Source organism: Ailuropoda melanoleuca, chromosome 20 (genome assembly GCF_002007445.2).
Source record: "Ailuropoda melanoleuca isolate Jingjing chromosome 20, ASM200744v2, whole genome shotgun sequence".
Lineage (NCBI taxonomy): Eukaryota > Metazoa > Chordata > Mammalia > Carnivora > Ursidae > Ailuropoda > Ailuropoda melanoleuca.
The window spans coordinates 12,269,699-12,341,507 of record NC_048237.1 but is presented as its reverse complement, the minus strand read 5'-3'; the positions used below and the strand labels follow the sequence as shown (position 1 = coordinate 12,341,507).

The following is a 71,809-nucleotide window of genomic DNA, read 5'->3' as shown; positions in this document are numbered from 1 at the left end:
TTGCCATTTGTGACAACATGGATAGACCTAAAGGGTATTATGCTAAGTGAAAGAAGTCAGAGAAAGACAAATACTGTGTGATTTCACTTATACAGAGAATCTAAAAAACAAAACAAATGAATAAACAGATGAAAAGCGGAAGCAGACCCATAATTACAGAGAACAAACTGATGGTTGCCAGAGGGGAGCAAAGTGGGGGATGGCTAAAATGAGTGAAGGGGAGTGGGAGATACAGGCTTCCAGGTATGGAGTGAATAAGTCATGGGGATAAAATACAATGATGCTGTAATAACATTGTATGTTGACAGATGGTAGCTACAGTCACGGTGAGTATAGTGTAATGTGTAAACTTCTCAAATCCCTGTGTTGTACACCTGTAACTAACACTGTGTCAACTATGTTTCAATAAAATTTTTTAAATCTAAATGGATAACCTATTAAAATAGAACATAAATCTAGATTCTCCATTTCATTTTCCTCTTAGGCACGAATCCTACAAAACTCAGTATAGAGCAATGTTTGTGATGAATTGTTCTGTCAACAAAGAGGAGGTTCTAAGATACAAAATCCCAGAGAACAGGAAGAAAAGGCGAGGCCCTAAGAAGATGAGGTCTAACCATGAAGATGCCGCAGAGCAGGCAGAGGCACAAGTGGAAGAAATCTACCACCCAGTCATGTGCACAGAATGTTCCACTGAAGTGGCCGTCTATGACAAGGATGAAGTCTTTCATTTTTTCAATGTTTTAGCAAGTCATTCTTAAATAGCTAAGTTGGCATTTAATTGCCCAATATAGTGTATAAGGCCAATATGGACAGTCATTTTCCTCCTGCCTATTCATATCAAGTGACATTCTGAGCGGTTATTTGAGGACGCAGTGTTTATCTTTTTGAAAGAGAATGGTTGTCAACCTTCATCCCTCCACCCCCTTTACAGTTTTTTTCCCCCAGCTCTGATGGGACTGATTATTCATTCTCTTTTTGAGGGGCATTTGGAAACTATGGGGCTTTTTATTATTAAAGCTTTTTAGAATTAAAATGTTCTGGAGTTATAAGTAAGCTTTGTTTCAGAGTGTTATTTTTATTTTTTATTTTGGTTGTACTCGTGGTGTGATTAAACTAGAAACTATTTCGTGGCTTCTGTCTGTAAGAAGTATCTTTACTTTCTACCTCATAGTATGGAGTGACAGTATTTAGTAACTGTTACAATTATATGGAGTTAATATTGCCAGGTGCTTTGAGTGATTAATATAGGTCTTTCCCTAAAAGGGTTGTGTAGTAACAGTATTCTAAAGATAGTGAATTAACAAAGTAAACAGAAATTTATGGTGAGGAAGAACAGCCTCACCCTCCACCCTTAAACTTAAAAATCCTGTTGCTGCCTCTTGTGCCCCCATTTGTTCTGGAATTTCTGTTGCCAGCAACCAAGATATTGTTTTTCCTTTTTTTTTTTNTTTTTCTTTTTTTTTTTTTTTTTTTTGTATTGCTATAAAAATCATTAGTGTCAGCTTGGAGGAAATTGCATTATAGGCATCTGTGCTTTTGAAAAGAATGATTGGACTGTTTCTAAAACATCAGGAAACTCAGGGTCCTGATATTCTAATAGAGATATGATAGCATGGAATAAAGTCAGGAAATATTTTTTTTTAAAGATTTTATTTATTTGAGAGAGGGAGAGGGAACACAAAGGAGAGGGGGAGAAGGAGACTCTCCGCTGAGTGGAGAGCCCAACATCAGGCTCAATCCCAGGACCTTGAGATCATGACCTGAGCCAAAGTCAGATGCTTAACCAATTGAGCCACCCAGGCACCCCAGGAAATATGTTTTTTTTTAGATTTTATTTTTTAATTTTTAATTTTTTAATTTTAATTTTTTTAAAGATTTTATTTATTTATTTGACAGAGAGAGACAGTGAGCGAGAGAGGGAACACAAGCAGGGGGAGTGGGAGAGGAAGAAGCAGGTTCCCAGCAGAGGAGCCTGACGTGGGGCTCGATCCCAGAGCACCGGGATTACGCCCTGAGCCGAAGGCAGACGCTTAACGACTGCGCCACCCAGGCACCCCTATTTTTTAATTTTTTAAAGTAATCCCTAATGTGGGGCTGGAACCCATGACCTCGAGATCAAGGGTCACATGCCCTACTGACTGAACCAGTCAGGTGGACAAGGAAATATGTTTTAATTCAGGTTTATCACACTAATCTTGGTCAAGTCTGTTCCCTTGAGTCCCAGTTTTCTCATCTATAAAATGAAAAGACTGGGCTAGAGCAGTGATTCCTCACAGAAGTCAGGGCTCAGCAGAGCTTGAGGGGGCACCTCTCCATACTCCCTGAGAGGATGATACACCTCCAGAAGGGAAAACATGTCCTTCCCACTGCCTTGCCTTTCGTGCTTTCTAAAAGCTACGCAGAAGGAGAACTGGAACCAGTGATGGTGTGTTCATATGAATTGGGTGGAGGCAGAAAAATGATAAATTTTGCTTCTAGGGATTTCCAATGTCCTAATAACATATTTTATAATTTTTATAATATGCTGATATCTGGAGGTAATATTATATATATATATTTGTATTTATATACTTTAAATGTTTCAACATATTGCTAGATGTTATGTTACGGAATAATACTACTAGTCTATTTTAACCTTGTTTTTGCCATATTACAGCTTTGGAAGATCTCTTTCATACTTACTGTCGTTGCAAACCCTACTTTCTTCTCAGATGCTACAATCACCCCTCAGCTGTACCCTCATCTCCACTGCAAGGTTCTCAGTGGTCTTATACATGAAGATCACCTGGGGCAGATACGTTTTTTTAAAAGGCCCTACTCAGAATGTGACTCACAAATGAGGCAGAAAGTCAATATATAAAGATATAATTCTGGCAGTAACACAAACGGGAGGGACAGAACTGTGTAGACGCTGAGTTTTGTGTACTATTGAAGCTAAGTTCAAGCTAAGTTTATTAGAAATTTAAGATGGCAGGATGCCTGGTAGCTCGTTTGGTTGGGCATCTGCCTTTGCCTTGGGTCATGATCCTGGTGTCCGGGCATCGAGCCCCTTGTTGGGCTCCCTGCTCGGCTGGTAGTCTACTTCTCCCTCTCCCTCTGTTCCTCCCCCTGCTTGTGTGCTCTCTCTCTCAAATAAATAAAATCTTAAAAAAAATATTAAGATGGCAATTCTAATTCCCAGGGTAATCGTGAAGATGTTGCAATAAGAATATTTAAAATGATCCAAGAATAGAGTATAATATATTTGAGTATTGTAAAATATTAAACTGTACAGCTCTTCTTTATGTCCTTTTATTTCTTACTATATTTATTTTGTATTTTGGGAGAGAGAGAATGTGTGAACAGTGGGTGGGTGGGAGGGGCGGAGAGAGAATCTCAAGCAGACTCGGTGCTGAGTGCTGAGCCTGAGGTGGGGCTTGATCCTGAGATCATATATGACCTGAGCCAAAATCAAGAGTTGGATGCTTAAGACTGGGCCACCCAGGCGCCCCATGTCCTCTTATTTTTTGAAAAAATTCCTTGAAATATTACTTAAGGAAATTGGTGGTGAACACTGTTTTGGCTTGAAGCAGAGAGGGCTGTGATAGTTCTTCCACCTTGATTTTTTTAAAAGTGGGCTGCATGCCTAGCATGGAGCCCAACGTGGAGCTGAAACTCATGACCATGAGATCAAGATCTGAACTGAAATCAAGAGTCAGATGCTTAACCCGCTGAGCTACCCAGATGCCCCCACCTCGACTTTTAACGCATAGCTTTGAATATACTTTCGTTTTCTTAGGAAGCTATCTACAATGTGAAATCTACAGATGATTCAACAGTCATTGCTTTTCAGCATAGCCCTTTCACATTTTGTAATTACAAATGTTTTTCTCTTATCTCTGTGTTCAAGCTACACAGGAGCCTTTAAAGAACCACTTGTGGTTTTAATCTGCCCCCATTCCCTTTTCAAATGAAGCATAAATTGTTTAATATTTAAATGAAGTTTAAATAAATACGTGGGCTATGGTTTGGTGATCCCACTGAAACTGTTCTTTTTCCTCACTGTATTAGTTTTTATTGCTGTGTAAAAAATGACCATACACTTAGTGGCATAAAAATGGCACATTTATCACCCCGTACTTTTTGTGAGTTGGGAGTGTGGGTACAACTTAGTGTCCTCTGCTCCGGGTCTCAGAAGGTTGTAATCACGTTGTCAGCCAGGTTGCATTCTTGGCTGGAGACTTGACTGGGGGAGATCCTACCTCCAAGCTCCCTTTAATTATTTGTAGGAGCCACCTCCTCATGCTTGTAGGACTGAGGTTGCTATTTTCTGTTGGTCGTAACCCAGGAGCTGCTCTTAGCTCCCAGAGTACCTGCTTCTAGATGTGGTCTCCTGCCACTATATATGGAAATACAGCATGAACTCTGTTGCTGGTTAAGTCTGCCACTTATATTTCAAAGGGCTCAGGATGTATCTATGTTTGGTCTGTTTGCATGTACATCCTATTGGGACAGTTTGTGCTTGCTTCTTAGCTCTTCATCCTCCTAATCCTTAGAAACTTTGCCCTCTCAACCCCCAGCCCTCCCTTGCAGGAATACTGCCTCAGGCTTTCCCTACTATTATCATGATTTGGAACGAAAGAAGACAGGCAGTTAGGGAGTGGAGGGAGAAAAACGAGACCCTACCCTGTCATATCAGATAGTAAGATGCACCCATATCCAGTGTTGAATATTTTTCTTGTAAAACCTTTTGATGGATTATCCTTATTTTTGAAATTATTGGACTATATCGACTCATTTATGATTTGGTATGATTTTTTAAACATTCATTGTGCATACATGGGAATTCTTAAGAAATACAAAAAATCTAATGTACGAATTATTTTCAAACATAATGAAAATCGTATATGATTTAAATTAAAAAATTAATGACGTTTATATGTGAATTTAATTAAACATCTTACTTTTGTGGTTTTATTTTATTTAGAACCAGGACCTACCCATTCCCTGCCCGGATCGCAGACATTTTTTTCCTGTGCATTTCCTTTTCTGGAAAAGCTTGTAGGTCCTGGGTGCTGTGCCTGCAGCGCCAAATGGATAAATTGGTTTTGTTTGACTCTTTTTGTGGATCAGTAAGGGGGCAAAAGGTTGGCAGCGGTTTACCAACATCCCATAGTCAGTAAATTAAGCAATTTCAATAATTCTTAGTAGTATGACAGATTTTACTTTCACTTAATAGGTGTTAGTTTATGGGACTTAGGGAAGCACAGGAAATTTTTCTTCATGCTAAAGCAATGGTAGGCAGCGTACTTTTCATTTAGATCAGTGCATCAGTTTGCTAGGGCAGCCTTACAAAGTACCACAGATTGGGTGGCTTAAGATTCATTTATTTCCTGATAGTTCTGGAGGCTAGAAGTTCAAAATCAGGGTGTCAGCAAGTTTGGTTTCTTCTGAGGTTTCTCGCCTTGCCTTGCAGAAGGCTGCCTGCTTGCTGTGTCGTCGCACAGTGGTTCCTCTGTGTTCACAAGTGTGTGTTCCAATCTCTTGATAAGAACCAGTCACAGTGGATTAGGGCTTACCTATATGACCTCATTTTACCTTAATTATCGCCTTAAAGACCCAGTGTCCAAGTATAGTCTCATGCTATAGGGGTTAGTGGAGAGGTTGCTTTCCGGCAAACAGGCTTGAGGGATGGAATGTAGTACAGGCCCACAGTGGTCCTCTGGCTGAATGGACAGGCCCATCCGGTGACCCACCTCAAAATATCCATAGACCCTAACTAACCAATGGGCTACTTACAACGAGGCACAGTTACCAAAAAAAGGGAAGGTTCCATACTCGGCATACCTCTTCACTTTCCCCCTTTAAACAGCCGCCACCCACTGCCTCCTTGCAGACAGCTCTCCTCTGCTGTCCTGCCCGCCACTCCCTTGTGGCGTATTTGATAAACTTCTATCTCCTTTGTTCTGCCTCGGACGAATTCACTGCCATTTCCACCAAAACATCACCCCACATTTGGGGGCCCCCATCTGATTGGACAGACACCCCATTTAGACACCACAGTTAGGACTTAAAGATACGAATTTGGGGGGGGCGCCTGGGTAGCGCAGTCGTTACGCGTCTGCCTTCGGCTCAGGGCGTGATCCCGCCGTTCTTGGATCGAGTCCCACATCGGGCTCCTCTGCTGGGAGCCTGCTTCTTCCTCTCCCACTCCCCTGCTGTGTTCCCTCTCTCGCTGGCTGTCTATCTCTGTCACATAAATAAATAAAATCTTAAAAAAAAAAAGATACGAATTTTGGGAAGATGCAATTAAGCCCATGACAACTGTCATCCTTCATTTTCTGAGATGAGTAAAGTTGATGATAAAGCACATTTCAATGAAGGTGAATCTTACTTCCCACTGCCTTCCAATAGGACCCCGCCCAACCCCGCCACTGATGAAGCCTGTCAATAGTGGGAGTAAGAGGATAAGCTAGAAGGCAGGAACAATTTTTTTCTAAAGATTTTTTTTTTGAAGTTTCATTTATGCAAGTAATCTCTACACCCAATGTGGGGTGGAACTCAATCCTGAGATCAAAAGTCACAATGCTCTTTGGACTGAGCCAGCCAGGCACCCCAAAAGCAGGAACAATTTAGAGGAACTTCTCAGTATATTCCAGATCCTCTCCCTAAATACATATATTTTTAAAATATTGTCTTTCTCTCCTTCCTCAAACCCTGAGCATACCTTCCACGTACAGAGTTGCTCCATCCCGCTTGGCTTCTATAACTTGGCTCCCATTTCCCCTTTTGTGTGAGATCTCCATCCGCCTTGCCCTTCCCACTCTTGTGATTTCTCTCCCTCCTTCCCTTTGTTTTCAATGTTGCTATGTGCTAAGGCCTAGAGATACAAAGTAAGAAGAGGCAATATTCTTCTTTTCATAGAGTTTACTGTCTCCTGGAGAGAGGACAGACCGTAAACAAATGGGCTGATTTCAGATAGCAACTGATAGTTGTGTCTTGATGTAAGTGTAGCTGTTAGGAGAGTGACTGAGTGTGGGTGTGTGTTATAAATTTAAATAAAGCTTGGACAGGGGTGCCTGGGTGGCTAAGTCGGTCAAGTGCCTATCTTCGGCTCCGGTCATGATCCTGGGGTCCTGGGATGGGTCCCACGTGGGGCTCCCTGCTCAGTGGGGAGGCTGCTGCTTCCTCTTCCTCTGCAACCCCGCGTCCGCCAGCTTGTGCTTGTGCCCTCTCTCTCTCTCTCAAATAAAATCTTAAAAAAAAAAAAAAAAAAAGCTTCGAGAAAGCCCAAGGAAGTGACATTTGAGCTGAAACCTGCCCAGTGAGAAGAATTACTTTCCTGCTGGTTGATATTTGGGTTGTTTTTATTTATATATCTTGCTATTATAGAATTAGTGGAGTGCAGCGTGGGGCTTGAACTCAGGACTGACCCTGAGATCAAGAGTTGGAGCTTAACTGACTGAGCCACTCAGGTGGCCCCTGTTTATCTTGCTATTATAAACATTGGTATCATGAACATTCTTATACATTTTTTTTTAAGTTTTATTAGAAAGAGAGAGATATAGAGAGAACAAGTGTGAGGAGAGGCAGAGGGAGAAGCAAATTCCCTGCAGACAGGGAGCCTGACTCAGAACTCCATCTCAGAACCCTGGGATCATGACCTGAGCCGAAGGGAGATGCTTAACCGACTGAGCCACCCAGGCGCCCCAGTGCAGTTGCTTTTAAATAAAAAAGGCAAATTCCCACTTTAATCATAATTCTGAATTGCTTACTTTTGGGCTAACATCTATGTTTTTATAAGGCACAACTAACTATATTAGGTATTATTAATTCTTAAGGTTAACAAGATTTGAAATACGTATATAAGCAATATACATTAATTACATATATATGACTAGTAGCTGATTAAAATTCACACCTTTATATAAAATATTTGTGAGTATTTATCCATGATAAATTCAGACCTAAGCTTCCTTAAAAAATAATATCAACTGATATTACAGTAGGGCTACTGGGGTACTTGAGAAGCACTTCCTGTATCGCTGATTTAATATAAAGTGATTATTTTCACAGACACACACAGGCCTTCACATGGCTTCCTCCCATTCATTAAACAAAAATGCTGATCTCTCAGTTTCACTGTGTTTCTGTGTGAGCAGACGCTACGTTCTATGAGAAGATGCTTGAAATTGTTGTAAAACATTATACCGGTTATCAAGACTTACTATAAACGCGCGTAAGTGGGCTGCTGTTGCCACTACTGCCTGACGCTGCTTGTGGGAACTATGTAGACCTCTTGCCTTTAGCTGCGGGACTTCATATTTGTTAGTGGTTTCCTTAGGGGCTCCGAAGTGAGGGAAAACCTTTTTGGTGTGAGCTGATTAATTTACTGGCTGCTGTAGCTGCGGCACCTCCTGGGGTCCCCAAAGGACTACATTTGGATTTAGGTGGATTCTTCCCCCTTTCTTTACTGGGGCTTTTCCTTTGCCTTTCACAAAAACCAAGAGACTTTCATTTTTACTCATAGTGAGTTCGTCATTTTCTTCACTTTCGCTGAAGTCAGATGACTAATACAGGGTCTAATGTGTCCGCTTGAAAGAATGGTCCTCTGTCCTACCCGAGCATTAACGATCATGAAAATCATCTCCTCCGTTATTTTATCTGAATTCAAATAATCACCATTTGTGCTGCAATTAGAGAAACGGGAAGCCTCATTCATTCTTTTTGTTTTAGTACTGCTGTATTTTTCAGTTTTCTTACCCTGGAGTCCCTGCGCACCAGGGGAGACCGTTGCTGGTTCTTTCCTGGTAATGCTGATTAACTTCTTTTTGTTTTTATGTCTTTATTTTAATTCCGCTTAGGTAACATGCAGTGACCTATTAGTTTGCTGATTAACTTCTGAATCTCTCCGGTAGAGCTTGTCATTTAAGGGTGCGGTTTTCTCCTGTAGTACTGGAGTATCTTCCGCAGATGTTTCAATTTTGAATTTAGGGCTTGTTTCTAATTCCAGATTATTTTTTGATTTCTTAAAGGTACAGTTAAACAGTATCACTATCATGATCTCTGTTAGAGGCTTTAACTTTAGTAATTGTCTGGCCTGGCTTATTTTTAAAAATTTCCTGTTTTTACTTGAAGTATAATTGCTTTCTATTATTGTATTAGTCTCAGGTCTACAACACAGTGATTCAGCAAGCCAAGTGTTCAGAAATACGGGAGTTTAGCAAGATGACTGAATAGAAGATATCTATCTATATCTATATGTCAGTCTCATTTGGCTTTAATGGGTGAGTTGTATGGTATATGAATTATATCTCAGTTCAGCTGCATGTTTATTTTTTTATTTTTTATTTTTTTAAAGATTTTTTATTTATTTATTTGACAGAGATACAGACAGCCAGCGAGAGAGGGAACACAAGCAGGGGGAGTAGGAGAGGAAGAAGCAGGCATGAAGAGCCTGATGTGGGGCTCGATCCCATAACGCCGGGATCACGCCCTGAGCCGAAGGCAGACGCTTAACCGCTGTGCCACCCAGGCGCCCCAAAATTCCTTTTTTTAAAAAGAGATTTTATTTTATTTATTTTTCTTGTTATTTATTTTATTATGTTAGTCACCACACAGTACTTCATTATTTTTGATGTAGTGTTCCATGATTCATTATTTGTGTAAAAGATTTTATTTATATATTTATTAGAGTGAGTGTGTGTGAGCGAGCAAGAGGCAATACAAGCCGGGGGAGGGGCTGAGCAGGGAGCCCACTGGATCCTGGGACTCCAGGACCATGACCTGAGCTGAGGGCAGACGCGTAACTGGCTGAGTCACCCAGGTGCCCCAAATAGCAAAATTTCTGATAATCCACGACTCTGATAATCTAATCTCTAAAGAGAACAAAAGCTTTCAGTGAGGTAGAAAGCAGCAGTCACCCAAAGAAGGGGGTTTTGATACTTGAGAGTTATAATGTGTCCTTGGGAGAGTACTTTCTCTTTATTTTGTGGCTGCCTGCATCTGTTACTGTTATCCTGGCCTGGGCAATGGCAAGGCAGATTTTTAATTTTCACAGTCCTGCCAAATTTTGGCCTTTTCAGTGCTCACAGCACAATACAGCAGGATCTGTAGCCAAAAGGCAGAGGGGTCTGATGAAGGCAGGTGCTCCTCTGTGAGGCCTGGGCTTGGGCCTGCCGCTCCTGACATCAGCCGCTTAGCTCTGTAGTCGTCAGCAATTGTGTGTCATCACCTGTTCTGTGTTTGGGCCGTGAACTTCTGGAGAGCTGAGCCTTTCAAAGATTCCCTTTGTACGGCCAGTTCTTGGCACATGACATTGAGCGAATTCCCACATGAGTCATCAGGATTGCTCACCTCCAAGTTTTTACCAATCTGTCTGTGGCTCTTTCAACATATCCGAGGTGGAGGTAACAAGTGCTGCCTCTCTCCCGAGCAGTGTGTCCCCAGAAGCCCAAGGACTGTGAGAGTGCTTTTGACTCCCTGGCGTTGCTTAATCAGTGGAGAAGAAGGGTAGGCGAGTCATTTGCATATGGGTCAGAATCAGCTAAGCCCAAGTCTTCATGCAGAGCCTTAAGTCATATTCTGAGCTGCTTGCAGAATCTCTGGCCCAGGCCTTTAAAACCACCTCCTGTCCTTTAGCTGTGGGGGCGGGGCACCAACGCTCACTGCCCCTCGGGCTTCAGCTGCCCTGGGAAGTGGGACAGCGCTCTCCCGGAACATCCTTAATAAAATGCAAATACGGAAGCAACAGTCATGGATTTGTCGACTCACAGAGTTTAAAAGAAGCAGTATTGTATTTAGATGAACTCTTAGCCTCTTAAACCAACTTCACTGGGTGTGTAATCTGTATTGTTGTAGGAGCAATCAACATGAGTCACTTAAACAAAAATTCTCCCCCCCAGTAATCTCTACCCCCAGTGTGGGGCTCAGACTCACATGCTCTTCCCCCTGAGCCAGCCAGGCACCCCTAACACGAGTCACTTTACAGGCCTTCAAACCAAATCACTTCTTCTTGGGTTTTTATTTTATTTTTAATTTTTTTATTTGAAAATATTTTATTTAGGTATTTGACAGAGAGAGAGAGCACAAGCAGGGGGAGTGGCAGAGGGAGAGGGAGAAGCAGGCTCCTTGCTGAGCAGGGAGCCTGATGTGGGGCTTGATCCGGGGACCCTGGGATCATGATCTGAGCTGAAGGCAGACGCTTAACCAACTGAGCCACCCAGGAGCCCCATTCTTAGGTTTTTAAATTGCCAGATGGAGTGTGCTTAACCCAGGGCTCCTGTGCACATGCAGAAATGCCAGCTTTTGTGGGGCCCTAGGTACTAGGACCAGGGGGATCGTTCTCTTTTTACTGTAGTAAGCTGCTTTATGAAGTAACTTCAGCTTTCAGATTTCAGCTTTTGGTCCAGAATGATTTTTATCAAATCAAATGTCGTGGTCCCTGCTTATTAACCATGTGCATCCACGATGTGACTGTAATACACCCGTTACCAGGGCAGTTTTCTGCTATATAATAACATGATAAATAATTCATAGGATCGTAGTCTGTCAGAATATACTTTGTGCCTTTGTTAGCTTTTATCTGGAGATCTCAAGAGAGATTTATACAGATGATCTAGACTGGCATGAAAAGTGTCCTTTGCCAATGTGTCTTGAATAAAAGAATGATCTTTGTCTTTAGATAAGGCCTAAAATTTCGCCCTTTATCATTGCAAATCTTGGAATTAAAAAAATTTTTTTTGGAATTTTTAAATTTTAGTTTTTATCAAGTTAATATATAAACTGTTTTAAGAATAATACTAACAGACACAAAAACAGTGTTTCTCTCCTCTAGCTATGATGCTGCTACCCATAGGCATCTCCTTCCAATTTAGTTGTTTTTTCTGGTATTTACTTTTCCTATCTATATAATATGCTTATACCATGGATTCTTGATTCATCAACTTTAGATAATAGTGGTTACTATCTCTCTGGTCAACAAAGACCTAGAGCAGCAAGACTCCCCCCGCCCCCACCCTGTTCGTGTGTGTTGGGCTTCCACGCTTTCTCTAAAATAAATAAATAATAAAATCTTATAATGTATTTTTTTGAGGGGGGAGGGGCAGAGGGAAAGAGAGAGAAAATCTTTTTTTTTTTTTTAAGATTTTATTTATTTATTTGACAGAGATAAGAGACAGCCAACGAGAGAGGGAACACAAGCAGGGGGAGTGGGAGAGGAAGAAGCAGGCTCATAGCAGAGGAGCCTGATGTGGGGCTCGATCCCATAACGCCGGGATCACGCCCTGAGGCGAAGGCAGATGCTTAACCGCTGTGCCACCCAGGCGCCCCAAGAGAGGGAAAATCTTAAGCAGGCTCCACACCCAGTATGGAGTCCTACGCGGAGCTTGAGATGATGACCTGAGCCAAAATCAAGAGTCAGTGTAACCCACTGAGCCACCCAGGCACCCCTAAAGATAAAATCTTAAAAAATAAATAAAATTACCTTTATTCATTTGCTTAATTTTCTTGAACATCTAAGCAAGTCTTTCCACATCTTTAACTGCTTTTCAATGAATCATTTCATGTGGTCAAACCTGTCAGATAATCAATCCCTTCCAGGTTTTCCTAGAAACTAGGCTCCTGGAATCCTTGATCTTACTCTGCCTCTCTCTAGCTCTGCCATACACTTGCCATTCTGGGCCTTCCTTTTTGCCATGATGTGGGGAATTTTCTTTGTTTCTCTCCTTTGTCGGATCTTGCTTCTGGGATTCTATGTCTTAATCATGTTTGGCTTAATCCCTCATTGTTTTGCTAGAGCATACCTTTCAATACCTGAGAAAGGGTATATGGGACCTAACATGTAAGAAAGTTAGGCCAGAAAAATAAATAAAATCTTTATTTAAAAAAAAAAAGGAAAGTTACGCCAGTTAAGAATTTTGATGAGAGGGGCACCTGGGTGGCTCAGTCGGTTAAGCAGCTGCCTTGGGCTCAGGTCGTGATCTCAGGGTCCTGGGATCGAGCCCCATGTTATTGGTCTGTTGGGCTCCCTGCTCAGTGGGGAGTCTGCTTCTCCCTCTCCCTCTGCCCCTCATCCCCCTCGTGCTATCTCTCTCTCCCTTTCTCTCGCTTACTCTCTCTCGAATAAATACAATATTTTAAAATAATTTTGATGAGAAATAATTGTCACTAAGAATTTTAAAGGCATTGTGGTCTGTACTCTAGTATCTGGGGTTGCTGTCAGATGCCATTTTGATTTCTTTGTACGTGATGATGAAGGTATGTTTAGTGCCCATTTGTAAGCCCTCCACGAACCCGTTTTCCCGTGTGCTAAACGCTTCTGCCTGTACATGCCTGAAAAGCTCCGCCCCAGGACTTTCTCTAGGCCTTGGAGGCCGCAAGGCCCATGCCCACCGCATGCTGAAGTGCCAGGCAGTTTTAATGGCTTCAGAGTAGCCTGCAACCAATGATTATAGGAGTTGGTGGCTAGTCCCCCTTGGGTGGGGCAGCCCTGAAGTGTCTTCTATGCTGTCTCCAAAAGATCCCTTGTGGGACCGAGTTGTCCCCATTAAAGCTTCTTTCTCTCTCTGTCTCACTACTTCCCTCCTAGGGTTTCTTTGGGATTATCTCCCAAATAAACTACTTGTACTCAGGTTCCAGGTGTGCTTCTGGGGATGCCTAACCTAAGACGGCCCGTATTCTACCCCTGTTCTTTTTCCTGTGATATTCTGAAATTTCACAGTGATGTGTCTTTAGTTTAGTTGCTGCTGTTGTTGTTGTTTTTAATTGGTAGAGTGGGTCACTCCGACGGCCCATTCCATCTGGATCTTCAGTCGTAGAAGTGTTTTAGTTTTTTATAATTTCCCTCCTGCTAGGTTCTCTACTCTTTTAGGATCTCTTGTCAGATGTAGGACCTTCTGGATTTATTCTTATTCCTTGAGATTTCTTTCAAAAATGAATGGCTAAAATTTTGTTCATGTGTTTGTCTTTATTCCAGCCAGGATAAGTATTGTCCATCTCTCCATCATTTTGTTCTTTCTGGGAGATTTCCTCAACTTAATCTTCTAGTACACTCATGTTTTTTTCTGTGCTATACCTTAGTGTCTTGCCCGGGATTAACTGGTGTTCTATAACAGCTGCCACCATAACAACAGAGATGCTTTGGCCAACTAAGTTTGGGACACACTGAGTTGAACAAAGGTGTTCTAAGACCAGCTGATATGTTAATGAGCATTACAGCTCTCCAAGAAGGACCCCCCACCCCTTTCTTTTGAGAATACCCGTATTCCTTGGAACGTGTTGGGCGATCCCGAACTTGGTTATTTCAATAACTTCCTAATGGGGTTCTTCCTGTCTCCATCTCTCTTATCCTAAATCCATGATTTATATTGTTGCCACAATTTTATTTCTAACTCAAGGCCAATCTTGGCACTTTAGTTCTCAGAAAGCTTCCCCATTTTTATGAAAAATACAGTCCATACTCAAGATCTTCAAGACTTTCTATGTTTTGTCTCCAACAGGTTTTCCTACTCATTCTTCCACCATTTACCTTATGCATCTGCGTGTTTCAGCCAAATCAATCACGAGTTTTACCATAGGCTCACAGAGTAACAGAAAGGTGCTGCTCCTGTTGTTCCTTTACCCAGAATGCTCTTCCCTTACCTCCCACTATCTTTCATGAAGCCCTCTGTGAGCTCCTTTCTCATTTGCCACACATGTTGGAATGACTTACTCCCTTCTCTGTGCTTCTATCATTTTGTTTGTGACTCTGTTAGACCTATCGCATTTAGCCTTTCGCTAGTCGTCTCTCTGGTGGAGTCTAAGACCCCTCAGGGCAAGACACTGTCTTTCTCATCTCATAATTCTAGAATGTCTTATATTGAGTACTCAATGAAAACTCATTCTGAAATAATTAGAAATAGAGGGACACCTTGGTGGCTCACTCAGTTAAGTGTTTGACTTTGGCTCAGGTCATGATCTCAGGATCCTGGGATCGAGCCCTGAGTTGGGCTCCCTGCTCAGCGGGGAGTCTGCTTCTCCCTCCCCCTCTGCCCCTCCTCCAATTCGCGTGCGCTCTCTCTCTCTCAAATGAATAAATAAAATCTTAGAAAATAAAAATTAGAAATGAAAGCACTCTTGGGGATCTAATGTTATGCAATAAGAGGTTACTATAGTTAACGTTATTGAGGAGTTGATTCTCAATTTCTAGGTTACCTGGGTGCCTTATTAATTCTCCCCCCTCTGAATGGCCTTTTAGCAGCAGCTTCACCCCTTCCAGATCAGGGTGAAAGGGAACTGAGAATGAGATTACTCTCAGATTTGCTGCTGTTGAGCAATTTTTAAAAATGTAAGTATTTAATTGGGAAAAAGGTTGAACTTGGTGTTTTAGATTCCATTAATTTTATTCGTGAGTTCCTACCCCTCACTAGCACAAATTATCAAGATCTAATTGAATGTTGACAGATGCATCTTTTATTTATTAAGTTACTGAGATACTAGCCTCAAACTCTTTCTCACTGATGCCCTAACCTGGTAGAACACTGTGACACACTAAGGCCTAAAAGGAATCTAAAATTAGGTAGACTTTATTTTTTTAAATGAGCATGATCAATTTGAGTGTCATAAGTGAAAACACCCACAAAATCTAATTCTGATTGGTACTCACATCAATGTGGTTAACTTTGAAATAGAGAATTCATCAGGAAAAGATTTTACGCTAATTCAACATATAAAAATGGTACTTTGTTCATCCTGTAGGATGCCTGTATAATGAGTTTAGGCTCTTCACTTCCTAGTGCTGAGGGAGATGTGGGAGGAGATGTAGCAAGAGGATGGGCCCCCTGGTCAGTCTCGCAAGTTGGCTTTCCTCTTCTCGAAAAGCTTTCTCGGTTTTCTGCCTGTGCCTCTGGCCTCCCCTTCTCAGTTTCTTACTGGTTCTTCCATCCCTTTTGACTTAATATGTTAGAGTTAGAGTTTCCTGGCTGTGCTCCCTCCCTGTCTGGGCTCTGGATATAAACATCTAATGACCCATGCGGTTTCTGTACCTTGAGGTCTCATAGGCATCTCAGTCCCATCATGACAACTCAGCTCCCCGGCTGTCTCCCTCCTGCCTCTGCACGCTTTAGCTGGATAACTTCTATTTATCCTTCAGGCTTCCCCTTTATGTATCTAATAATGCTAACTGAATGCCCAATATGTGTGTGTGTGTGTGTGTGTGTGTGTGTGTGTGTGTGTGTGTGTTTTAACATATAATGTATTATTAGTTTCAGGGTAGAGGTCAGTGATTCATCAGTTGTTTTTTTTTTAAAGATTTTATTTATTTATTTATCTGACAGAGAGAGAGCGAGCACAAGCAGGGGGAGCAGCAGGCAGAGGGAGAGGGAGAAGCGGGCTCCCCGCCGAGCAGGGAGCCCCATGCGGGGCTCGATCCCAGGACCCTAGGACCACAACCCGAGGCGAAGGCAGACACCCAGCGACAGCCACCCATGCGCGTCAGTGATTCAGCAGTCTTATATCATACCCAGTGCTCATTACATCACATGCCCTCCTTAATGCTCATCACTGTAACCCCATTCCCCCACCTCCTCCCCTCCAGCAACCCTCAGTTTTTTCCCTATGATTAAGAGTCTCTTATGGTTTGCCGCCCTCTCTGATTCTGTCTTGTTTTATTTTTTTCCTCTCTTCCCCTATGATCCTGTTTTTGTTTCTTAAATTCCACATATGACATCATATGATAATTGTCTTTCTCTGACTGACTTATTTCACTTAGCATAATACCCTCTAGTTCCTTGCAAACGGCAAGATTTCAGTTTTTTTGTTGGCTGCATAATATTCCATTGTGTATATACACGTCTTCTTTATCCATTCATCTGTCGATGGACATCTGGGGCTCCTTCCATAGTTTGGCTATTGTGGACATTGCTGCTATAAACATTGGGGTACAGGTGCCCCTTTGGATTACTACATTTGCATCTTTGGGGTAAATACCCAATAGTGCAGTTGCCAGGTCCTAGGGTAGCTCTATTTTTAACTTTTAGAGGAACCTCCATACTGTTTTCCAGAGTGGCTGCACCAGCTGGCATTCCCACCAACAGTGTAGGAGGGTTTCCCTTTCTCCACATCTTGGCCAACATCTGTTGTTTCCTGACTTGTTAATTTTAGCCATTCTGCTCGGGGGGTTCGGCTTCTCCCTCTCCCTCTCTGCTCTCTCACTCTCTCAATAGATAAAATCTTTAAAAACTGAACCAAATAAAACAAAAAAACAGTGCTGAGAGTGGACATCCCTGCCGTGTTCCTGACCTTAGGGGAAAAGCTATCAGTTTTTCCCATTGAGAATGATACTCGCTGCAGACTTTTGTGTATGGTTTTTGTGATATTGAGGTAAGTTCCCTCCATCCCTACACTGTGAAGAGTTTTAATCAAGAAAGGATGCGGTACTTGTCAAATGCCTTTTTTGCATCTATTTCAGAGGATCATATGGTTCTTGTTCTTTTATTAAAGTGGTGTGTCACATTGATTTGCAGATGTTCAACCACCCTTGCAGCCCAGGAATAAATCCCACTTGGTCAGTGAAAAATCCTTTTACTGTACTGTTGGATCCTATTGGCTAGTATCTTGGTGAGAATTTTGGCATCCATGTTCGTCAGGGATATTGGTCTGTGATTCTTTTTGATGAGGTGCCTCATATATGTTTAAAAGTCCCATCCTCAGCGTGTCTGGGTGGCTCAGTTGGTTAAGCATCTGCCTTTGGCTCAGGTCGTCATCCCAGGGTCCTAGGATCGAGTCCCGCATCAGGCTCCTTGCTCAGCGGGGTGTCTGCTTCTCCATCTCCCTCTGCCTGCTGCCCCCTTCCTGCTTGTTCTCTCTTGCTCTCTCTCTCTCTCTCTCTGTATCAAATAAATAAATAATATCTTAAAAAAAATAAAAGTCCCATCCTCAGTGAAGCTTTGTCTGGTGCCCCGGATCAGGTTAGGTGCCTCTGTTACCAGGTAAACCATGTGCTTTCTATTAGAGCACTTATTACAGTGGAAGTTACATGACTTTACAAAATAGGTCTATCCCACTAAATTTAAGATCTGCAAGGGTAGAAATAATGTCTGTTTATCACTGTATCCCCAGCGCCTAGGATAGTGCTTGGTACAGAGTCAGTGCTCAAATAAATGTTTGCGGAGTGCATGAACATAGATTTAATGGAACTGCTTAAACTGCTTATAATCTAGTCGAAGACAGACAAGTTTTTCACACACAACAGATGCTTACGAAGCAAAGTCGATAAGGAGGTGGTTAGACTGTGTGACTTTTAAAGTCCTATCTGATCTCGAGACTCTGTAATTCTTTTTTTTTATTTAAAGATTTTATTTATTTATTCAACAGAGATAGAGACAGCCAGCGAGAGAGGGAACACAAGCAGGGGGAGTGGGAGAGGAAGAAGCAGGCTCCCAGCGGAGGATCCTGATGTGGGGCTCGATCCCATAACGCCGGGATCACACCCTGAGCGGAAGGTAGACGCTTAACCGCTGCGCCACCCAGGCACCCCGAGACTCTGTAATTCTTATCGTCGTATCTGAGTTACTGCAGAGTGCTCTATACATTCGGAGGTAGTGCAGAGCCAAGGCCTAATCAGAGTTGGTATAGTTAATTTGGGAATATTTCCTAATTGAAATAGACTAACTTAAACAGGCGTTTTTTTTTTTTTTATTACAATGTTCAGTTAGCCAACATAGAGTACATCATTAGTTTTTGTTGTAGTGTTCAACGATTCATTAGTTGTGTATGACACCCAGTGCTTATCACCACACGTGCCGTCCTTAATGCCCATCACCTGGTTTCCCCCTTCCCCACCCCTCTCCCTTCTGCAACCCTCAGATTGTTTCCCGGACTCCACAGTCTGTCATGGTTTGTCTCCCCTTCTGATTTCCCCTCCTTCAGTTTTCCCTTCCTTCCCCTCACGTCCTCCGTGCTATTCCTTATGTTCCACATATGAGTGAAACCATGTGATAATTGTCTTTCTCTGCTTGACTTATTTCACTTAGCATAATCGCCTCCGGTTCCATCCATCTTGATGCAAATGTTGGGTAATTGTTCTTTCTGATGGCTGAGTAATATTCCACTGTATATATGAACCGCATCTTCTTTATCCATTCATTTGTTGAAGGGCATCTTGGCTCCTTCCACAGTTTGGCTACTGTGGACATTGCTGTAAAGCAGGATTTCTCAATCTGGGTACCACTGGTGCGTTGGGGCCAGATGATTCTTTCTGTGTGGGTGCTGTCCTATGTACTGTAGGATGTTTCATAGTGTCCTGGTCTCTAGCTAGATGCCAGTAGCAGCCCTTAGATCTGATAAGCAAAAATGTCTCCAGATATTATCAAATATTCCCTGGGGGGCAAAATCACCCCTGGATGAGAACCAGTGACTTAGAGGAGGAGAATAAATTGGATTGCCTGAGGGAGATGCTTTTTAGAGGATGGCATTTATAGAGGCACTAATTTGGGAATGAGCAAATCGTGCTTAGGAAATGGCAAGATTCTCTTGGTTAGAATGGGAAGTGCTAGGATAGAGTGTTGATCAAGCTGGCGAAAAGAGCTGAATTCTGTTCATAGAGTGTTGTTTGGGGGCATCTTGAAAAAAAATGCAAGTTCTAGGGAAGCGGTAAGTATGAAGTCAAGGGCAGCCTGCTGATGAAATACGGCGACAAAATGAGCTCCTTGGGGAATGGGTGGTGCTCCTCGCTGGGCTGGGTGGCTCCCATCTAGGCTCCCAGGGCTCCCAAGGAAGCCCGCATCAGAGCGGTTATGGGAGACCTCTCTCAGACCGCACTGCGAGTCTCACTAGCACAGTGCCTGCCCATCTCGTTGATGAACTTCATTAAATGAGCTCTTGGCTGGGCTGACCTGAGCAGGAGGAAGGAAAAAGCGGACGGAGAGGGCGAAGATCTTCCAGTTTGTTGGTTTGATGCATATCCAATTAAGTACTTAGAATGATATCCGTAAATCAGACACTTACTTTTTTTTCTTCCGAACAACTCCTTGCTAGTCATCAGATTTTCATACCTTCTGATTTCTATCTTTATCCCAGGCTGGAACAGGAAGAAGAAGGTGATGATTTCTGGCTTGATTCGTCATGCCTATTAGGTGTTTAAGTATGACACATTTTTAATATGTTTTTAAGTCAGGGGATGGTACCACTGAAACCTTTGTATTAAAAAAATGACTTTTCCCCCACGAGATCCAATGTAAGTATAATATGCCACTATTTTTATTTTTATTTTTTTTTTAAGATTCATTTATTTATTTGTGAGAGAGAGGGAGAGAGAGCATGAGCAGGGGGAGCGGCAGACAGAGGGAGAGGGAGAAGCAGGCTCCCCACTGAGCAAGGACCCTGATGCAGGACCCAATCCCAGAACCCTGGGATCACGACCCGAGCCGAAGGCAGACGCTTAACCAGCTGAACCACGTAGGAGTCCCAATATGCTGCTATTTTTTAAAATTAATTTTATTCTTAATAGCAGTGACTTTGTGAAACTGTGTACTTATTATCCTGATGCTATTGTTGGTAAAATATTCTAAGAGCTCTTCATTCTTTTATTTCCTCAACAAACATTTGTTGAGAATGGTTTTGTCCCAGGCATTGCTGGGGACATAAAGATGAAAAGGCCTATGGGGGACACGTGGGTGGCTCATTGGGTTAAGCGTCTGCCTTTGACTCAGGTCATGATCTCAGGGTCTTGGAATTGAACCCTGCATCTGGGGAGCCTGCCTCTCCCTCTCTCCCTGCCCCTCCTCTTCCTCACCTGTGCTCTCGTGCTTTCTCAAATAGATAAATAAAATCTTAAAAAAAAAAAAAGATGAGAAGGCCTAGGGCTTGTCCTTCAGGAGCTCACTGAATGGTGGGGCGACCGTGACAGTGCAGTGACAGTGACTGTAGGTAGTAGGTGCCCCAGGGGAGGGGTGATCTAGGTGCTGTGTCATTGTGGTGGGTGTGAGGGCGGAGGGCTGCTTGGGGTCTAAAGGAGATAGAGAGGCAACATGAAAGAGAGGACTGTGGAGCTGACCCTTGGCAGGTGGACTGGAGTTCAGCAGGATGCAAGGGGGTGGGGACTCACGTATTTCCTGGCAGAAGGAATAACAGTTCCTTTATGTAGAACAGGGGAGTGAGAGGGTGTGTTCCACAGAGAGTAGTAATCCTTCAGTGTGTGGGGGAGAGACAGGGCAGAGCAGAACCTTGCCCTTGGTGCTGAGATAACAAAGAATCATGGAAAGATTCTTAGAAAGTTCACTCCTACAGTAGTGAGGAGGAAGGACTGGGTTCGGGGACAAGATGGGGAGATGACGTATGGAGACTACTGCTGCCCACCCATACAACGTTGGGGGCACTGTGGGAGGGGCCCGAGGGAGTAAGCACTGCCCCCCCAGTTCTTAGGGGAGGTGAAATACCTTTGTAACTCTAAGGACGTGTTAGGACTACCCAGTATGTGAACCGTTTATATGCATGGTGAAATGTAGCCCCTAGTTCCATGTGTCCTGCAAGAACATAACAGTTAAACATTATTTTTTAAGATTTATTTATTTGAGGGGTGCCTGGGTGGCACAGTCCTTAAGCGTCTGCCTTTGGCTCAGGGCGTGATCCCGGTGTTATGGGATCGAGCCCCACATCGGCTCCTCTGCTGGGAGCCTGCTTCTTCCTCTCCCACTCCCCCTGCTTGTGTTCCCTCTCTCGCTGGCTGTCTCTCTCTGTCAAATAAATACATAAAATCTTAAAAAAAAGATTTATTTATTTGAGAGAGAGAGAGATGGAAAGTACAAGTGGGAGGAGCAGAGGGAGAAGGAGAGAGAATCTCAAGCAGACTCCATGCTGAGCACAGGGCCCGACATGGGGCTTGATCTCACAATCTTGAGATCACCACCTGAGCCCAAATCAAAAGTCAGTCACTTACCGTCTGCACCACCCGGGCACCCCTAAACATTAAAAAAACTTTAAAAAAAAAAAAAGTTTTTAAAGTAACCTCTGAACCCAGCATAGGGCTTGAACTCACAACCTCGAGATCAAGAGTCTCATGGTCTGGGTGCCTGGGTGGCTCAGTCGGTTAAGCATCTGCCTTTGGCTCGGGTTATAATCCCAGGGTCCTGGGATCGAGTCCCGCATCAGGCTCCTTGCTCAGCGGGGAGTCTGCTTCTCCTTCTGCCCTCCCCCTGCCGCCCCCACTCGTGCTCGCGCTTGCGCTCTCTCTCTCTCTCTCATAAACATAAAATCTTTAAAAGAGAAAAAAGAGTCTCATGTCCACTGACTGTGCCAGCCAGGCACCCCAACGTTTTTTAAGGTAGAAAATGATAATCTGGCTTCCCCCACCTTCCACCCAACCAAAAAACGTATCAGTCATGTTGCACCTTTGGTTTATCCAGGTGAGAATCAATGGCTAACCTAAGTTCAGGACTCAAAGGAAAGGGATGAGGTAGCCAGGACAATGGAGGCTTTCAGTGGTCAGTGAAAAAGTTATAGACCTTGGTCAGTAACTTAAGGTGAAGGTACAAGCAGAGGGAGTACCTTGGAAAATTCCTGTATTTCTTGCTTTGTCCCTAACTTTTAAAATTGCCTTCTCAGGGTCGCCTGGGTGGCACAGTTGGCTGAGTGTCCTACTCTGGGTTTCGGCTCAGGTCGTTATCTCGGGGTCTTGCGATGGAACCCTGGGTCGTTGGGCTCTGTGCCTAGCGGGAAGTCTTCTTGAGATTCTCTCTCCCTCCCTCTGCCCTCCCCAACCCCCCTGGCATGTTTGCGCTCTCTCTCTGAAATAAATAAATAAACCTTGGGGAAAAAATTGCCTTCTGAGATCTTTCATGGGCCAAGACCTGTGTCCTGCCTTTTTTACTCAGTCTATGGAGCGTACAGATGACTCGTTTAGTCTTCCTTTTCACTCATTCCGTAGTGCCTGAACCAGTTTGGTAACCCACATGAATCATTAGATCATCCTTTAATTGACTTCGGGATATTTACAAAAAAGAATCTACTTTCAAAGGATAAGGTTTACGCCCCAGTAAGGATTTGCAAGAGAACATGCCCGAGCTCTGCCCTATTCTTTAAAATGTTTTCTTTTATCTGGAATTGGGAAAACATATCATAACTAGAAAGATTTAGTGAAAACTCAGTCTTGAACTGAGCTAATGTGTTTGGTATTTCGAAGAGGCCTTTCATGTTTTCAATGCCTCTGGCTCAGGCAGTTTCTTCTGTCTGGAATGTCTACCCAGCGACCCGGCCCCCCCCCCCCCCCCCCCCCGCCATTTTCCAACTTCAGGCTGGGGAATCATAACACACCCTTTGAGGCCCAGTCCACATATTGCCCCTTCTGCCTTCTTGACATCCTCACATTGCAGGCGGAAGGATCACTGCCTCTTCTGGACTGTTTTCTCCAGCAGACTGTGTGTTCTTCTAACAGAGGCTCCATGGGCCCATCTTTGATTTGCCATTATTCACATACCTGGAAACAGCATAAGTTTAATTCATTTGGTCGAGGTGTACAGGATTCAGAAATGTGGTACCTAGTGTTCTATCTGTCTGGGAAGGTTGGAACCCGGAGCCCACCACGAAGAGGCTACCTGAGGGTGCCCTGCCAGGGGGCAGGACCCCCTGGCCCAGGGCAGCAGCAATAGGTGGGTGTCAGGGAGGACTGGCAAAGACACAAGAGGGCGCTGGGGTTCAGGGCCAGGATCGTCGGAAGACCTGGAGGGACAAGGGACACAGGGACCGAGACAGGGACTTGGCATGGTGTTGGGGAGTGGGAGAAGGAAAGGGGCCACTGGGATGGTTTAACAGGGGCTTAGGGACCAGAACTAAGGCATGACCCAAATGTGGGAAAACAATCACGCAACCGGCCAAATTGTTAGTTAGCATAGGCTTCAGCTCTCACCTCATTCTTGAAGAGCAGGGAATCGTTACATTTGAGAAGGAAAACTTCAGCTGGGTCTGGAAGAACATGAGCTGGATGTTTAGAGGTGAGTGGGAAAGAAATTCCAGGCATAAAGGTGGGAGCAAGCATGTCGTGTTTATAACTGGAGAGGCCATTTGTGAGTGTGGGACCACCAGCAGGTGTGGGGACTACAGTAACCAGGAGGACGCTGTCCAACTCTGGAGACTGAGGGAAGCACGACAAAGGAGTTTGTGCCAAATGCAGAAGGCAATAAGAGGACCCCTATGCTTTTTTTTTTTTTTAAGATTTTATTTATTTATTTGACAGAGAGAGACAGCCAGCGAGAGAGGGAACATAAGCAGGGGGAGTGGGAGAGGGAGAAGCAGGCTCCCAGTGGAGCAGGGAGCCCGATGTGGGGCTCGATCCCAGGACCCTGGGATAACACCTTGAGCCCAAGGCAGACGCTTAACAACTGAGCCACCCAGGCACCCCCCTCCCATGCTTTCTGAGTAGAAAGAAGAGTGATAAGGACAGCCGTGTGTTGGGGGAGATGGTGTGCATGGTTGATTGAAGCCGGGGAATCCTGGAGCCCTGGAATTGCCGGAGACATTGATTATCACGTCTGAGCTGGAGGTGAGGTAGGACAGGCTGTCGTCACATTTTTAACTCAAATCTCAGTTGGTGTGTGTGCTGGGGATACTTGAAACCACCATATACGCAGGTCCATCTTCCTGGAACAGAGGATTTATTTGGGAGATTTTGGGGGAAAATACTTATATACTTTTATATTGAAGCAAATGCAGAGGTGCCTGGGTGACTCAGTGGGTTAAGCATCTACCCGCTGCTTTGGCTCAGGTCGTGATCTGGGGGTCCTGGGATTGAGCCCCATATTGGGCTCCCTGCTGAGCTGGGAGTCTGCTTCTCCTTCTCTCTCTCCCCCTCCCCTTCATGTGCGCTCTCTCTCTCTCAAATAAGTAAATAAAATCTTAAAAAAAAACCCCAAACAAATGCAGATATAGGGTTTTGAGTAGAATGCAAATTTAGAATAAGATTTCAAATCAACGTTGTGCCACCTCAGAGGTAAAGGGTGGAGAGGGCCGGTGAGATAGTCTCTGTGTGGTGCTGGGAGAGTTGAGGCTCACAGACTTGTGATGGTGGTGCTGGAAGGTCCGAGGCTGACACCCACTGGGGCAGTAGGGCCAGGAATCCCTCTCTGTTTCGTGTCAACTTTTCTCCCACTGTCACTGGGTAGCAGCACTCCACTGCAAGTAAGAAAAGGACGCTCTCCACTTTCGACATCACCCATGAGTGTCCTTTTCATACCATCCCTGAATATTAATTTATGCCTCATTAAATGCTTCGGATACTTTATGTGTTGGAGGGATGGGAGTTTTTAGGTATCCAAAATTCCCATTACTCGAGACTTAACACTTGTGGACCTAGAAATAGATGTGGAAAGTCTTGTTCATATAAACAGGGACAGTCAAGGGGTCATACAGTTGCTAACTGTAAGTTTTTCCTACATCACTTAGAGACTTAGAACAAAATGGCTGGAGTGGAGTGGTTAAAATGAGAATAATTTGAAGGATAACAGATTGTAGGACATACACTTATTTAACCCGTATTTTTCTTTTTTTAAAATTAAAATTCAATTAATGAAGATATAGTGTATTATTAGTTTCAAAGGTAGAATTGGTGATTCATCAGTCTTATATCATACCCAGTGCTCATGGCATCACATGCCCTCCTTAATGTCCACCACCCAGTTACCCCATCTCCCCCATCCCCCACCCCTGCAGCAACCCTCAGTTAGTTTCCTATGAATAAGTTTCTTATGGTTTGTCTCCCTTTCTGATTTTGTCTTGTTTTATTTTTCCTCCCTTCCCCTGTGATCCTCTATTTTGTTTCTTAAATTCCACCTACGAGTGAGATTGTATAATTGTCTTTCTCTGATTGCCTTATTTTGCTTAGCATAATACCGTCTAGTTCCATCCACATGGTTGCAAATGGCAAGATCTGATTTTTTTGGATGGCCGGGTAGCATTCCATTACATATACACCACATCTTCTTTATCCATTGATCTGTCGATGGATATCTGGGCTCTTTCCATAGTTTGGCTATTGTCTACCCACATTTTTCTAAAAACTTCAAGCTTTCTGCCATCTTCCTCTACTATATAAATGATCACCATCATGTTACATGCTTGTAAGAAAAGCTAAAGAATATAGGAACGTGCGGGGCGCCTGGGTGGCACAGCGGTTAAGCATCTGCCTTCGGCTCAGGACGTGATCCCGGTGTTATGGGATCGAGCCCCACATCAGGCTCCTCTGCTATGAGCCTGCTTCTTCCTCTCCCACTCCCCCTGCTTGTGTTCCCTCTCTCGCTGGCTGTCTCTATCTCTGTCGAATAAATAAATAAAATCTTAAAAAAAAAAAAAAAGAATATAGGAACGTGTAAGTGGCCTCTTTTCCTTCTTCCTGCAGTCCTCCTCTTGTCAGGGTGAGCCGCTGTAACTGTTGTGTGTTTTTTAAAGACACACTATGGGATTGCCTGGGCTGCCAGGTAACTTTCCAGCTTCTGGGAGACTGCAGGGAACATAGTAGACAAGATTGTAGGCCTTCTAGATTTTTCTCCTTACAAACACGCCTCCATTCAACAGATATTCGAGCACCTCCTTTGTTCGAGATATTGTTCCAGTCGTTGGGGTGCCTCTGTGTACAAGCGGACACGCATCCTGTTCTGCAAGTCTTTTCTCTTTAGTTCTACCTCCTAGACCTCACTCTATTTTAGTCTGAAATGGACCCTCCTCACTCCTTTCAAAAGCTAGTCCATCGGATGACTGGATCATCATCTGTCTAATCCCTTGTACGAGCACATTTATCCTCGTGGCCTAGTGTTTTACTGTTACAAACATAATAACAGACACATTTTCATGTTCTTAGCAGCATTTGCAAGCAATCTCGCCTCCTAGGCAGATGAGGTCTGGTAAGATGTGACTGTGAGGGAGAATGCCAGCCCCTGGGCCTGGCTTTTTAAGAAGGGCCACCAGATTTCCCGAATAATAGTGACCTGGGAGGAGCCACAGGGTTGGCCAGAGGCCCAAGTGAAGAGGCAAATCTTTGGAAGAGTTTTCAATAACATGCCACTGGGAGATGTGACATCCCACCCGTGTTCCTACCCAGCCCAGAAATCCCTGTGTTCTCTTGGTGCCTGGATTCCTGGTGGGGGCTGCTGCAGGGGCAGGTGACCTGTGCTAGTTGGCACCTGGGAAACCTGAGTCAATCTTCATGGATGAAGCTGGCAGCCCCATCCTGGGTCCTATAAACGATGCTTATGGACATTTGCTCCTCCTTGTGGCTTTATTTCCTTAGGGCAAATTCCCACAAGTGAAATTTCTGGTTCACACATAGATGGTCAAAATAACCCTCTTTTGGAGGTTTTAACAATTTACACCCTCATTTAACAGGGGTTAAAGTTTTCTCCCACCTCTAAACCCCACCTGTGATAACACTGGCTAGTTTTCAGTCTTTTTGACTTTTGTCACTCTGAGAGGGTGAAAGTGGCATCTAATCATTGCTTTAACTTGAATTTCTTTAATTGTTGCTGATGTCAAGCATCTTTTAATGTTTATAGATTGTATTTCTTCTGTAAATACTTTTTTTTTTTTAAAGATTTTTATTTATTTGAGAGAGAGAGCACAAGCAGGGGGAGCGGGAGTGGGAGAAGCAGACACCCTGCTGAGCAGAGAGGCTGATGTGGGCCTCAATTCCAGGACTCTGGGATCATGACCTGAGCCAAATGCAGATGCTTAACCAACTGAGCCACCCAGGTGCCTTGTGAAACATTTTTTCATTTCTTTTGCCCTTTAAAATGTAGCTTATCATTTTTTAAGGAGTAAAGTGGATTTTACTGAAGATTCTATAGAGAGAAGGATTTATGTCACTAGTTTATCTTTTTTATTGTTGACTTCTAAGAATTCTTTGTATATTATTAGGCATATTGGTTCTTTGTCATATCTACTGCAAACATTATGAAGGAAAAATTATAATTGCTAACTAAGCCAGATTATTTTAATGAATTAAATTATTTTATTTTTATTACTTTTAATGAATTTAATTATTTTAATGAAGATCCTTCAGTTTCTTTTCCTTTTCTTAACCTCCTCCAGTTTCTTCTGTAGTATATTCATGTTTCATGTATTTTTCATTATATTTGAAATAGAGCATTATAAAGATATTCAGTCATACTTAATATGCAAAGTTTGAAACAATAAAAACCCTCCCAAATTAAAAAATAATCAAGAATCGGGGCGCTTGGGTGGCACAGCGGTTAAGCGTCTGCCTTCAGCTCAGGGAGTGATCCCAGTGTTGTGGGATCGAGCCCCACATCAGGCTCCTCCGCTATGAGCCTGCTTCTTCCTCTCCCACTCCCCCTGCTTGTGTTCCCTCTCTCGCTGGCTGTCTCTATCTCTGTCGAATAAATAAATAAAATCTTTAAAAGAAAATAATAAAGAATCATACATTCTAAAAGAAGTTGGCTTAGTAAATGCCATTTAAGTATTGCTACATGACATTTCTTCTTTAGAAGATAAGCAAAAATAAAGGCCACCCTTTGTCAGGCTCTGTCTTGAATTAATGCTTTAAATTATATAAAGTCTTTAGGAACACATTCCCTGCATAAAACCCAACAGCCTGTATCCTAAATCACATTTTATTTCTTTAAAAAAGGAATATCTTATGAATCTCTTAAGCTTATCTTATTTATGAATTTTGGGAGAAAGATTTATTTTTTCCCCCTTCCTCCCCTTATCTGAAGACTTTGAGATGACTCTGACATGTCTTCAGAATGTGTTGATGCTGGTTGAATTTCAGTGTTAATAGTCAACTAGCATAAAGATTTATTTTGGTAGCACATCAGAGACACGGAAGATTCCTAGAACTTCTTAGAGCGATGTCAGATAACCCAGCTTTTGTTGTACAAATAATTTATAAAATCATAGTGACATGACATAATAATTCAAGGCAGCTGCTTCTAAATCCCTGGCCTGCGTAATATATACTCCAAATGGGCTCAAAATTCAGCAGTAGGAAGCTCAGCATTCTAGCATTAACGCAGAAAACACCAATTTGCTCTAATGAGCAGATGTGCATTTTGAGCGAATCGTTGGAAACCACCTCCACCTTAAGTTTTGGACAAGCTCTTCCCAGACCTTAAGTTAATTATGTCTAGCTTAAATAGCACAGTCCAAAGACTATTTGATATATGTTCCAGAGTCATAGAAGGGAAGTTATTTTACTTTATCGAATGATTATTTTGTAGAATCTTGTCTCATAGTGAACTACTAATCATTTCAGATATCTTCCTAAGTAGTCAAGTCCCCTGCATATGAATTTTAGACTTGAAAAGTACAGCATCCTAGGGACGCCTAGGTGGCTCAGTCCGTTAAGCATCTTCCTTTGGCTCAGGTCATGATCTCAGGGTCCTGGGATTGAGCCCCATGAGGGGCTCCCTGCTCAGCGGGGAGTCAGCTTTGCTGTCTCCTTCTGCCCCTGTCCCCCCTGCTCTCTTCCTCTCTCTCTCTCAAATAAATAAATAACATCTTTTTTTAAAAAAGTACAACATCCTAAAACTTGATCACCTATCAAAACGATTCACTGAACAGCAAAGTTGTAAGGTAAATTATTTTGTATTCTATATTTGCTCCCTCAGAGGTTATTTTTTTTTAAAGATTTTATTTATTTATTCGACAGAGGTAGAGACAGACAGCGAGAGACAGAACACAAGCAGGGGGAATGGGAGAGGAAGAAGCAGGCTCATAGCAGAGGAGCTTGATGTGGGGCTCAATCCCATAACGCCGGGATCACGCCCTGAGCCGAAGGCAGAGGCTTAACCGCTGTGCCACCCAGGCGCCCCCCTCAGAGGTTATTTTAAAGGCTACAGAGAATGCCACAATAGGAATGGTCTGCTATTTATTTCTTTATTTATTTATAAATTTCAAGATGCCTTTTATTTTTTAATTTTTATTTATTTTTTATTAATAACATATAATGTATTATTTGTTTCAGGGGTGCAGGTCTGTGATTCATCAGTCTTACACAACATGCATCGCTCCCCACAACACATACCCTCCCCAATATCCATCACCTAGTTACCCCATCCCTCCAACTCCCTCTCCTCCAGCAACCCTCGGTTTGTTTCCTACGATTAACAGTCTCTTATGGTTTTTCTCCCTCTCTGGTTTCGACTTGTTTCATTTTTTCCTCTCTTCCCCCCTGATCCTCTGCCTTGTTTCTCAAATTCCACATCAGTGAGATCATATGATAATTGTCTTTCTCTGACTTATTTTGCTTTAGCACAGTACCCTCTAGTTCCATCCACGTCATTGCAAATGGCAAGATTTCATTTTTTGATGGCTGAGAAATATTCCATTGTACATATATACCACATCTTCTTTATCCATTCATCTGTTGATGGACATCTGGGCTCTTCCCACAGTTTGGCTACTGTGGACATTGCTGCTATAAACATTGGGGTGCAGGTGCCCCTTCGGATCACTACATCTGTATCTTTGGGGTAAATACCCAGTAGTGCAAGTGCTGGGTTGTAAGGTAGCTCTCGTTTCAACTTTTTGAGGAACCTCCACACTGTTCTCTGGAGCGTGGCCGGCTATTGATTTGAGACCCAGAGGAGACTCAGCATGAAATCACTATTGTGTTTGTACTTGGAAATTAGAATGTGTTGGAGGAAGTGGGACCTATTAAAGTGAGACTTGTTGAAGTGGGGCCTCTTGTTTCTATACATTTGCTAAAGAGGCAGGCACGTTTGCAACTGATGACCTCTGAAAGGGCACATTTGGCCCTTGCTCTTGGGTCTCCCTGTAGGTTCCTCCCCTGCTCCCTGCCTTCCTCTTCTCCCAGCAGCCTCAGCCTCCATAGCCTTCTCCATGCCCCCAGCCTCCTTGCCTCCTTGTTTCCTTGCTTACTCAGCTTCTGACTTCTCAAGACTCAGCTTCCTCGGTTCTCGTCTCCTTTCATTCTGCATCTCCCTCCCCAAGCCTCCCTCTTTGGTTGGTCTAGGTATGTGGATGAATTCTTCTCATTTACTTCTGATGGGAGGAGTGTAAGATCATGCCACGCTTCTAGTCCCACAGGTCTGTGGACTTGCATGTGGGGGGCATGGCTTCGGAAGGAGGAGCAAGTGTTCATTTCCTTGAAGACTTGAGGTCGGAGTGGAGACTGATGGTGTTGACCGTAAGGGGTGGTGGGGGAAACTCCTCACTTCCTGCCGCTCATTTCCCAGGAAACACCTCGAGCACTGGCATCTGGACTACATGTCAGCCAATATCAGGATTCCTGATTTACCAGTGCCACCTCATTTGCTCCTTGGCATTTCCCTGAAGTTCCCAGTAGTCAGTCACCCGGTGCCAAACACAGTGGGAGTACTAGAAATCAAGCCTTGGTGCCTATCGCTTAGTAACCATTCAGTAATGATTTGTTAAATGCACATATGAATGAAGATAGTGGTTAGATCAACCTTCCTGTAGCTTCTTTATCCTCAATCAAATTCCTTGCCATATTTAGCCATATTTTAACAAAACGCTAAGGCATATTTACCTTGGGAAACTGAATAAAAGAAACCTTATTTGAAATGGAGTTGGGAGGCCAGAAGGGGAGCCCCTGGGTCCTACCCCTGATTGCAGCCCTTTGTAGACCCATCAGGAAGAGATATACCTTGCATTCTCAACAGGAGGAAGCCTACTTTACTAACCCAGCAGGAGAAAGGAAGGTTGTCTCCTTGCCCAGCAATGGCCCCGGCAGAGCGAGACTGTGACAGCTGGGCCAATGAAAAGCCACTACACTTTCAACTCGCAGTTTACTTTAGTGGACTTTTTGTGTATAACAGCCCTTCCCACCTCCCCCCATTCCCTCTATAAAAGACCATTCCTGTCCTTGTTCTCTGAACTTTCCCGTGGCTTTCGTTATAGCTTGCTTGTCCTGAATTGTAATTCCTGTTATTCCCAAATAAACCCATTTCGCTGATAAAATTTGCTTCTAAGGTTGGCAACTTTTACACGTAACATTGCTGAGGGAAACTCCAAAATTCATCGTACCCCATTTGGAAGCACATCCATTTGCTAAACTTTCTTACTCCACAGAAACAATCCATTTGAATAAATTATATGCGGCAGAAATGTTGCTAGTCGTTCTATCATAAAAAAGCTTACTTTCTTTGTGCCTTTCTGTATTTGCTGTAATAAAAAATGCACTAAAGTTTTACCAAGCATTTACTGTGTTTTGAGACCCTGTGTGACATGTTTGGAGGGTTTTCCTTCATTTATGTACTCAAGTGGGCTAGCCTTGGTTGGACCCTTTCCTCCCATACCAAGCCACCATAACAGCACTTTCTCTACCCTGGGGACCAGCTCTCACCCCTGCCGTCCCCAGAGCCCATCTGCTCTTCATCTTTTCTTTCTCTTTCACCCACCTACCTTTCCCTCATTGCTCCTGGAATAGCTCAGCGTTCAGAGGCTCTGCCCAGCCCCTGCAGGAGACACTTGGGCCAAGAACCCCAAGGTTACTGTGGCTGCTGGTCCAGGAATATCATGAAAACCTTGTGGGCAGGACGGATCCCATGTTTCATTGCCATTATGTGTCTTCCTGTCTCCCTGGCTGGGCCATGAACTCCTTAAATGCTGGCTCTGTGTGACCTGCCCTACCACTCCTATGGCCCCTGGCAAAGGGAGGTACTTACTACGGTTAAACTTAATTATAACATTCTTTCTGAGAGACATATGGACATGTCTCTTATTAGACCATAAACTCTGAGGGCAGACTTCGTGGCATGCTGGTCTTTCTGTAACCCAGCACGGCACAGCCAGCATTGTAGGCATATAGCAGTGGGAGGTGAGTGAATGGATTGGTGAATGACAGGCTCATTTTAACTGAAGGGATGATTTAAGTGAAAATGTTCAGGAGGTAAAAAACAAACAAACAAACAAACATGGGATAGTTTCTTGAAAACCTGTCATTCTCTTCTCATAAATTAGAAGGATTTTCAGGAGGAAAGTTATCTTGGAGCTCAAGTACGTGGTTAACAAGCAGGAATAGCCGGGGGTAGCCGGTAAGCCAAGATGGGATGACAGTAGTCAGCTTGTTATCGTGATAGAGTGAAGTTGTGTGTGGATCTCTAAAATGGCAGATCTGACCAAAGAAGGCAAACCTGGGATACTTGGGAGAATGACTCCATATTACTTAGGGACAGAAATCAGGGGTGGGAGGAGGAGAAGGGAATTAAAACTGGTACAAGGTTTCTGCCCTGGAGATTGAGATACTTTTTGTCATTAACAAAGGTAAGAAAGTGAGATAAGAAAGAAGGTGCGGATTAGTTTGGACTTGAATATGTCTCTGAACCCCTGCGTCCATAATTATTAAATAGGGGTTGTGCTTGCTCTGAGGAAATGAGATGATGTGAAAGCACTTTGAAATTTGAAAAGGGAAGGACTAGACAATTATGTTAATGATAACCTTTATTATTATTTTAATCATATTTAGATATATTCTGCCAACAGTTACAATAAAGACTTGAAGTGACATTCGGGATCTAAGGGGGTTGAGACAACTGAGGAAGCAGACATCAATGGAGAGAGCTAGAGGGACCAGTCAGTGAGTCTTTAGGGATGGGAGAGAAAATAGGGTTTATCAAAGAGTACTCTGTGAGAAGTCCCCAGAGAAGGGTGGATAAGGCAGGGTGGTAGAAACCAAGACTATGGAAGAGCTGTAGGACTGGAAATGTTCAGCAGTGTCAAATGCTACCCAGAGAGAGGCTGAGTAAGAAGAGGAATGATTAATTTGCATCGGATTTGGTAAACTTGAGTAACTGGTTTTAGTGGGGGGTGGAGGGAGAGCCCAGACTCTCTAATTTGGAGGGGTGGGTGAGAATAGGTGTTGGAGATACTGGAGGAGAGGGGGTGATGGCCCAGGATATCACCACAACTGTAGTTGCTGAACAGCAAAGGGGAGATAGCTTGATAAATTTTTTTATACTGTTATTCCAAAAAGGATTTGAAGGGAAAAATAGGGGAAGATTGCCTGAGAAATGTATGCAGGGTGCAGGGAAGCCGGGGGTGTGGGGTGAGAGGGGACTCTTGAGGAACTGTGACAAAGAGTGACATTCAAAGTCTGAGTGGATGGAGTATCTGTACAGATTAGGTACAAATCTACTGAAGCTAAGAGGGACTCTGACCCAATTCTCACAGCCGGTGTTGGGGTTGTTCGCTCCCCACCCGCCTTCTTGCTTCTTGTTTCTCTCTTGTATTCAGCCAGCAAGACTCCACCTTGGAGCAAGTCTCCTAATTCATCCTCTTCAGTTTTATATAGGGGTCCTTGTGGATCAGTGGTGAAAAGTGTATGATTTTTTTGCTTGCCAATCCCTAAGAAGCTTTAGCGAGCTTCTCCCACTCCCCCTTTTCTTTTTCAAACCCTCCACCTCAACGTCTTGCTCACTCTCAACAGAGGGCCTTTAGAAAAGGCCTTTCTTTTTCTCTAAAAACCGAGGTTGCAAAGTAGGGAGTTCCTTAACTTACTCTTTTGTGTTTATGTCTCTCTGACCCCCACCTTTCCCCTCCTTCCCCCTTAGGAAAAGAGCCATTGGCGCCAGTGTCCTAGGGCTTTTGGTCTGATCCCCCAGCTCACCATCTTCACCTGTCTCTTTAAGCCCATAAACTTGCTCACACCTCTTTCATCTGAAAATCAAGCCCAACAAATACCCTTGCTACCACCCTATCTTTTTCTTTTCATGGGCAAGGTTCCTGCAAAGATAAATCTGATTAGCTCACTTCTCTTCTGACCTCCCCCTTCCCACTCCCTCTCTAATTCAGTTTTTGCCCTTATCATTCCACAATGAATGAGTCATCAATTGAGCCCCAAGTGGACAAAACAGATTGATCCTTCCCTTCCTCCTTTCTCTTGTCCTCCCTGAGCCACTTGATCTCCTGGGTGTCCCTTTTGTTTTCTTGGCTTCTCCCATAGGCCACTTCTCTTTGCTATCAAATCTCACCTCCTCTTGAGTGCCATTTATTGGCTCCCTTTGGACTTTCATCCCCTAAATGCCCGAATGGCTGGGTTTATTCTGTACTCTGTTCTTCCCATGCTGTGTGCTTTACCTGGGTGACCTTATCTGCAATCACAGCTGCAATTACTAGGGGCTTATTGAAAATTCACATGCCTCTAGCTCTTGTTCAGGCTTCTCTTCTGAGTTCTAGGCCCATATGCCCAACTGTGCACTGAACACCTCCACTTGAATGTCCCTCATGTACCTCAGACTCAGCCTTGTCCTAACAGAATTCATGTCTTTTCAGCCAAGCTTCTTCCCCTGGGTTCTTTGTTATCATCCAGGATCCCAGTCTCTTTTCCCCATTTCTAGTCAGTTGTAATAGCAAGATGAATTTTTGGTCCCTAGATTCCCAGGGAAGTTGAGGGATGCAGATTGACTTGGTAGGGCTGCACTTCCAAACAGGTGCCGTGGGTTGAGAAGCTACATACATTGGGGAGAACCGTGTGGTAGGAATGGCAGTTAGGGAGCTGGCGCAGTAATGGAAGGGTAGCTCTGGGTGATGCTTCCAATCCTGGGTAAAAATAATTGAGCATCATTTAGTGCTGAGGTATTTGGAGTTCTTGAAGAAAAAGGAACAAAGCTTGCATGTACCCACACAGATGTGAAAAGAAATACCTCAGAGAGGAATGGGGCCAGAGAGAAGCCCATCACAGTAAGATTCGCAAATGGGAAGGCCAAATGTACTTAGATCTCTTAAGGGTAAGGAGATCCGGAGTGAGTATGGGTGACAGTGGCTCCATTTTTGGGTTCTACCGCTGTAATGGCTACAACCGGATCCTCTTTTTCTTAGTATCGTTTAGGCTACTGCCCACCCCGAAGTCTTGTTTAATCTGATTAAGCCATTGGCTCTCTTAACTTTTGTATATCCAGGTAAAAATTCCTTGACTTCTTACATAAAGTCCTTCAGGATATGGTCCCTGTTTACTATCTAGCTCCATCTCCTGCTACTCACTGTACATTCTTTTTGATTCAGCCACATGGAAGTTCTTCCAGCCCTTTAAAAGCATCACACCTGCCTATTGTGGTTCCATGTGCCTGTGCCTGGAATATCTGTCTCACCCTCCCCTCTCTAAACTCATTCATTCTGCCATTTCTACTTTTCCTTCCGTGCTAACCTCAAGTACCATTTCCCAGAAGCCTTTTACACCCCTAATCTGATTTTCTCCGGGCTTTCATGGCAGCCTACACATAACATAAAAATACCTTTAACTACATCTTACTGTAATCAGTCAATTCGCTTCTCAACCTTAGTAGACTGGGTACTTTATGAAGGCAGATCTCAGTCTAGCCAGCTATCCCCAATATTTAACTCACAAACAGCAGCTGATAGTTCTAAATGAATAAACAAAAAGTTATCAACCATGGAAGTTTTGAAGTTTAAGCAGTAGGATATTTAAAAGAAACTTAACATTTAAACAGCAAGCCATTTGTCATTTCACATGCTGTTTATCTTGTTCCCGAAGGTGAGTGCAGCAGTGCTGGCCCGTTTGTCAGTGGGAAGATCAGGACATTTTCAAGTTCTTCTCCAGGAGGGATCAGCCTACAGACGGATCTCAAGCAGCCTGTCATCTACAGAACCCACCAGATCAGCGTCCTTTTCCTGGCCTTGACCTACAGAGTACCTGTAGCCACTAAATGAGGTATGTGGATAGACATACTTAAGGTAATCTTTGTCTTTAGGTTAAGGAGTGCATGGAATGGGTATGTTGGTCGATGTGGGTGTGTTTGTGTGTGTGCGGGTGTGTTTGTGTGTGTGCGCGCGCGCGCCCGCGCTCCGTGGATGGGGGAGGGAGGAAGGAGGCAATGTGTGCATCACTTCTTCAGAGACGCCTTCCCTGACCTCTCTGACTAGGTGACGTTCTCCTCGTCACCCTCAGAGCACCTTATTCTCCCACTCTGCGCCGATCACAGCTTGACTTGCATTCGTGTGGTTAGTGCCTGTCTCCCCCGCTGCATCGTACACTGCGCTAGGTAAGGAACCGCATACGTTCCTGTCACCCCTGTAATCCCCCTGCCCAGTAGGACACCAGTTATTCCACAAATACGTCTTCGACGAGCGTTTCTGGGCCCAACTGCAGGTACCGATCCCCCCCGGGCGGTCTGGGCCGGCTCTGGCGCCGCGACCCCACCGGGGACTAACTCCCCGCGCACCAACCGCCTGGCGAGGCGAGGCGAGGCGCGGCGCGGCNTAACCGGAGGCCGGACAGACTGACGCTTGGCCTCAACGAGGGAGGCGCGCGGCGGGGATGGCGCTGGCGCGGGCCTGGAAGCAAATGTCCTGGTTCTACTACCAGTATCTGCTGGTCACGGCGCTCTACATGCTGGAGCCCTGGGAGCGGACTGTGTTCAGTATCCTGCCCAGGCCGCGGGCGCGGGGGCCGGGGTGGGGGAGCGGGAGCCCGGGCCGCATCCTCCCCGGCTCAGGCGCCAGCGGGTGGGGGGTGGAGGCTGGGGGGCGGAGGGTGGAGAGCCGGCCCTGCAGGGACGGCGCGCGCGCGGACTCGCCTCTTCGCTGCGGGCATGCGGGGCGGAGGTCTGGGGCGGAGGGCGGCGCTCCCGTGGTTGGGGAGGGTGTGGGACTAGAACTCTTAAGATCCGAGGGGGGCTGTGAGTCGCTTTGAGCGGAGGTGGAAGCGGCTTTACTATTGGAGGAAATCCCCTAGGGCGATGTCTAACCAGGTTTGTCCTCGCCTGTACTTCGGCCGCGCCTGCCTTTGGTTCAGTGTCCTGGTGTTTGGGAGGCAGGGACCGTGTAAGTGGAGCAAATCGTTCCCGGCTGGGACGGCTTTGACCTTTAAGTGTCCCCGAGTTAGCTGACTTTGGTCCTAATGAGAATGCTAACCAGTTTAGCAGACTTTTAATCATGGGAACTTGTGTTTGTGACACCCCAGTATAGTTTTTTGAAAACAGTTTGTTGTACCTTATTGGTTTTCAGGATGGGGAATTTAAAGAGTGTGTTTTATTCGTTAAGTTGCTGTTTTCACAGTCCGTAGAAGTCGAGCCAAGAAAGGAATTTGTGGTTAATCCTAGATAGTGTTTGAAACTGTGTTTTCATAGATAGCTGATGGATATTTGTTAATGATATTGAAGGTTCACATGAGCCAAGCAACTGTGCTAAGCACATTGCCTGTATCTTAACTCATCTAACTTCATAACAACCTCACTTAATACGCAAGGTTGTGAAAAATAGGCTTTCTGAGTCTGTGATGTTTGTGTCATTTGTCTGTGTTGACATGCCTAGATATTATTCTTGCAGAATACATACTAATAATGAGGTGTAACTTTCTTCTTCTTCTTTTTTTTTTAATTTGGGGGCCAATATGAAGCATTTCACATAACATGCTTACTTCATACAGGGTCCCCCCTTTTCTTTAAATTGAAGTATAGTTAACACAATGTTACCTTATTTTTAAGTATACAACAGTGATTTGACAACACCGACACGACCTCTTTTTCAATGTGGTTTAGTTTGGAGTAGCTTCAGAACAGCTTTGCAAATGCATTGTTGCATTCAGGTGGAGTGACTGAGATGATTTCATTCCAAACATTAATAAGTGTGTTTATTTGTACTGAACTAGCATAAGATTGTACTCAAAGCTGTCTTTTGTTTCAACACTTTGGAGGAATCTTAAGCTGCTTACAAGGAAATTTATTTATTTTTAATGTTTGTTTCCAAAGCTTTCCAGAACTTAAGAACCATAATTCATATTTTGGATTTAAAGTCTGAATGTAAAGTATGTTCTGATTTCCTGCACCATTTATTTGTAGTTGCAGTTCTATAGGTTAGAGCTCATGAAGTTATCGTTCTAAAATGTATACTAAAATATAGAAGCACATGCTTCCTGACTCAGTTAAAATCATCTTTTTTTAAAAGGGGGGCAGAGGGAGAGGAAGAATCTTTTTTTTTTTTTTTAAGATTTTATTTATTTAATTGAGAGCGAGAGAGAGAGAGCACAAAGGGAGAGTGAGAGGGAGAAACACATTCCCCGTTGAGCAAAAAGCCTGATGTAGGACCCAGTCCCAGGACCCTGAGATCATGACCTGAGCTGAAGGCAGACGCTTAACTGACTGAGCCACTCAGGTGTCCCTTTTGTTCTTTTTTTTTTAAAAAATTATGTATTTATTTACTTAAGTAATCTCTATACCCAGTGTGGGGCTCAAACTCACAACCCTGAAATCAAGAGCCAAATATTCTTCCAGCTGAGCCCGCAGGTGCCCCTTAGTTAAAATCATCTTAAAAGTGAATTTAAGGGGCGCCTGGGTGGCTCAGTTGTTAAGGGTCTGCCTTCGGCTCAGGGCGTGATCCCAGGGTCCTGGGATCGAGCCCCGCATCGGGCTCCCTGCTGTGCTGGGAGCCTGCTTCTTCCTCTCCCACTCCCCCGGCTTGTGTTCCCTCTCTCGCTGGCTGTCTGTCTGTCAAATAAATAAATAAAATCTTTAAAAAAAAGTGAATTTAAACAATGTTGCAGTAAATTGACACTCTTTAAGTCAGAAGTTGAATGTAGAGCCCACTGCAACAGTCTATTAAATCTTTTACACTGAAAAGCTTTTGTTTGCATGTGAATACACGCTACAGTGTCAATGGTATTAAGGTTTTTCTGTGTTACATGGTAATAGTAACAGTGTGCCATAAATAACCTAGATGATGGCTTTTTGGGGGGATGGAGGAATAATTTATGAACTGAAATGTAGTGTGTCTGTAGATTTTTGCTTTTGACTTCTCATTGGTTTATGTGACCAAGTAATTTCAGTTTTTAAAAAAACTAATGGGAACTGCAACCAACTAGCGTTGGTTCCCGTAGAATCCTATGGTTTTAAACCAAGAATTAAAAAAAAAAAATCTTATTTCAAAGCTCACATAAATGAATTAACCCAAGGTAGAAATGTTTTATTTATTTATTTATTTATTTATTTATTTATTTATTTATTTGAGAGAGAGCATGAGATGGGGGAGGGTCAGAGGGAGAAGCAGACTCCCCGCTGAGCAGGGAGCCCGCTGGGGGACTTGATACAGGGACTCTGGGATCATGACCTGAGCCAAAGGCAGTCGCCCAACCAACTGAGCCACCCAGGCGCCCCAGCCCAAGGTAGAAATATAATCCTTTTGACATAAGCCGATCTTAAATTACTATCAGCTGTTATATTATTCTTTTTTTTTTTTTTTAAAGATTTTATTTACTTATTCGACAGAGATAGAGACAGCCAGCGAGAGAGGGAACACAAGCAGGGGGAGTGGGAGAGGAAGAAGCAGGCTCATAGCAGAGGAGCCTGATGTGGGGCTCGATCCCATAACGCCGGGATCACGCCCTAAGCTGAAGGCAGACGCTCAACTGCTGTGCCACTCAGGCGCCCCAGCTGTTATATTATTCTAACTCAATTTCTAGAGTTAAAGTCAGGCATTTAATTTTTGTATAGTTTGGAATATTGATTTGCGATGAATCTGCATTCTAGCTTGGAGGAAGGAACTGAATGAGAAAGCTGCATTTCCCCCCACTCATTAGGAGCTTTAATTACTGTGAAGTACTTTGCATTTTGTAAATTCATTAATAATTAGTAAGCTTCACATAGAACAATTTTGTGGCTAGTTAATGGTTTTGGAAAGAGACATACTTTCTTAAAAATCACATTGAAAACAGTTACCACTGCTAGCACCTAAAATTTTGTGTAGGAGAAATTTGTCCGGTTGTCTGAGAAATGTCTCTGAGTTAGAAAGTCCTAAGAGAAAGACTCTAGAAGAAGGTAATGGCGTTAGTTTCCACGTCTTTGCTATAACTCCTTTAATAAATTGAAGTTGTCCCTGTTTTAGGGAACAGTGATACCTTGCTATTAACTACTTCTGCACGTTTTTTCTAGGGGCATCCTTGAACATCTGAATTTGCTTCTCTGTGTCTCCAAATCAAGTAGCTAGAAGTTGTAACTTGAAAGGTAAATTGAAAATTTGTAAATTGAAAGGTCAATCCCAGTTGAATATAAGGGTTTTATGAAATTATCTAAGTAAGGAGATTGTGATTCACAAAAAATAATTTTCAGTATGCTTTTAAGGAAATGCATCTGTGTCAAGTCAGGCACACTGCAAGTGGTCTTGAAAGAGTAAGATTGAAAAGTCCGTTTTGTAAATCCTTCCATGCTAGGGCCCATATCCTAAATTTTTCTCTTACCATCTGCTTTCTGTTACCACATTTGAAATGATACGTTAGCTTTTGCTTTGTCAGCCGGTATTTGAACTTTTTCCATGTGCAGACGTGGTTTCTCTTGTGCAGGAAAAGGGGATGTGACACCTGATTAAAACAGAAGGTAACAATGAAGTGAATCAAGTAAGTGCAGAGTAGTGTTACAATGAATACTGTAGCAGACCTGTGCAGACTGAAATCCATTGAGCTCCTGCTCCAGAGTAGAAGTTTTAACATGTTTCTAAAGCCCCCTTTCCCTGCTGGCAGCCATCAGTGGGAAAGCAGAAGAGGAGGTTTTGTAACCGAGACAGGTTTTGTAACCAGTGAGACACTCCCTGTGGTGCCTCACTGAATAACATTGTAACCATGCTGTTGAGGAGAGGTGTGGAAAAATTAAAAATACCTTGTGAAGATTATTTGAAGCATAAGTAAAAGGTATTTAGCCCTTTTTAATTTTTTATTTATTTAATTATTTATTTTTTTTAAAGATTTTGTTTATTTATTCGACAGAGATAGAGACAGCCAGCGAGAGAGGGAACACAAGCAGGGGGAGTGGGAGAGGAAAAGCAGGCTCATAGCGGAAGAGCCTGACGTGGGGCTCGATCCCACAACGCCGGGATCACGCCCTGAGCCAAAGGCAGACGCTTAACCGCTGTGCCACCCAGGCGCCCCTAGCCCTTTTTTAAAATTAAATTTATTCTGTAGTCACTGAGCTATATTTGCTATCTTTCTATGGCTTCTTATGTTTCCATGGCATTTTATGCTTCTATTTATTTTAAGCAAAATGTGGGCAGTTTTTTTGGTTTGTGTTAGGAATTAGATTCCCCCTGAAAGACAGTCTATGTTTCTTTGTTTCTTCAAGGAAATTAAAAAAAAAAAATGTTTTTTTGAGAGAGGGAGCGCACGTGCTTGCACACGTGCACACACACACGAGTCGGGGCTGAGGTAGGGGCAGAGGCTGAGGGAGAAGCCGACTCCCCGCCGAGCAGGGAGCCCAACGTGGGGTCAATCCCAGGACCCCGGGATCATGACCTGAGCCGAAGGCAGACGCTTAACCGACTGAGCCGCCCAGGCGCCCCAGGAAAGAATTTTTTTAAACCACAGTGCTGGACACACAGATAGTCCTTGAGGAACATTTGCTTGTATATTGATTTGTCATTACAAAGGAATTGCAGAAGTATTTGGGAATGGTAAAAGAGAACTGATTTTAAATCACTTTTAGGGTAGCTTTGGAACTTGGCTGTTTCTGGCCAACAGAATTCAGTTCTTAGAAGAGAGAATTCGGGGCGCCTGGGTGGCTCAGTCGTTAAGCATCTGCCTTCGACTCAGGGCGTGATCCCAGCGTTCTGGGATCGAGCCCCACATCAGGCTTCTCTGCTGGGAGCCTGCTTCTTCCTCTCCCACTCTGCCTGCTGTGTTCCCTCTCTCGCTGGCTGTCTCTCTCTCTGTCAGATAAATAAATAAAATCTTAAAAAAAAAAAAAAGAATTCAGATTTTAAGAAGTAGAAAATGCTATAGATTGAAAGAACTTCAATTTATTTTAACAGATGTTAACAAAATTTGCATTGTTATGTCTATTCATCTGTAAAATATGTATGCTTGCTGAATTCTGCATTTCACAATTATTAGGTACTTCCTAATTGCCAGATACCATTCTAGATAGTGGGGGTATGACTGAACAAAACAGATAAAAATATTTATTCTAATGCTACTAGATAAATAGGTAAAAAATATAGATTATTAGATTATTATAGTTGTTACGGAGAAAAATAAAACAGAAGAGGATAGGAAGTAAGGAAGAAGGAATGTTTTTCAATTTTAGCTAGAGTGGTTGGGAAGGACATTTAGAGAGATTTAAGCAGGGAGAGAATTCCAGGGGAATGAGCATTCTAGGCAGAAGGGACAGTAAGTATGAATGCCCCAAAGCATGTCTGAGCAGCGTGTCTGTCAGGTGTCACAGATAGCCCGCGGGCCGGTGTGGCTGGGGCAGAGTGAAGGAGGGTATCAGTAGTAGGAGACGAGGTCAGATCCTGTAGGGTCTCCTAGGCATTGGATTCAGAGTTCAGGAGATGAGGGGAGGTACTCATACCTTTGGAGTAGAGTCACTCAAATCCAATAAGAATTTTCTCATTGATATTTTAATATTTAATAAACTAGGAAAATAAGCCATGAAAACATACATTTCTCCATGAGACTTGGAGCTCTTTTCATTTTGAATAGGAAAAAAAAAAATCCTGGAATGGGGTTTTTTTTTTTTTTCTTTTCTTTTCCTTTTTTCCATATTCAACGTACTGAGTTCTATAACAAGCTTTCAAGAAGATGGACTTCAAGGAAATTAGAGCCAAGTTTTAGGGAAAATTGGGATTCATGCATGTTCTCAGATGAATCCACCCTGGGGTCGTTGCAGTAGAGTGAGCTGGGCAAAAAGTGCCCTGGGACACAGGGCAGGAAGAACATGGGGACTGGGAGTGCTCAGAGAACTTTCCGGGAGGTATTTGAGTGTTTTGATTTTTTGTTTTGTTTTTGTTCCCCCAAATGGGAAGAAGGTGTGGACTTGGGTGCAGAGGTGTGCGGGGATGAGGAGTACCCCAGGCTGACTGGCTGGAACAGGGATTCTTTAAGGCAGAATAGGTGTGAAGTAAAGTTGAAAAAGCAGGTTAGGGCCATTTATTAATTCACCAGATACTTTTGTGTGCATACCTGCTACCAGACGCTGGCTTAGGTGCTTGCAATACATCTGAGCAAATGAGACAAAGATCCCTGTCCTTGTGGAACTTTTATAATTGAATTATAGAGTATGCTAGGTGGTAAGCATTATGGGAAACAGAAAAGTAGGTCAGTGTACATTTCTTATCCCACTGACCTACTTTTCTGTTTTCCATAATGCTGTTTTTAAAGAGGATGTCGGGAGAGGCTTCATTGAGAAGGGCTATTTGAGTAAAACATAAAGGAAGTGATGGAGTTAGCAGGGTGGAAATCTGAGGGCAGAGCATAGCTGGCAGAGGGAACAGCCAGTGCAAAGTTCCTGAGTCCAGAGCCTGCCTGGCATGTGTGAAGGCCACCCCTGAGGCAGGTATGGCTGGAGCAGAGTGACCATGGGGGGAGAGCAGTAGGTGATGACATCAGAGTCAGTGGAGATCTTGGAGGATTTTTTAAAAAAGATTTTATTTATTTGAGGGAGAGAGAGAGAGTGTGTGCACGCACACATGGGGGGCAAGGGGCAGAGAGTGGGGGAAGAAGACTGTTCACTGAGCTGGGAGTCTGATTTGGGGCTCCATCCCAGGACCCTGAGATCATGACCTGAGCTGAAGGCAGGTGCTTAACCGACTGAGCCACCCAGGAGACCCTTGGCTTTTACTCTTCATTGAGAAGGATGCCCTTAGAAGGTTTTGAGAGAGGAGTGATCTGATCTGATCTTAGGTTTGAAAAGGTTTACTTTGGCTGCAGGGTTTGGGGTAGATTAAGGGTGGTGAGAGGAGGCAAGGGTAGAAGCAAAGGTAGGTATTTCGGATTAAGGTGGGCTTTGCATGATAATGAAAAAAAAAGCGTTACAAAATTCATGGTGTATGCTGTTTCAGCAGCAGCTAAGTTGATTTATTTTCTCAGCTTTTTGCTGTATCCTCAAGTGCTTACAGCTAGAATTGAATTTTTTTCTTTGTATCTTAATATACTAAAATATTTGAGAGTTTAGAAAATATGAATTCTAAAATTGTAAATAAAATAGATGATACATCCTCATGGTTCAAAACTCAAAAGGCACCAAAAAGGTAGCTGGTAAAAGTCTTCTTTCCACCCCAGCCACTCCAGGACAGCCAGTGTCACCAGTTTCTGTGCATCTCTCCTGAAATATCTCTGAACATCTGGTAATGCTCTTAATCCGTGTTTAATAGTGCCGGGTTTGGCGAAATCAGAATTTTTATAAGCCAGTGTGGAGGTGATTGGGGAATACATTTTGCCCTGCCACTTTTGAAGGTATTAATAATTAAGTCAATATCTCTTTCTGTGTATTTCCTATGTAACATATTTTTGTAAATAAACAACGAATAAAACAAAATTGACTAAGAAAAACCTATATTTTGGCCCGGGGGGACCTTTAGATCACTTTCTCTGTCTTTGGCAGAGCTTCCTCTGAGCTATTCAGCAGAAGGAATTATCATAAAAACCCCAATTCACCAGAGTCTTCTACTAGAACTTTCCTCTTAATGAGTGCCTCTTGGAGAAAATGTATGTACAGAATTCTTTGACACTTTAACTAGAGTTCCAGTAAAAATCAGCGTGTGGTTTGATGATTAGGCAAAAATTCTTAACATTAGAGAAAGTCACTTCTAGAAAAATACTCTTAGCAAATCAGCTTAGTGCCTTCTAGAAAGATTTATCAAGGTACTTTCAAACAAAATGTGATTTCAGAATAATGTTGAAATAACCCGAACATTGCCTTCAAACTTAAGGAAAAAAATGAATTTCTTCTCAATAATCTTCAGTCTTTTATATTTCATGCCATTTCCTTTTGAACTTCCTTTTGTAGAAATGAATGCAGTCTCTGTTACAAGGAAGGGCTGGGGGGGGGGAAGCAAAGGTAAGAATAATTGTAACTGATAAATTAATACTTGCAAGTCTCTGCCGCAAAGGTATTCAGACTTTTTGCTTGTGTAGCCCCTAGAAGGTCAAAGAGCATGTTGTGCTGGCTGGCTATCATCTTGTTCATTTAAGTTAACATCCGAAATATTTCATAGTAAATTTAGACAATTACAAAGGATTTCATTCCTTGCTTTTCTTACATGTATTTTATTATTGCATATTTTTGTTAAAACCTTAAAACCTTTTCTTGTACAGTTCATAGAAAGTGTTCACACATAACCTAATTGGCAAAGCCGGTCCTCATCGTGAAGCCAAGTAGGCAAAGTCAACCTTAATTTCCATCAGAAAAAGCTCAGTGCCATTTTTCTGCTCAAAAAATTGTTACATAAACATGTATACTCCTGTCTCCCCCCCCCTTTTTAATGTATGACTTGATTTGACAATCAGTGGTTAGTTCTCATCCATATTGACTGTAGATTTTTCTAAGTGGTAACAGGTACATAGATACCCAATGTATTAAGCTTGTTTGGTGAATCTTCATCCTCATTGAGTGTCCTGGACAGCCGCACTTGGGTGTGCTATGGGACATTTCTCTCTCCTCTGACTCAGATAGCTTTGTTGAGCCTGATGTCAGTGTGCACATCTGGAGTTCCATCTCCTTCATGGACATTTCCAGATTTTTTTTGAGTGCCTGAAGTGCACGCTCCTTGAAGCCCACTCCATGGGTGCACTTGTAACTGTTGGCAGTGTGTTCTCCGGTCACTACCTCACTGATGGCAGAAAGGTCCCTCTTCTCGCCATCCTTCTTTGTAGGAGTCATTCTCTCAGGCCCAGGCTGGAAAGGTGTCTCACTTCTGAATTCAAATAATTAGGTGGTTGGATAGGTGAGGCTTGCAGCTGTGCCAGGAGTTTGTTACCCGAATGCAATAAAGTACAACTCGAGTTAGTTATTATTCCTTTGTTTGCTGTCCCAGAAGTTATTTCATACCCTGGGGAAATGCATAATTATCAGATTCAGGAAGTAAAGTGGGAGAAATGAAGTTGTGTGGGGCATGGGAAGGGCAACTAGCAGATGACTGTAATTGTCAAATCAGTTCTAGGAGAGAGTACAGTGGCTGCTGAAGATTCTGTAAACCCTTCCCCTTCCCCCATCCTGGCCTTCTGGAAAGTCTTGGTCTGTTTGAGGCTCCTGGGCTTTAGTTCAAAGATAGCTGCTCTAGCCTGTTTTACCCTGCCTTGATATTAGAATGAAAATATTAGGGGCGCCTGGGTGGCTCAGTCGTTGAGCGTCTGCCTTTGGCTCAGGGCATGATCCCGGCGTTCTGGGATCGAGCCCCACTTCAGGCTCCTCTGCTGGGAGCCTGCTTCTTCTTCTCCCACTCCCCCTGCTTGTGTTCCTTCTCTCGCTGGCTGTCTCTATCTCTGTCGAATAAATAAATAAAATCTAAATAAAAAATGTTAGAATACCCCTATCTATACTCCTTAGGATATGATCATTTCTTCTTTAGTAGCTTTCAGGAAAGGCGGAAGATGAATAAAGCTGCTGCACAAGAACCGAGTGGTCTGTACCAGGATGGGCAGGGGAAGCCACACAAGGTTGGCAGTGGGGACAGAACACACAGAGATATTCTGCAGTGTTTCAGCACGTGGTACCAGCGATTTGTCAGTAGAAGTGACTGTGGGTCCTATCTATGTATTTTTATTTTTTAAGTAAGCCCTATGCCCAGTGTGGTACTTGAACTTGTGACTCAGATCAAGCCACATGCTCTACAGACAGAGCCAGCCAGGGGCCTCTTCCATTACTTCACGTTCTTAAAGTCTCTGTGACCTACCCCTAGGCTTTGAGTGTTGTAACGGTTTAAGGTACTTAGGAGCAAAGATAAGGTAGATTCTTTTGCAAAAAAAAAAAACAACAAAACCAAACAAGTCCAGTGTTCAAATTTAATAACTAAAACTATATATTCCAGAAGATCCACTAAATAGAGCATATATTCTTTTCATAAATTGGAATGCTTAAAAGATCGTAGTTATGAAATGATGGAAAGATATTAGTTATGATCAATAGCTATGAAAAGTAGAATTAGTACTAAAACAAGACTTCTGGCCATGATGTGTTCCTGAAAAATCCCCAAATAATGGGGTTTATGGGAAAAGAGCACTAGAGCAGGGCACCCAAAATCAATGCAACGTAGTAATCAAGCACTAACCAGAACAATATTTGGCATCTTGAGGGATAACTTGGATAGCCCAGGCAGGCAGGCTGGAGGCTGCCTCAGGGGCCATTAAAACTGCATGGACGGATTGACTGGCAGGGCTTCAGTGGTGCGGATGGTATGGGCTGCCATCAAGGGGGTGCAGGAGCCAGTGTGGAGCCAGCCTTTCTGCAGACGGAGCCGGGGTGCAGATGCTGACTTTTAACTTTCTTAAGATAGAGCTCAAAGGACTCTGTCTGTGCAGCAGCTGAGCTAAAGGTTGTTTCTGGAAGAAGGTTATAATTCTCCCACTAATCTGGCTCCCCTAATTTATGAGAAATACCAGCTGAAACAATGCGGCTCCTATGCTGTACTAGTCAGGCGTGAGCTAGCTGATGTTCCAGAAATGTATTACAGCATATTTCAGAACAGACTGGGATTTTTTTCCCCCCTGGACCCTGGGACTTCAAATCTTCATGAAATTAATAGACGCTTTAATTATAAATTATAATTATCACACAGTGATACACAGTCTTGGTGTCTCTGGGCTCAGAGCTGCAAACCATTTCCGGGACTGGTTCAGAGTTGAACATGCTGGTTTCAGCAGCATGCTTTTTCGTTTGTTTAGTTTTTAAAGAGTTTGTCATCAAGTTATCGTTTCTAAAGTAAATTTCTATACTTTGGTATAATCGACAGACTACAGAATGGTCAGAAGCTGATGTGATGTCCTTCGATAGGACCCATAAATATAAAATTGACTAACATACACAGACTGTAACAGTATCAATATCTTCCACTTGCTTTCATTTGAAGGCAGTTAGAAAAGTATCAAGAGACAGTTGATATGTTTGGTAACAATACACTTTCTTTCTTTTTTTTTTTTTCAAAGATTTTTTATTTATTTATTTGACAGAGAGAGACAGCCAGCGAGAGAGGGAACACAAGCAGGGGGAATGGGAGAGGAAGAAGCAGGCTCCTAGCGGGGGAGCCTGACGTGGGGCTTGATCCCAGAACGCTGGGATCACGCCCTGAGCCAAAGGCAGACGCTTAAAGACTGTACCACCCAGGCGCCCCAACAATACACTTTCTTAACACTTCTTTTGGTGATCCCCAGTTTTTCATTTTGTTTTGTTTTGTTTTACTAAGCTTTAAATTTTAATTCGAGTATAGTTAACATACAGTGTTAGTTTCAGGTGTACAATATAGGATTCAGTAATTCTGTACATTACTCAGGGCTCATGATAAATATACTCTCTCTCTCTTTTTTAAAATATTTTGTTTGTTTATTTATTGAGAGAGAGTGAGAGTGTGCTCATGAGTGCAAGTGATGGATGGGGGAGAGGGAGAGAAAATCCCAAGCAGATTCTGCTCAAAACATGGAACCTGATGTGGGGCTCCATCCCATGACCCCGAGACCATGACCTGAGCTGAAACCAAGGGTCGGCCACCTGACTGAGCTGCCCAGGTGCCCTGATAAATGTACTCTTTAATTCCTATCACCTATTTCACCCATCCCCCCAACCAACCTCCCCTCTGATAACCATCAGTTTGCTTTCTATAGTTAAGAGTCTGTTTCTTGATGGGGCGCCTGGGTAGCGCAGTTGTTAAGCGGCTGCCTTTGGCTCAGGGCGTGATCCCGGCATTCTGGGATCGAGTCCCACATCGGGCTCCTCGGCTGGGGGCCTGCTTCTTCCTCTCCCTCTCCCCTGCTGTGTTCCTTCTCTCGTTGGCTGTCTCTCTGTCAAATAAATAAATAAAATATTAAAAAAAAAAAAAAAAGAGTCTGTTTCTTGGGGCGCCTGGGTGGCACGGCAGTTAAGCGTCTGCCTTCGGCTCAGGGCGTGATCCCGGCATTATGGGATCGAGCCCCATATCAGGCTCCTCCGCTATGAGCCTGCTTCTTCCTCTCCCACTCCCCCTGCTTGTGTTCCCTCTCTTGCTGGCTGTCTCTATCTCTGTCGCATAAATAAATAAAATCTTTAAAAAAAAAAAAGTTTCTTGGTTTGTCTCTCTCCCCTTTTTTTTTCTCTCCTTTGCTTGTTTGGTTTCTTAAATTCCACATATGAGTGAAATCATACAGTATTTGTCTGTCTCTGATTGGCTTATTTCTCTTAGCATTATACTCTCTAGCTCTACCCATGTTGCAAGTGGCAAGATTTCGTTCTTTTTTTATGGCTGAATAATATTCCATTGTGTGTGTGTGTGTGTGTGTGTGTGTATGTTTATATGCATACATGCATACACACACATACCCCACATCTTCTTTATCTGTTAATCTGTTGATGAACACTTGGGCTTCTTCCATAATTTGGTCATTGTAAATAATGCTACAGTAAATATAGGGGTGCATGTATCCCTTTGAATTACTGTTTTTGTATTTTTTGGGTAAATTCCCAGTAGTTCAATTACTGTATCATAGGATAGTTCCATTTTTAACTTTTTGAGGAATCTGCATGCTTTCTTCCACAGTGGCTGCACCAGTTTGCATTCCCACCAACAGTGTACAAGTGTTCGTGTTTCTCCACATCCTCGCCAATGCTTGTTATTTCTTGTGTTTTTGATTCTAGCCATTCTGACAGGTGTGAAGTGATATCTCATTGTAGTTTTGATTTGTGTTTCCCCAATCATGAGTGATTTTGAGCATCTTTTCATGTGTCTGTTGGCCATCCGTATGTCTTCTTTGGAGAAATGTCTGTTCATGTCTTCTGCCCATTTTTTAATTGGATTATTTGTTTTTTGGGTGTTGAATTGTATAAGATGATCCCCACCTTTTGAAGTCAAGGGGAAAAAACCCCCATAGTAATAAGGAAGATTTCCTTTTTAGAGCCTTATTCAGTAGTCGACAATTGTTTTCACTTAGGGTTTTGATTGCTTTTCACAAAACAGCCTATAATAATACTTTATCAAATGATTTTTCTTTTTTTATTAAGATGGTTCCTTAAAATAAATTAGACTTATCAGAACTTCTGAGTATTTCTAAGGATAAAAGTAGCATTCAGAATTGACTTTACAAAAGGACTTTGACTAATAGAAGACTGGATTGTTTTAAGTGACATTTTAGCTTTGTTTTTTGAGTGAACAGTGCAATCAGAGACTTAAAGCATTGAAATTTATTTAGATTAGTGAAGAGGTGTAAGTCATACCTGCTGAAACAAAGGTCTCTGGGTCTTTTCTGATAAGAAACTACTTTTGATTTCTCCAAAGTCTTATGAATAAGTTATTAAAGTAGGCAGTGATAGTGCAGTTATTGGTTGGTACAGAAAGTGTTAGTTACTGTGGTCTTGCTTCTGATGTACTGTACTTATCATGAAAGCATTTCCTCTCTTTGTTTCCAGGATTTTTTTTTTTCTTTCTTTTTTTTTTTTTTTTTAAGTTGCTGGGAAAAGGGTTGGGGATGGCTCTTGTATGGGCAAAAGAAATCTTTATTTTTTCCTATCTAGCTGGAAACTTCCCAGCTCATGATTAGTTGCGGATCCCTGTTAAAGAAACAGCAAACAACATACAGATATATGGTTTCACATTTGCTTTTAAATTCATTTGCTTTTAAATCCACTGAACCCATAAAATATTTATGTTATATCCAGGTTATAAGTAACCTCTGATTGTTCATTCAGTCCTTGAACAAACATTGATCTTCAGTGCCTGCACATATCCTGGCACATTATCTGCTCAGTTCTTGAATGATTTATGAAGGTCCTGCTTTATGTAGCCGTGCACCACAGCTGGGAGCAAAGGTGCAGCTGAACCAAGGCGCTCTCACTCTTAAGCACTTACCATTCAGTGGTACAGACAGTTACGAACACACAAAACAAGTTTTGTTTTTGAGGTGTTTTTTTTTTTTCGTTATACTCGAAATGTCATTAACTTTATTCTGTGCTTCTCAGATCACGTAGCCCCCTCTAGAATGTCATCCTGGCTAATTTGTGTACAACTACCGATATGTCTATTATTATAGACAACCGTAAGAGTTTGGTAGATAGAAAGGTTATTCTCTCATTTTGTGTATTACCTTCCAATGTATGTGTTATAAAATATAGATTGTTTGCATTTTTTTTCTGTGTGTGCGAGACAGAAGATTACATTAAGGGTGATTGAGAGGTGGTGCCTAAGTGCCTGCTCCATGCAGTTGGGATCCTAAAATGTTAATGCAGGAAGTGGCCTCGTTTTATGGAGAAGAAACTTGGTTCCAGAGGGGTTGTGATGTCCCAGAATTATACCATAAATTAATAACAAATTAGGAGTAGGGTGACCTTGGGCAATTCCCAAGCATTGTCTAAGTCATGATGTTAAATGCCTGAGTCCTCAAACAGTGATTTTAATAAGGGTTATTTTGCCTTTTGTTGCCAAATGGATTTGATTCATAATTCTCACACCAGCCCTGAAAGGTAGGTGATGTGTGTCCTTATTTTATAGATAAGGAGACTGGTGATCAGAGAGTTTTTTGCACAATCAGGGATTGGCAGAGTCACAGCTCAAACTTAGGCTTCCTCCAGGGCCATGGTGTTTCCAGTACCCGTTCCTTGTACTTCACAGGGTGTGAAGGATACTTTAAACTTTGAGAGGTGTGTTAAAGAATGCAATGGATTGAGAAATCCACTCAAGTACCAGATAAAATTATAGGTAGTATATACTCTAAATGGTATATGTTTAGCTCTGTAAGAACACTTCTAAGGAGGCGAACCTTGCAAATGTCACAATAAAACCAGCGCCTAAGAGTATCAGTAAAACTACCATTTTAAGTTTTTTTTTTTTTAAGGATTTTATTTATTTATTTGACAGAGAGAGACACAGCCAGCGAGAGAGGGAACACAAGCACGGGGAATGGGAGAGGAAGAAGCAGGCTCCCAGTGGAGGAGCCTGATGCGGGGCTCGATCCCATAACACCAGGATCACGCCCTGAGCCGAAGGCAGACGCTTAACGACTGAGCCACCCAGGCGCCCCAAGCTACCATTTTAAGTGGTGTCAAGCATCGTCTCAGGGAATATTCAACTGAGTTACATGGGACCTATTTCAACTACATTGCTTAAGTTGCATTTGTAGAAAGTACTTATAAAAGTTGCTTTCTTTTTGTATTTTTTTGAAAGGTGACTATTAAGGCTAGAGAAGTTCCTCATGGTCCCATTGTCTACTTACTCACCTAGTGTGTCGCTGTATAGTTAAGTTGGTTTTAAATATTTTCTTATGTTTCAGAGCTTTAAGATAATTTTTGGGAGTAATTTTGACATTTAATTGTACAGAAAACTCACTGTTAGAGGCTTATTTAATTATTGTGATTCTGGGAATAATTAGGAGAAATGGGATCAGAATATAGAAACCTTTTTTGGAGAGACACAGGCTAAAAAATGTAATAAGTGGCTATGGGTAGAAGGTTAGGTTCAGTTTTTTATTAAATAATTTATTTGAGCAGCTTATGAATTGGCATTTTTGCATCTAGGTTCAAGTGACTTTCAATACTTTTCTCTTTATCTTGGCCAGAATCAAGAATTGTTTATTCTGTTTCTGAGAGCTGAGACTTTCTATTTATTTCCTAGTAACAAATTAGACCCAATGACGTCTAACTCAAATTTTGTAAAGGGGGAGAATCCTTCACACAAAACAGGTTTTAGTCTAGTACTGTATGTAGTTTCCTTTCTCTGACAGTTTTTATTAAAAAAACCTGACGATTTAGGCATACAAAAACTCCATAAAGAAAAATATAGTGAATGTGCATATACTACCAACCGGGTGAACAAAAGCGTTACTAATGCATGTGAAGCTCCATTTATGCCCCTTCTCGGTTACTTCTCCTTTCTTCCACTCCCTATTTCACCTCACCAAGTAACCTGCATTTAGCATATATAATTATCATTTATTTCCTACTGCTTTTATTCACAGCATAATGCTATATAAAGTGATGACCTCTAGTACCTTATGATTTTTTTTTTAAAGATTTTATTTATTTATCTGCGAGAGAGTAAGTCAAGCACGAGCAGGAGGGGGGTAGAGGGAGAGGGAGAAGCAGACTTGCTGCTGAGCAGGGAGCCCGATGAGGGACTCGATCCCAGGACCCTGGGATCATGACCTGAGCCGGAGGCAGATGCTTAACCGAGGGAGCCCCTCAGGTGCCCCTCTAGTCCCTTACGTTTTAATCAGGCAAGAAACCTTTTCAAGTTTGGTAAATTCTTGTTTCACTTGCAAAACATAATTTTATATGCATACAGGAATTTAAAATTTTGACACTTTAATGTTCACAAAATAGAACTTAAGTTTCAGATTCTTGTCTTACAGTAAAGTAACCTGTTAAGGTAATTTATACATGTCTCTTAACTGATCTATTCTCCATACTAAATTAAAGAATTATAGTGCCATAAAGAGTATGTAATATATTCATTCAAATGGCTGTTTTTACTAATTATTGATCACTTCCTAGTTGAATTTGAGCCATTGACCTGATGATCTTAACATTTAATTTGCTTGGTGTGTACATTTTATTTATTTATTTATTTATTTATTTATTTATTTATTTGGTCGTGGGGTGGGGGAAGGGGCAGAGGGGGAGAGAGAGAGAGAGAGACGCTCCAGCTGACTCCCTGCTGAGCACAGAGCCAGATTCTGGCTCAATCCCAGGACCCAGAGATCATGACCTGAGCCAAGGAGTCAATGCTCAGCTGACTGAGCCACCCAGGTGCCCCAGTGTGTACATTAATAAGACTTAAATAAAAGTGTAGAAAGCCTTAAAAACATTCTGAAAGTACAATATTGCCTAGAAATGGATTTTATTTTTCTTTTTTGTGGTCACTCTAAAGTTTTTCATCACAGTAATGTGTGAAATGTGTAGAAAGTGTCACAACGAATCTAGAGTCAAATGTTTCTTGAGGAATTTCATTATTCATCAAATGTTTATTAAGCATGTGTTATGTTAGATATTGGAGATACAAAAAAGAGAAGACATTGTTCCTATGCTCAAGAAGTTGATAATCTGGATGAGATAAATACATAAAAAATAGGGGGCGCCTGGGTGGCTCAGTCGATTAGGCGTCTGCCTTCGGCTCGGGTCATGATCCCAGGGTCCTGGGATGCGTCCCACATCAGGCTCCCTGCTCAGCTGGGAACCTGCTTCTCCCTCTCCCTCTGTGGCTCCCCCTGCTTGTGCTCTCCTGCTGTCTGTCAAATAAATAAATAAAACCTTTAAAAAAATTCATAAAAAATAGATAATGTCAAGCAATAAGGGCCAAATTATATGAATAAAGAGCTTTATGAGCAGTAGGGCCAAGAGGCTGGGGGGTAAGAATGGGAAAAATATGAAAGCTAGGGAAGGCCTCATCTGAGAGGATAACTAACTAAGCTCTAAGAATGATTGGGTTTTATTAGAAGGAATAGGATTTTTCACATATAGGAAGGTATTATGCATAGTGGTTAAGAACACAGATTTTTGGTTTGACTGATCTGGTTTGGAATTGGCTCCGTTGCTTACTCTGATTTCAGGATTCAGGATTACTTGAACTGGCTGAAGGATTTAACACAGTGCTGGGCACACACTGGACATGCACGGAATGAAAGCTGCGGTTACTTCTGTTATTCTTACTATATCATTATTAAACCATAAGCAACAGCGGAGCAGTATGAAAATATAACGCATTGTTTTCTGAGGCTCACGTAATATGGCCGTGAGTAGGTTGTGCTTATCAGGGGAATTATTTGGGTGTTGAAAGTTACAGTGGGAAAGTAGCGTAGTGGGTGATGCTCTTGGTCTCCACCTCAACCCCCTCTACTCGCTGACGTAGCTCTCCCCCAGCCTCTGTTGTCTGCTCATCGCTTCTCGCGGCCCCCTTGGCCAAGGCAGCTGTCTTACCCAGGTCGGTTTTTCTCACTCAATTCTGCAGCTAATGATTGATAGATAAAGGGATACAGAAAGTCAGGCCTCTCGCCTCGAAGCAAAACCACAATGTGGTAAAATTCATGCTCCAGCGCGTCCTATGGGAGCTGAGCCCCTGAACCCACTTACCTTTTTCTTCCTGCTCAGTTCTGCTCTACTTACTTCCTTCTGCTAAAACTCCCTCAAGAATAACTTGTACAAGAATCCCTGTCCCAATCTCTGAATTTCTGTCTACTTCTATGGACTCCAACCTGAGGTACTTTGGACTAGATTGGAAAGGTTCTTGGATGTTTGGCTTAGAATTCCAAGTGCTGTCCTATTGCATTGGGAAGCCTAATGTATTTTGAAAGGATCACTTTAGTAAAGAGTGGCGTGGAAAGTGGCTAGAGGCTTAAGATGGAAGCTTTGACATAATTAAGGAATGGTAAATACCTCACTCATTTATCATTGATTAGGGTAGGGGAACATGAGATATAAAAGTCATTTGTAGGGATTGGGAAGAACTGAGACGTCTTAGATAATTTGAATCTGTGGAGGAGGAATCGAAGAAGTTTCTAGATTGAGTGACTAGGCAAACAGTTAATCAGTAGTTATATCAACTATTTCAAATAGTTGAAAAAATGACTCCTAGAAAGAACTGGATTAAGGGAGGCTAAAACTAAATTTAAAAAATGATTATGGGGGACTTTCACCCATGTTTGCTAGCTGAGGAGAATGAATTGGGGGTATAAGTCAGCTGGCTTCAGTTTGTGCTCTGGCTCTGGGGACAGCTTCCTGTACGGCCCTGGACAAGTCACTCAGTGTTTTGTCAGGCTCTGATGAGTAATGGTCATGATAAACATTTCACAGGAAAGCTGTTAGGGTCAAGCGAGATAATATATAAAAGAGGTTTGTCAACTGAACTGTTATACAAATATTGGTAGTAAGCACATTGTTTATTTAAAGATTTTATTTATTTATTTGACAGAGATAGAGACAGCCAGCGAGAGAAGGAACACAAGCAGGGGGAGTGGGAGAGGAAGAAGCAGGCTCATAGCAGAGGAGCCTGATGGGGCTCGATCCCAGAACGCCGGGATCACGCCCTGAGCCGAAGGCAGACGCTCAACCGCTGTGCCACCCAGGCGCCCCACATTGTTTATTTAAACCCTATCTTTTTGTGAAAGAATGTCACCCATTTTCCACGAGTATGTAGGGTCGGAGGGTCTGAAAGATAGGAACGGGGACAGGGGAGAGAGAGAGAGGATGTGAAGGAATGGATTAATAAAATGTGGTTCCAGCCCAGAAACAGTTATTCCTTCGAACATGGCTACATGACAGCAAAGCAGAAAGCCCTTAGAGTTTACATAATTTTTGTTAGCAGTATTTTGTGTGGTCCAAGAAGAGGGCCTCTTGCTGATTTGCATGTATGCCATTTCAGTCGCTTTGGAACACAATACAAATGTTTATTGTTTAGGTTATCAGGACGACTTTTATTTGATGTTGCAAAGTTTAGTGATAGCAATAATAATAATAGTAAGAGTAATAATAATAAATGTTTAATCGTGGTAGGTGCTGTCAGTTTATATGTCATTAGGTATATGATTGATCTGGGCTTAGACTCTAAAAGCCAGTGCTTTTAGCCAAATAGTCTAAACAATTTAAAAATTCTTGGATCATACATTCTTTTTTTTTTTTTTCATGGGTGGTAGAAGGTGGTAGACCTTCTGAAGTCATTAAATACAATTATATTCTTACACGTTTCTGTTTCTTAGGTTCAACAGTGTCGCTTTCTATGTTTCATTTTAAGCTGTCTGGTGTTTCAGAGTAAAGCAGGGAGAGTAACAGGCAGGTTCCTATCTTGGAAGGTGATAGTGAAGATAAAGTGAGCTCCGGAACTTAGAATGGTGCCAGGCATAGTTAATATCAGTGGCTGTAATGATTAGTTCTTGACACAGATGAGAAAGCAGTCAGTGAGCGGGCACCTCAACATAAAACAGTTGAAAACATTGGGGGATTTACTTTGGAATCAGTGAAGAGAGAGGAGATTGTTTCCTTAACTACAACTCAGATTCCATGCTGGTCTCCATCGTGGGGATGGCCCTGTACACGGGCTATGTCTTCATGCCTCAGCATGTCATGGCGATACTGCACTACTTTGAGATCGTGCAATGACCAGCATGGGACCGGACTCGAGCGGCTCCTTGGGGGAAGAAGCACCCTCTGAAGTTGGAATGAAACCTCATCAGATGTCATAAGAAACTCTACTGGATGTCAACATAACCAACCCTATGAATATAAAGACTAAAATTCATGAGTAGAACAGGAAAATAATCCTGACTCATGTGTTGTGTTCTTTATTTTTAATTTTAAAAGAGGCTCTTGTATAGTAGTTTTTGTCTATTTTAACATTGTAGTCATTTGTACTTTGATATCAGTATTTTCTTAACCTTTGTGACTGTTTCAATATTACCCTGTGAAAGCTTTTCTTAATGTAACTTTGAGTACATTTTAATTGCCTTCTATTTCTAAAACCCAAAGTCATTAGTTGGGCTTTGCTGTTCTTGCTATTGTACGGCACATCCATCTGCCTGGGTATATTTCTACTCTTGACCAAAGTTTTGTAAGAAACAATACAAGATTTGGGGCAGGGGGATGGGGAGGGAGGATATTTTATTGAGAACTATTTACAAGAGACTTATCTGTAAGTTTGAACTCAGGAGTATAGTTTTAGCTATCTAGACTCTACTCTTAACAGCTTTTGCTTTAAAGCTATTAAAGTATTTCTTAACAATGAAAAAGAAAGATCTTGCTAAAGTTAAAATAAGGAACATTTCACCTTTTAAATATTTAATTCTTATGTGGACTCATTTCCAGAAAACTTTGGTGATGATTCTTATGACAAAAGGTGGTTAAATAGCATTATTATGTAATGCTTATATCCATAGAGTTTTTAGTAGAACGTAAATCAGTTTCTTCTGAGGGTTATTATTAGCAATGTACTTCCTTAAATTTAGTTTCCTGATTGTAACGGGTGCTGCAAATGCATTTGCACATTGCAATAAGATGAGATGAATTGTTAAAAACTATAGCAAAAAGAAATGTAAACTTGGTTAAAATCCTTTCACTCTTTGTATTTTTTTTTAAAGATTTTTATTCCTTAAATGTAAAATGAGTACCTAATTTTTTGATGTAAACTCATTAAATTCAAAGAAAAATCAGCTGGTGTAGCGGTATATTTTTTCCCCGATTGTTAAATATTGATCTAGTATTTAAATTTCTGAATTGACTGCTGTGGACAAGTAAGTAGTAAGTATATCTTAATATGCCTCTCAACATAAAAGTGTTGCTAATTAAAAAAACCAGACCTATTTTAACATGCCTTTCGTAATTTTTGCTATTTAAAAATATGTTAAGTATTTTTGCCTCTAACTTTTAAGGACTAGCCTTTTGAAGTGTTTTCTAGTCTAGAGGTGTGGAGTAATATATAAAAGTTTGGTATTTTCAAAGAGTCAATTTATATCATCACTATTAAATAGGGATGGTGACGTTAATTTGTAATTATTTAGTTTCAGTATTCAAGCAAATTAATGAATATGAGGAATTAACTTTGAATTTGTTTAATTAATGCTCAAATTTGGCTTTGCCCCAGGGACACCCCCACCCCCATAGAGAACCACTGATAAATGGGTGTCTAATATCTGAATCTCTGGTGATTTGAAGACAGGAGAAGTTGAGAATCACTAGCTTAGATGGGTATACAGACGACTTATCCTAGTCCTCTACTCGGAAATCTTTAATCCATCCTCACTCTTCTCTGAAATCCATTAAGTTCTGTTGCGTAGCTGGTTATTATTATGAATCACTGGCCTGAGATAGATGGAAGTTTGGCTATACAGAGAATCTTGAGAGTCAGAAAGAGAAATAGGAACAGATCTATTAAATAGAAGGCTATAATGAGAGAGTGTCTCCATCTGGAGTAAAGGACACTGTAAAAGAGTTGGGTTCCCTGTGCTCAGGGTTCCTCCCTGAAATGCCACCCTCTTCATGTATCCTTATGACCTGGCCTTTCCTTTGATTGTCCTTTTGGAATTGGGGCTTGGAAACCAGAACAAGACAATGATACTTTGGCTCTTGCTGTGAGTGAGAAAGTCCTTTGTGTCCAACCCTAGAATCTCAGGTCTTCTGCCAGCACCCACAAAACTGCCAGACTAGCTTGTTAGCTTGCAAGTAGGGTCAAGTCTCTGACCCTTCGCAGTTCTTGACAGTTTGGGAGGTGAGGATGGGATGCTGACAGACACATGGTCTCTGAAAGAGGAAGCGTAATGGCCCCACAGGCCAGACTGAGGGTGGGGACGACTCCTTGTGATCCAGTAGTAAATGCTGTTTCCCAGGTATTGGATGGGTTATGGGAATAAGGGTCCCCCACTATCCTACTTGTTAATTAGTGATTAGAGGCTGAGTAGGATTGAAACAAGCTGCCTAAAAGGCACCTTCACTGTTGGTCATTCTCTGGGCAGGTGGAAGAAGGAATCTTATCATAATGGGACCACTCTAAAGACAGTGTGGCTGTGGCTGCTAAGCAAAGAATCTCAAAAACAAACAAATGGCATGAGCAATGAGGCACATTTTATTTAACAAAGACCTGAAAATGCTAGAAGTTCATTCAGGTGAGCCCTGAACGAGTGACCACTGAAATTGAATCAAAGCCTTGCTTGTTGGCTTAGAGCTGCTCGCTCTCTCCGTGCCCTCTTCTCCCTCCTCTTCTAGCTTGACTTCAGTTTCATTCGGGAGAAAGATGATGAAGCCTGGTTGGTCAGATTACTCATGAGAACCGTCTGTTTTGTTCCATACTCAATGAGAGAAGGCTAGGTTTGTAGTGAGTGAGAAAAATATGACAGCTTGGACCAGGGCGGTGGTGCTGGGGGTAGAAACCACGGGATATAGTGACTAGTTAGATCTAGAAGGTGATGGGAAGGAGAGAGGCCAGGCTTCTGTCTTGAGCCACTTGGTAAAGGGTGACATTCACTAATACAGAGACTGGGAGGGTGGGATTAGATATAGGGTGATCATGCAAGAATTAAGTGTGTTGTAGTTGGTAAAGGACTTGTAAGCCGTATTAAGGAGTATGGACACTATCCCTAGAGCTGTGGGGAGTCATTGAAGAGTTTTAAGTGAGCCAGTGTTATCAGATTTGCATTTTAGAAAGGTTGTGAGGTTGAACACGGAATGGAGGGAATAAAAACTCTAGAAGGAGGGCTATTAGGAGGCTGTTACAATAATTCAGGCAATGAGTGGTGACCAAAACTAATTTTGTTGCAATGGAGATGAGAAGTGGATAAAATTGAGAGATACCAATTTGAGAAGAGAGAAAATTAAAGATAGAGGAGAGATGGACGTCATGGTTGCTGACCAGATTTTTGGCTCAGTTGAATGGTTAGTGGTTCCATTCATTAAAAATTAAAGAGATGTGGGGGGCCTGGGTAGCGCAGTTGTTAAGCGTCTGCCTTCGGCTCAGGGCGTGATCCCGGCATTCCGGGATCGAGTCCCACATCGGGCTCCTCTGCTGGGAGCCTGCTTCTTCCTCTCCCACTCCCCCTGCTTGTGTTCCCTCTCTCACTGGCTGTCTCTTTCTGTCAAATAAATAAATAAAATCTTTAAAAAAATTAAATGAATGAGTTTGGCATAGGAGGAAATGATTTTAGTTTTTGATATGTTGAGTTTGGTGTTAGTGAAATACTTGAGTGGAGATGCTTAGTAGTCTGATGAATATGGAGATATGATAATTAGGAAACGGATCTGGGGTGAAGCTATGTATAGGTATAGATATACAAATAGATAGAGATGTCAATATGTATGATATATATTTGCCTGTCTTGGATAGGTGATGATTGAAAAGGATCATCCCTTGGAAAGGATGAAAGTTCCTAGGAAAAGCATAGAAAGCAGAGGTTCCTAATCTTGTGCCTAAGCCTATTAAAGCTCCTGAAAGTATATGCAAAATTATATGTAAATTTTCTGAAGAACTTTCCCATTATGCTAATCAGATTTTCAAAGTCATCATTGACTTGAAAGGATTAAGACACATTGTCATAATCTATATTTGTTTTTTTTTTTGCAATGGACATGAATTAATTAGTAATTGAAAAACCTATGGTACTATAAGATAGATTGGAACATGACAAAAAAAGGGGGCAAACTGGCAAAATGTACGAAAAAGGGTTTACTTTTCTAATCTACAAAAACATTTTGGCAATCAATAAGGAATAGAGTTCCATAACGCCTTATTGAAAACCCCTGGGAATATAAATATTTCATTTTTGGAGTATTTAGGAGGGTAAATGGTATGTATTATTTAATATTCCCAGGGTAGTACATGGTTTATCAAATACATTTTAAAAAAGATTTTATTTATTTGAGAGAGAGAGAGAGAGATCACAAGCAGGGGGAGGGGCAGAGGGAGAGGGAGAAGCAGGCTTCCTGCTGAGCAGGGAGCCAGATGAGGGGCTCGATCCCAGGACCCTGGGATCATGACCTGAGCTGAAGGCAGACGCTTAACTGACTGAGCCACCCAGGTGCCCCCTTCCTTTTTTTTTTTTTCAAAGATTTTCTTTTTTTTCCCTTCAGTTTTTTTAAATAAAATTATTAACCTATAATGTATTATTTGTTTCAGGGAAGATTTTATTTTCAAGTACTCTCCACGCCCAGCGTGGGGCTTGAACTCACAACCCTGAGATCAAGAGTCACATGCCCCACCGACTGAGCCAGCCAGGTGCCCCCACAAGCCTTTTCTTCTGACTCTCACCCAACTCCCCCTCCCTTCCCCAGCCTTCTTTCCACCTCAGGGCTCAGGGTGTTTACCTAGGCTCTTTCCTCCACCTGGAGGGTGCCTCCCCACCCTCCTTCTAGATGTTCTCTTGTCTACCCAGTACAGGTGTCTTTTGCTGAGGAAAGCTCTGTGACACTCCAGACCAAGGGAAGGGCCCTGGGACGCAGTGTCACTTAGCACACTTCAGTGATTTCTGTTAACAGTCGTCTCTTTCCTACTAGGCTATAGAAACTTTGAGAGTAGGTCTTGTGTCTGTCTTGTTTTCCATTTCAATATCTGTAAATATAACTGGGACAAAAAAACTTATATTTCGAAGATATGAAAATTACTTTTTCCCCTAGTTCCTATTGCATGAAACGGAACCACATTCCCCCTCCTGTTTAAGATTTTAGTAGATTCTGTAATGGATACTTGAAGACCATGCTTTTGAGAAAGCAAGACCCATAAATAGCAGTACCTTTATTTTTTTCCCCCAAGTATAACAATGATAGAAATTTACTGGACGAAATTTCAGTAAAATTGGATGGCACTTATCACATTTCGTTAAAATCATCGTGCTATTATCATCAGTACATTCTGTTGAGAATCTATTACATGCAAGTGCTTCACACACAGAACCCTTAAACTCGTCCTGCGTGGTAGGCATCATCTCTATCTTACAGATAAGGAAAGCGAGGCTCGTGGAGACTTTCAAAGGTCACACACTAATAAGTGATGGGGGTGTGTGTGTGTGTCTGCAGATTTATGCCCAGGGCTATTCGGCTAGAAACTCTGTGCCTCCCTCTGTCAAGTGCTTCCTCACCAGGATGATTGTCCTTGATGATTCTGATTCAGATCTGGCACGGAGCCTGAAAATCCCTGCTAGTCAGTTATGCAGTTCTATACTTAATAGTTCTTTTCTTAATTAGGAGAAAAGTACAAGCAGGCCTAATTTAGTATCTGATCATTTCACTTAAGGTGCCAAGTTGTTTGTGCTCCTGTTACTGACCCAGCAAGTGAGCCCTGAACGTGGGAGCCCCTCTCCTTAGATCTGCTTGCTCATGCTCCTGGGTGAGTCCTTCTGTGGTTAAGGTCTCATTTTATCTCCAGGATTCCTTCCTTCTCTGCTGCTCACCTTCTGATCCTGGGGCATCTTGCCTGTGGGCTGTGAGCTCTTGGGATCCTTAGGTTGTGGGTTCGAGTTGAAGAGTAAGGAAGGAGAACAGAACTAAGCCGGGCAGTGTTGGGAAATAAAAGGGAGAGAGAAGGCAGAGGAAAGGGACAGAAGAAAGAGAAGGAGAGGGAGAGAGAGAAGAATCTGACAAAAGAGTATTTTGTGATTATAGAGTAATAAATCTCATTTTTCTTGTATGGCTGATAATCCATCTCTGAAGACAGTTTTATTAGGGGAGTTCCAAGCATATATTTTAAACAGTTTATAGATTGTCACATAAAAGGAAACAGAACTGTGATGCTGCTCTGGAGGAGAACGGTTGGGCTAGTGCCAGGATGGAAAGATTTTTGAAAAAATTCTGTGGAATCAAGGTCATCTTTGGCTTTGAGGTCTTTGCATTTGGCCACCACTCAAGCCAACACTTGACAGCATGAACAGCCCTGAAATGAAGTGTCCAAGTCTAAAATGTTCAGTCCTGGGGCACCTGGGTGGTTCAGTCGGTTAAGCGTCTGCCTTTGGCTCAGGTCATGATCCCGGGGTCCTGGGATCGAGCCCCAGGTCAGGCTCCCTGCTCAGCAGGGAGTCTGCTTCTTCCTCTCGCTCTGTCTCTGCCCCCTGCTTGTGCTCTCTCTCCCTCTCAAATAAATGAATAAAAACTTTAACAATAAAATAAAATAAAATATAAAATAAAAGTTCAGTCCCAATGAAAGTTGGTGATGCACTTTCAAGTTTCAGATTTTATGTGGCGCAGGGTGAAGTTGCTGGCGTAGGGCCACAGCCACCCTGGGACGCAGGCGCCCCCTCGGTTTCAGAGGCACCGGAAGGACCAACAACCTGGTTGTTATGACCTAGGTATGCTAAAGGAGAGCTTGTCCTGAACGGAATATATTTTGTAATTTCTTGAGATAGTCACTGAGTGATTCTAACTCTTCCAATATTTTCTTATACCTCACCGTCAAAAATGTCTTAAAATTGAAGTGTTGCTAAGTAATTAGAGAAATGGGAGTTTTCATTCGTTGTTACTGGTCAGAGTGAGAATTGGTATAAGCATGTGGAAAGTAATTCAGTACTATTAAATGTTTTAATGTTTGCATCATTTGATCTAGTAGTTATGCTTGTTTTTTTATTTTTATTTTTTATTAATTTTTTGAGAGAGAGTGGGCGGGGCAGATGGAGAGGGAGAGAAGACTTTTTTAAAAAAAAGATTTTATTTATTTATTTGAGAGAGAATGAGAGAGAGAGAGAGAGCATGAGAGGGGGGAGGGTCAAAGGGAGAAGCAGGCTCCCTGCTGAGCAGGGACCCCCCCCCCCACCATGAGGGACTAGATCTGGGGACTCCAGCATCGTGACCAGAGCTGAAGGCGTAACCAGCTGAGCCACCCAGGCACCCAAGAGAGACTCTTAAATAGGTTCCATGCCAAGCACAGAGCCTGACTGGGGCTTGATCCATGACCCTGAGGTCATGACCTGAGCCAAAATCAAGAGTCAGATACCTAACCAACTGAGCCACCCAGGCGCCCCCAATAGTTACACTTCTATAAATTCATCCTTCAGAAAGATGTGCTCAAGTTTATGATGATACATGGACAGGAACGTGCATTCAATACTTTTAAAACATTTTTTTGGATAAAGCATGTTCAAAATTCACATGTATGGTTTAATAAATAATTACAATGCAAATACATAGTCAGCACTCATCCCGAGGAAAATAATAATGTCAGTTTCCCAGAATTTCCCACATGTCCTTCCCAGTTACAGCCCTACTTTTCTCCTGTAGAGCTAACCTCTTTCCTGACTCTCATGTCTGCTAGAATTGGGCTGTCCAATGTGGTAGCCACCGGCCGCCTAGGGCAAATAAGCCCTTGAAATGTGGCTAGTTGGAATTCAGATGTGCTGTTAAGTGTCTCAGAATTCACACTGGATTATGACGACTTAGTATAAGAAAAAGAATATAAAGCACTTCCTTAATGATTTTTAATATTGATTGCATATTGAAATGACAATATTTTGACTATATCGGGTTAAATAAAATATATATTTATTTTAACTGCTTCCCCCCTTCATTTACTATGACTACTAGAAAATCTAAAATTACATGTATGGCTTATTTTTGTGGTTCATGTTATATTTATATTGGACAGCACAGCTCTACAAGTAAGCACCGTCTTCACTTGTTGATAGTAATGTTCTCCCTTTCTTTAGATTTTTACCATCTGTGCACATATCCATAAAATAATATAGTTTCACCTATTTTTAAAACTTATATAAATAGGAAATGCTTTATGTATTTTTTTGTCTCTTGCTGCTTTTTTTAATGTTTGTATAATTAATCCTGCTCTTACATGTACTTGTAATTCATTCATTTTCATTGCTGTGTGTAGTATTCCATTTTACGAGCAAACACTACAATTTGTTTATTGATTCTACTATGCTAATTTATAGTCCTACTAGCAGTGTTTAAGAATTACAGCATTGTTTTTAGTAGTGAAAAATCGGAAACATCACAAACGTTCATTAGTAGGGGTTGGTAGGTAAATTATGGAACATCTATGCAATGAAATGCCACACAATTATTGAAAAGAATGAGCTAACTTTCTCTGAAATGACTTGAAAAGATGCCCATAATATACTGTGAAATAGAAAAAAAATGTATAGGGGCGCCTGGGTGGCACAGCGGTTAAGCGTCTGCCTTTGGCTCAGGGCGTGATCCCGGCGTTCTGGGATCGAGCCCCACATCAGGCTTCTCCACTGGGAGCCTGCTTCTTCCTCTCCCACTCCCCCTGCTTGTGTTCCCTCTCTCGCTGGCTGTTTCTATCTCTGTCAAATAAATAAGTAAAATCTTTAAAAAAATGTATAAAAAGTCACAAAATCGATTTATAGAATCATCCCATTTAAAAAAAACCCTGTGTCTGGACATAAGAGCAAAAGTCTAGAAATGAAAAGAAGTTTCTGCAACAAAGCAATAGGCTTGAGAGCCTTGGATTGTACGAGAGAGAACGGTGGAGAGTGAAATGGTTCAGAGGCTTTGACCTGGAGGTGGGGAGCTATGTTAGATCGAAGACAGGGGGGCTCTGGGAGACTACCTCTCAGGCTGCGCGTTGCCAACTCGGGACATGGCCACAGCAAAGGATGCTTAGTGATGAGCTGCAGAGGGAGGCCTTGAGTTCGTGTCTCCCTGGGCTGCTGTAGTTCTCTTGGCGTTTATGTAGGACCCAGAAACCGCTGAGAGACAGATTGGGGAATCAGAGGGGACCTCCTAAGGCAGGGAGAGGTATCTCTGTATGTTAGGGAGGAAGCTATGCAGTGGCCCCTCCAGTCTAGGACCTCGTGTGGGTCACAGTGAGAAATTGGAGGGGCCTATTGAGAAAGCAGAAGCTGAGAGGAGGTTGAATCAACAAGGAGTTGGCCAATAGTCCTTGAGAACATTGAGTGAGCCTAAAGAACAGACCATGGAGTCTTCAGCGGGCCAGCAGACGAGTTACACTGTGCCATCCAGCAGACACACAGAGTCACCCCGGAGCTCAGGGCACACGAGGCTCGTAAACCCAAGGTTCAGCACAGGGCTGTGACTCCCTTTCTCCCAATACTCCCCAAGGCCGTGTAAGTATATTTCAGAGGGAGGAAGCCTTCTGAGATTCTGAGCATCTTTATCCAGACAGAAGACTGAAAAGACTGTTTAAAATACTGGATCTGACTAAGTTTAAACTGCAATAGATGTTCAGTAAAATATGTGTTTTATCTATTAGTTTGTAGGCAGTTAAGGCCTAAGAAGAGAACTGTAACACAATCACATTCATTTTCTCTGCAAATATGCATTGTAGCAAATAACTTTGCAACCTCATTTCATATGTATGTTAGCATATATGTGGAAGAAAGCAACAGGAGGAAGAAGTGCCGAATGGTTGGCAGTGGTCAGTCTCTGGGGGTGGGGTTCTTGGTGACTTTCCCTTTCTACATTGCATATCTCTGTAATGTTTGCTTTTATCCCCCCTCCGGTTTTATTGAGATGTACTTGACATATACCATTGTATTAGGTTCAGGTGTACAGAACAGTGATTGGATAGCTCTTCTTGCTTTATAGATCAGCTGCCTACCTTTTTGGGTTGCTGGGGATTTGCCTTTGCTCTCCATTCCTGCAATCTGTCTCTCACACTAATTTTTAAAAAAGAGTCATTCCTGAAACGTCAGTCTTTAGTTGGGAGCCTGGAAAGTAAAAGCTCACTTAGTTATTTACCATTAAAGTTTAGCTGGCAGGGAAGCCTGGGTGACTCAGTCGGTGAAGCATCTGCCTTCCGCTCAGGTCATGATCCCAGGGTCCCAGGGATCCCAGGGATCCAGTCCTGTATCGGGATCCTTGCACAGTGGGGAGCCTGCTTCTCCCTCTGCCTGCTGCCCCCTGCTTGTGCTCTCTCTCTTTCTCTGACAAATAAAAAAAAATCTTAAAAAAAAGTTTGGCTTGCAGAAGAAACTACATTTCCAGGACAATTTGCCCCTTCTATTTATGCGTTTTCACTAAACCCTCAGCATAAATAATGTAAAAATATCATTAAATCTAGGAAGCTTTTATACTTTCCCCAAGTCTTCCAGAGCTTATTACAATTAGTGCAACCAGAGTTGTGTTTTATTTTAAATTTGAGATGGTGTGGAGAATCACAGTATTTTTTAATGCAAAATTCTGGGTAAAATAAAATTATACTTATAACTGAAAGATTACTAGAGCAGACATAAACTGTCCCCGAGTAATCAGAAGTAGATGTAGGCTGGTGAGACTTGGAGACGTAATAACACGGCAAAGCTGGCATTTCTTACAGATCATTTTGGGAAAAAATAGTGTCCGACAAGAGTGGGAGTAATCAGTGGGAGATTGCAAAGTAATACATTTTGGACCTTTGAAAGTTTTCATGGACATCCGCTTCTGCCTTTATAGAAATCTATAGAAAAATTCAGTTTTGATTTAAGAAAATTTTGATTTGGTGTCAGGGTTTTTTCAACTAGCTGGGAATCCAGAGACGGTTTTGGATTTACATTTTTTGTGTGTCCCTTCCTAGGCTTAGAGAATTTATCAAATTCATTCTCATTGCCTTTTGCTTTTTAAGAATAATCTCTAATTTATGATATTTGTGAATAAGTCTCATTTGAGAAATACTGGCCATTTCTCATGGATTTAATAAAACTTTATGCTTTGTAAAGCTTAGAAAATTGATTCTTTTTCCCCCCTCAATTCACCTATGTTAAAGACCATTATCAGAGACAACATTATTTTTTGCCTTTTTGTCTTCTCCAAAGTCTTTTGAAACTGCTGAACGAGGACATAGGTAGGTTCATTATTTGTTGTGATCAGTATGAAAATGCTGATTGATAGGTATTTCTCGTTTTTACCATGCTAGGTATAAAAACGTTAGTATGTATAAAAATAGATACCATTTATTAGGACAGTAAAAATGCAAGCAACTATAAGAAAAACAGAAAGATGAGAACACAAAATCATTTTTATGAGTGAAACCATAGCTACTTTTACTTTAATACCAACCATGACGAGATCTTTTCCCAACTTCTGAATCAGAATATTTCGAGTCAAAACAGTTGAAAGAATGGTACAAGTAACACTATATGCCCTTTACCTTAGGTTCACGAGTTGGTAATATTTCCTGACGATTCTAAAAAGTTACAACACACCTTTTATTTGGGCAGCTGAGAATTGTATTTTGTTTCTGTTCTTTTTTTTTTTGTTAGTTTGCTTCTTGGTAATTAGTTAGAGAGACAAAAAGACACTGTAACAATTATCCCCTCACTTTGGTCAGTGTCATCCTCGTGGTATCTGCTACTTACGAGCAATTCATTGAGGGCATGGGTTCTCTTGGATCGTAGCAAGAGAAGAAGAGGAGAAGTAAGAGTATCTTTCCTCCATAAAGTGTCTTTTCACTTTGGCTGAGTACTTGCTGGTCTGAGGAATTAGCCGTGTGCACCAAGGCAGGGTGAATTCGATTTTTTTTTTTTTTTCTTATCAAGTGAAGAGAGTTCAGTCTTTCTAGGTTTTTCTGATATACTGTATTATCCATCAGAAAGTTTTGCTATGATTCTGGATTCCGTTATATTTCCCACAAACCTGTCTTCAGAGTTAATGGTTTATAGCACTCTCGTTCAGATAAGAAGGATTGGCGCTGAAGGATTTATGATATCTAACCTAATTTTCCATCACCATACCTTGACCTTGGCCTTATAAGTTGTAGCCCAGACAAAGCAATCGATTGCTATCTGATAGAAGCAAATGACCCTCTTTAACTCTAGGGCAATAGCTAATAAGGTCTTGATAATTGTGATTTATCCACTGTCAGCTGTGATTGCATATGCCCCTTGGAAGCCCTGAATTGATGGATGCCACTTGAATGACAGGAAGCCAGTTCCAGAGGCTTTCTCCTTTTATCCTTAGCCTCACCAGGGCTCCTAGAATGGGATCGATGAAGTCATTTTTCTTTCATTGTGGTCTTCTATCATGAAATATGGTAAAAATTCATCTTCTCTGGAGCATGCCATTTTTTCCTTGTCAGATCTACAGCCTTTCCTTGACTGACCCAATTTGTTATCTTCAAAAGCAGTGGCCTTGCACTTCCCTTTGAGTCAAGGAGCTCTGGATTGGCCCAGAGGAGTTTTCTTCTATAAATTTAGGAAAGGGTCAGCTCTTGCCTTAGCCAAGACGTTTGGTTTCCATTTTAGTGAATTTGGGAGAAAAAAAGAAATGACTGTGATTGGTGACCCTCTGGAATACTTCAAACTGTTTCATCCTTCAAGCATAACTGGCCAAAACTCTGAGCAAGGAGAAGCCAAAACTTGTTTTTCTATAGGATCGGAGGATAACCTTAGTCCTCAGTAGAAATGAGGATGCAATAGTCTGGACCCCCTCACTGAAAGACGTTATCACTTAGGAGTTTGAGGAACCCTTACAGCTAAGCTCTTCGTGCTTGAGGTGCCCAAAGTGGAACCCTCCTGCCGTGCCCTCTCAAGTACCGAATCACGGATGATACCAGATTCAATATTAACACGTGAAAGTGGCGGGGGCAGGAAGTGATCTTTTATCCCGATACCCAGCCCTGCCACGATGATACCTTTTCGCATATTTTTTCCACTGACTTTTGCTTGGTAGTACTGGATTTCAATTCATGTGTATCCGAAGTTCAAGAGCACTTGAACTCCTACTTGTTCTTGTGTTCGCACAGATTTATTGCCTAAATAAAGCTACCGTGTGATAAACATGTCTGGGGCCCAGGAAAATGAAGACTCCTTATACGTAAGCGAGGCCGCGTGTTTTGGTTGTCATATTAAATGCGAGGCCTCTTATCATCAAAGTTAGTGTTGATTGCAGCAGCATAATTGGGACTGGTGCTTAGGCAACATCGCCCATGTGACCCAAGATACCTGCCTATTAGTGCCAATGGGATCACACAATCACAATGACCCAAATGACATTGATTCTTCTCCCACCCACTCCAGCAGGGCTTCACCCTGTAAAACATTTTTAGAAGTCTCCAGGAGGTTTCTCCTAAGTGCACACGAATGAGCCCTCTCAGCCTGGCGCTACTGCTGTTTCCCCACCTCCCAGGGTACCCACCTTCTGGGTCCTGCTGTCTCCTGATGGGTCCCAGTGCCATGTCTGAGTCCCGAGTCCCGATACTGTCCCTGATGCCCGAGGCTTTTCACAGACCAGAACAATGCAGCATCCGCTTGACGCTGCTCTCAGCTGAGGGGTTGCCGAGCATGACCGGCCCAAACGTGGCGCCAGAGCTTTCTCCTTCTTATGCTACTTGTATCCCTTAGGACCCAGGTGTGTATCCACAGGCGGTGGGCTTGGGAGGGTCATAACTGTTGATAGATAGTTAACAGTTACTGAGCATTTACTATCTGCCTAGCTGTGTGATAAACCCTTTAGTAATTATTCCTTTTAATTCTAGATTCTGCAATTATTTTCATTCTACAGAGGAGGAAATCAAGGCTTCAGAAGTTAATTTCCTTGCCTGAGCTTACCTAGTCAGTACTGGCATTCTGACCTCCAGTCCACTATCTTTTTTTTTTTTTTTTTAAGAATTT

At 42.4% G+C, this 71,809-nt stretch overlaps 2 protein-coding genes and 1 long non-coding RNA gene across 3 annotated transcripts in view; all 3 read left to right on the top strand.

Annotated features, from left to right (window-relative positions):
• EAPP (E2F associated phosphoprotein) overlaps positions 1–1,056 on the top strand; it is a 30,193-nt gene extending 29,137 nt beyond the window's left edge. Inside the window, exon 6 of the mRNA XM_002925247.4 lies at positions 485–1,056. Within this exon, the coding sequence (XP_002925293.2) occupies positions 485–761 (277 nt within the window). The 3' untranslated portion in view covers positions 762–1,056. The remainder of the gene's footprint in view (positions 1–484) is intronic.
• Positions 1,057–37,165: 36,109 nt separating this feature from the next.
• Positions 37,166–58,607, top strand: SPTSSA (serine palmitoyltransferase small subunit A). Its single transcript, XM_034648306.1, has 2 exons — positions 37,166–37,322; positions 57,817–58,607. Exons 1-2 carry the CDS (start codon positions 37,220–37,222, stop codon positions 57,918–57,920), a joined length of 207 nt encoding a protein of 68 aa, XP_034504197.1. The 5' UTR covers positions 37,166–37,219; the 3' UTR covers positions 57,921–58,607.
• Positions 37,377–57,810, top strand: LOC117797215. The gene is made up of 3 exons (XR_004622131.1): positions 37,377–37,652; positions 40,827–40,898; positions 55,379–57,810. It is a non-coding gene; the product is annotated as an uncharacterized LOC117797215 (long non-coding RNA).
• Positions 58,608–71,809: the final 13,202 nt, after the last annotated feature.

Excerpts from the sequence above, each read along its gene's own strand:
- SPTSSA (XM_034648306.1), top strand. The coding sequence starts at position 37,220 with ATGGCGCTGGCGCGGGCCTGGAAGCAAATGTCCTGGTTCTACTACCAG. Across the intron at positions 37,323-57,816 it reads CTGGGAGCGGACTGTGTTCA|ATTCCATGCTGGTCTCCATC; the intron begins GTATCCTGCCCA and ends ACTACAACTCAG.